The 72,089-nt window shown below is 41.3% G+C and overlaps 1 protein-coding gene across 3 annotated transcripts; it reads left to right on the plus strand.

The window, feature by feature from the left end:
- The first annotated feature begins 31,128 nt into the window (after positions 1-31,128).
- Positions 31,129-58,340, plus strand: RAD21 (RAD21 cohesin complex component). 3 transcript variants are annotated; one of them, XM_087747246.1, is made up of 14 exons: positions 31,129-31,289; positions 38,468-38,641; positions 40,485-40,614; positions 42,819-42,918; positions 43,923-44,029; positions 44,928-45,131; positions 45,736-45,861; positions 46,059-46,181; positions 47,426-47,649; positions 47,966-48,131; positions 48,508-48,659; positions 50,208-50,357; positions 53,786-53,869; positions 56,515-58,340. In XM_087747246.1, the coding sequence occupies exons 2-14, from the start codon at positions 38,498-38,500 to the stop codon at positions 56,704-56,706; spliced, it is 1,902 nt and encodes a 633-aa protein (XP_087603372.1). In that variant the 5' UTR covers positions 31,129-31,289; positions 38,468-38,497; the 3' UTR covers positions 56,707-58,340. The 3 variants fall into 3 exon arrangements, with proteins under 3 accessions (XP_087603372.1, XP_087603386.1, XP_087603378.1); XM_087747260.1 differs by having other exon boundaries at positions 31,143-31,289; positions 38,486-38,641; XM_087747252.1 differs by lacking the exons at positions 31,129-31,289; positions 38,468-38,641 and adding an exon at positions 41,957-42,263 and having other exon boundaries at positions 40,483-40,614.
- Positions 58,341-72,089: the final 13,749 nt, after the last annotated feature.

Below are 72,089 nucleotides of genomic sequence, written 5' to 3' on the forward strand. Positions count from 1 at the left end.
TCAGCACATGTCTGCAAGAAGAACAGAGAAAACTCATTTATTTTAGTTCTTTGGAAACACAGCAGTGACTGATTCAGCTCCTGTCCCTTTCACAGAATCACAGGATGGTTGAGGTTGGAAGGGACCTCTGGAGGTCATCTGGTCCAACCCCCTGCTCAAGCAGGGCCACCTAGAGCCAGTTACCCAGGACCGTGTCCAGATGTTTTTTTAATATCTACAAGGTGGGAGACTCCACAGCCTCCCTGGGCAACCTGTGCCAGTGCTCAGTTACTTTCTCAGTTACTGAGAAAGTGTTTCTTCATGTTCAGAGGGAACCTTCTGTGTTTCAGTTTGTGCCCATCGCCTCTGGTCCTGTCACTCGGCACCACTGAAAAGAGCCTGGCTCTGTCCTCTCTGCAGCCTCCCTTCAGGTATTTATATATATTGATAAGATCCCCCAAGCCTTCTCTTCTCCAGGCTGAACAGTCCCAGGTCTCTCAGCCTCTCCTCATAGCAGAGATGCTCCAGTCGCTTAGTCATCTTTGTGGTCCTTGTTGGACTCTCTCCAGTATCACCATGTCTGTCTTGTACTGGGGAGCCCAGCACTGGGCACAGTACTCCCGGTGTGGCCTCCCCAGCACTGAGTAGAAGAGAAGGATCACCTCTCTCGACCTGCTGGCAACACTACAAACATTAATTTGTGAGGCTGTATCATATGTATCATACTCGGGGCAAGCAAATGATAGCTCTAACTACTAAGGACTAAATAGTCCTGATTTTGCTTTTTCCTAAGTTCTGTGTTCTTCATTTTCCCATCCTAACTTTTGAAACTAGCTTTCTGAAAGTACATAGTATTTGTAGGCACAATTAATAAAATATATGTACTGGAAATACAATCCCAGTTTTGGATTTAACTCTTAACAATTCTATAACCCAAAGTCATAAAATCCATGTAAATATTTAATTACACACACTTAATTGGACTAGGAATGTGCTTTTCTCTGACGTAGATTTATGAAATTGACTGTAAAAAGGAATTCTATGTGACTCTCCTTTCTTTTTTAATGACAGAGTATAAAGCATTGTCAGCATTTTAATATATTGAATATTATTAATGTTTAACTGGAGTGTATAACTTTTTTATTAGAACTTTTCTTTGAATAATAGCTTTAAATTAAATTATTTTTTAAATACAACAATGCTACGGACATTTCAATTTCTCAGAATGTTGTTAAAAGGAAAGTTAAGAGCAGAGAGATATATTGGAGATTTAGTATTCGCTGACATAGTGGAAGCATTACTGAAGAAACTTGGCTTTCAAAGGGTCAGTGTTAGCTTCTTCTTATGTTTTACATGGAGTAGATTCTTAAAAAAAAAAGGCATCAAGCAAATATAGAATATACGAAATAAGCAGGCACAGTATCGCCTGGTGGAAGGTTCCATTTATGAGCGCCAACAGCATAGAGGCCAACCTTCTTACGCCACGAGCCTGCTAACAAGAGCTGCCTCTGGCCACGATGCTCCAGGCAGACGGAACAGAAACAGCGTGCTGGAAGAGGGCCTTGGCAAGTCCCCCGCGGCATGATCAGAGCTACTGATGGGGCCCTCGCCACGTGTTGTGCCGGCGCCTGAAAAGCCCTTGCTGCAGCGTGTGCCCCGTGCTGAACTCCTCAGCATCTCCTCTTAAACTGTCCATGACGGGGAGGTCCCAGGGCGTTTGCTTGGTCTGAGGGGCTGAAACCTGGGAAGCAGCACTGGCACAGGAGCTCCTTCATCACCTGCTTCCACTCTAATCAAATCTCACTTCTGCGCCTGGACAGTAGTTTTTCACTCTAGCTGGCCTCTGCCTAGCTCACAAGTACTAAGATAAGCTCATCAATTAGCTTAAATGAGTAAGGTGATCACCAGAATGATTGGATGTAGCATTAGTGACTTCTTGACTTCTCCATTTTCTCACCACATCTGCCGGCTAGGATCGAGCTTTTCTTAACAATTCAGCTACCTTAAAGTCAATACGTAACCTGATAATGATTTTTGCTGGTAGGAGATGGACAAAATTTAAGTTATAGCTTAAACTAACTACGCAATCAGTGGGGATGCCATAGCTCAAGTCAGACTTCATCTGGTGCTAAACCCAGCCCCTCCCTTACGTTAACTAACTGAAGCAGCCTGTGTAGACCTAGTGTGGTTTCACAGCACACATCAGCGCTGCTCGCTGCAGGGATGTGCAGATACCTGAACTACTTTTAAATAAAAAATATGGGTAGGAGAAGCCATACTGCCACATTATAACAGAGCTCCACATGGATTAATTTTACTCAAGATTGCTGATGCAAAACGCAGTGCTGCTGCAACCAGTTTGCTTCCAGCACTCGGCCTCCCTCATTTACAGCTTGGCTTGGATAGTTTTTATACCACACCAGAATATGGCCCTGGAGACCAGCGTTTACAGAGTATGGTCCCTCTGCTCTCATCTCGCCTCTGCATAATACATGTGAAGGATTAAGAAGAAGTATTAATGGGTTGGAGCCCTGGCCCTGAGGGACAGGGATGGGGACCTGCTGCTTGGTGACTGGGGAGGGACCGTACCCAGCCCTCCTCCCTCTGCTGAAACCAGCCCGAGGAGAGCCCAGGCCATCACGGGGGGGAAACATGGCTCCGAAAATGTGTGCTTCTGAAATGTTGTGTGGTTGTTGGGTTTTTTTGCGGTTTGTTTTGCTTTAAATCACAGAAAGCTGTTGGGGTTGCAGCGTGTCCCATCAATCAGCACACCACGCAGTGTCTAAATTAAACATCCTACCGAGTTCCATAGGGAGCGTGAAATTCCCGATGACAGAAGATAAGAAAATATTCAGCAGGCTTTGTTAAACAATTTATATGTTAAGAGACTGAAAGGTCAGCGAGAAGAAATTGTGTTTTATCTTCCTTGCACATATATTGCTTGATGATTAGGTCAAAAATGTTACAAATACAGATTTGAGTGAAAAATATGACTATTCATAGGCAGAGATGGGAAAACAGAGGTTTTTGTTATATTGCTCATTTTAGTCCTCGTACAAATAGATTCAGACAATGGTTGTGCATTGCTACACAATGGGAGAACTGCTTTTCTGTCTCTTACAGGTATTTTTGTTCTTTTGCCTTACCATACCTGCAAAGTTTGTGTAAAATTACTAGTAAAATACATTTTTTATCAATTCTTGGCCATCTCCAGTGCAAAAATACATGAAGAGCTAGTTCATCCTTCAATTGGCAATATTAGACAAGTGCAAATTAGTTACATTTCCATCCTATTGACGACTAAGGGGTTTGATCTTGTCTTCAAACACTTGCAGAGATGGATGGTGCCTCAGTAGACCTGGTAAGACTGGTTGGATAATTAGTGCTGAAATATCTGTACTTCACATTTCCTATTTCATGGGGTAGATGTATGCTGGCCTTTGTGGGAGAAGAATGCATCAAAGGAAAGGGGAAAGACCAAATTCAGACCTTCAGTGTAGGGACTGTGCCTTGCCTCAGCTGAATTGAGTCAGAAGTTTTTAGAAACGAAGCTTCTGTTACGTTGAATTTAAGAGCAGTTTTCATTTCAGCAAAAAGAAATGAAAAAGAATAAAGAATTTTTAATGCATAGGGCAAGCAACTGGGCACAAGGCATTTCTGGGCTTTTTGCCCAGATCTTTCATTGACTTCTTGATTATATCTTGTGGGTCTGTTTTATTTTTTTAAGGAAAAAAAAAAAAAGCAATAATCAGAATATTAAGAAACTGGGGAGGTTTGATTCACTGCAGCATGATCTGTAGGGTCATGACGCAGGCTGGGTTAGGAGACCTTCAGTGTATTTTGCTCCTTCTCTATATCCATTTTGCCATTTGTCTTTATTATGTACTGGCCATAATTCTGTCGTCTTCAGGGCAAATGCTCTGTCTGGCTGTATGTGTACAGTGAAAGTAGCAGTGCAGGATAGAGACATCTGTGCTAGCTTTAAACGATATATCTCATTAAAGAGGACATTTGTACAGGCAAAGACACCAGGCTTCTCTGAGATGCACAAAGGTTCGTGCTGACCTGGTGAAGATGCTTTTGATGCTTGAGCTAGCTCTAAGCCATGATGCAATATGCAGCATAGACTTATCCCCGTACAGACATTTTCTACAGGGATGGTACAAAGAGAGCATCTACCTCATGCCGCAGGGGACACGGGAAGAGCTGCGTGCTCTTTATTGATCCTTGTCACAAACCCCTCTTCTTGGTGAACTTGTGTGAACGGGCTCTGTAGATATACAACTGTGTGCATACAGAAAGAGTCACCAGAAAGCAGCAAGAGGAAAAGTATGCACAGAGAGGTGGTGTGTGAAAGTCTTACAAATGCTGATAAGCTCTGGAAACTTGTGGTCCAGTTGAATCTGAGATAGCTGATAAACTCAGAACAGCAAGAGTCAGCGGAGTGTCGAAGGCCATCAGCGCGCACGAGCATCATCACCGGCTTTTATAACTCAGACCATAGGAGGTGATGGCTGCTATATGCAGAGACAGACCACAGGCTACAGGGTTTATATATGCCTGGGGAAGGAAGGGACTTCTGAACACCTTTCTAGAAACAACTATGCATCAGTATGACCACCCACTTCCCAGTAAACAGCCAGGGTTGGCCTCCCCACTGCTGCTCTAGCTGGGTAAAATGAAGTATTGAGGGAGATAATTGAATGGACGGTACAAATAGTTATCTGCTATTAATAGTAACAGCGTGATTCTATTATTAATAATAGCTTAATTCATAAGATGTGTTCCAACAAACATTGGTGGTAATCTGTATCTCCCTCTGACTCGTTCCCCTATCTGGAAAATTTACCTCCTTCTCCTCATAGCTGGAGACAAGGTGGCAATGCAAAGAAGATGCCATACTGTCCTTGTTGGGGATGGGGGAGGAAGGGACCACACTCAGGGAGGAGGGCAGGGGGGAGGCAGGAGAGAAGGCGGCTGCTACAGGGGCAGGGAAAGAGAGGGCAGCAACATACCCCAGGTATCCTGGGCTCACTCAGGTCACTCATGACATCTAGGTACTGATAGAAATATAATATAGATATTAACAATAATGGTGGCACTAAATTACTAAGAAGACCCTTAGACAGACGGTGCTAAAGGCTGTTCTGTCTCTTTCATTTGGTGAGTAAAGCAGATATAAGTGGGCAGTCATGTAAAGATTACGAAGTATTCCTGTCCACAGATGACTTTTTGCAGACTAACTCATTTTTGAATGCGGTTTAATTTCTGGAAACAGAACACCTCAGTCCACAGAATTTTTCTCTCATTAATAGTGTTAATCAGGTCGTGAATGGACAATAAAATGTTTGCCTTTATGTTCTCCAGCCCTGTTGCTAAGAGCTATATACAGTAACAAACTGTTCACATAAATCTGCACATTTTTCTTAGCTAAAACCCCAACAGGAAGAAAAAAAAAAATCTGCTGACATTGATAAAGAATTTGACAAAGCTCCTATGGTTTTTGCCATTCCAGACTGCCAGTTTATGGTCTGGGAACATTGTTGCAGCTTCATTTCCACAACAAAAAGGCCCCATTCTTTTCTTAAAGGTTTGACCGTTCATCCTGTCCTTGGTGTTTTGCATCAGAAACGCACTTATGTTGTCAGCCTTTCTGTTAGCACTCACTTATCGAGGGTGCCAAGGAAAAGTCTAAGAAAAGGACAAGTGTCTAACAGGTTACTATAGTTTCTTTTGTGCTCTTAAAATTTGCAGACTTCAGGAGTTTAAAAATGTAATTAACATTTGTGCATATGATAAATTTAAAAACTGGGTGAACTTTTCACACTTGAATGTTAACGATTCCCATTGCCTGTTCTCCAGTAAATTTCAATCGCTGGTTATTTTTACTCTACGGATTTTTGCTGGGCTGTGATCCTGCTGGGTCGTACTTGGCATTTTGCAGACACAGAACAGGAAACAGCTATTTAAATTTTCAGTGTAAATCCGGCAAGATAGAAGGTATTTGCCCCCCAAAGGTGAAAGAAAAGTATTTCAATTATTGCAGGCTGGTAGGCGGGAGGCATCTTGCTAATATTACATTATTGAGTTCTTTTATTCTTTCACTGTCATTTTATATAGTCATCTAGTTACAAGTTATGAAAATGTATGAATAACCCACTTAGGCTACGTCAACTTGCTGTGTAAAACAATCCCATAATCAAGTCAAATATGATCTTGGAAACATTTAAAGGTACAGCAAAATTAATGCAGTCGAGGATGGAGAGATCATACATCTAGAGATCTCACATAACAGTGTTCTTCCACCAAAGTTCCCCAATTAAATTCCAGAATAGACTAATTGGTAACAGAAATTATCATTTTACGGTTACTTGATGTCCAGAAGAAGTGAGTCCAATGGTTTTAGTGTCCTCTAGTTTAAAGCACACTGGTGTCTGTATCACAAAACTGTGTATCGCAACTCTCTATCACAAAACTAATCACCGTGTTGTGATACACAGTTGACTGCCTGGTTGGCAAACTCAGCAGCAAATCCAATAACTATTGCTTTAGCCTCTGGTGGCAGCATCTGCAGGTAAGATAATAAAATCAGCAAATCTGCACTGTGAGTATTCAGTGGTAATAACCTGAACCTCATTCTCCGAGGCTGCCAGGGTGATTCCTACCAAAGGTGCTGGCTCACATGGTCCTTAAAAATGCAGTTGAGGCTTTTTCCGCAGGAGGATGTTACACCAACTTGAGCAATTAGAATTAGAAAGAGACAGACCTAAGTACCACTGAATTTTGTCAGTGCATCTCTTTAAAGATTGGTGCCCAAGAGAAAAAAAAAATGCTGCAACATAGAATTTGAGAGCAAACACCTCAGCATTTTAATACCTACAAAAGCCATTTTTGCTGAATGTCATGAACAATTATTGCTGTAAGATAAAACAAAGGACAATCCTATAAAACAGTGCATAAAAAGACAAAGACATTACTTGTCACACTGCTTATTTCAGGGCTAAAATACTGGCTACATGTTCCTGTTGCACTATTTTAATGTTCCCAGCTGGCTTCTGCAGAGGAATGCTTACTTTTTCTCACAAAGGAATGAGACTATTCTTTCATCCAACATGATTCATACAAGAAACATGGAAAAACTGTCTCCTTATTACCTTTTTGCTCTCCATCTCCCTGGGCTGGTGAGACAAAAGGATACTAACTGCAGATCACTAGCACTGATATGAGATTTTTGGAAAGCAATGACAATAAATCAATGTTGAATCAAAAGGACATAATAAATTCAGTCCAGAAGCCTCATCCCATTGCATATATCTGTAGTCCCTCTAGTATGTATGTGCTGGCATTAGATGTGAGCATCACGACAGCATTAACGGCATTAATCTACCTGCTAGTGTCCAAGATAGGATGAAGAAACAGGACCCAGAATATTTCCTCCTCCCCCAATGGCAAGGAGCCTGGAAAGAAAGGACAATGAAATGAGGACCCTGGGAGGAAAAAAGGAGGTGGGCTGCAGGTAAATTCAAAGAGGTTCTTGGAGGGACAGATTATCCAAGGCATTCAAAAGGATTACAGATTAAGACTCATGAAGCAGGTGAAATGATTCCGATTGGAAGAAGACATGGTTAGAAAAGGGAAGGTGAAGATGAGTTCAGCAAATTTGTTTTAGATAACAGCAAAAGGATGTTTGGAAATGAGGGCAGAAATGGACAAGTATCTTAGCAATGAAGATAAATTGCCATGGTTAGGCTTGCTAATGTCACATGGAATGAAATGATTTGATTTAATAAGTGTGTAGATGGAGAGGCAAAGGGAGAATGAGAAATTAAAGGTAACATTAAGGCTACAAGAGAAGGAGGACAGTAAAATTCTGAAAAAACAAACAAGGGAAAAAAGAACATCCTTGGGACAGCTAAGAAAGTCTCATCTGAAGGGAGTTTGAGATGGCATGGTAACATCAAAGAAGGTATGATGGAAGCAAAAATTCACAACAGGAAAAAAAAGTTGTAAGTAACAGAAACTGTTGGGGAGGATGAGTTAGTCAAAATAGAGACTATAAAGGTAAAAGGAGGAGGATTGAGGGTGAAAATCTGAAGGGTGCCAACAGATAGTGGAGAGGGAGTGGGAGGATCTACCAGAGGAGGTGCTGAAGAGAACAGTGTTTGAGGTAAAAGTAGAAAGCAGAGAGCACAGGCTCACCAAAGGATAAGGTGGAAAGGAAGAAGATGTGGAGAAGTGCCAGTGGTCCTGAAAGCCGCATTAAGGAGGATCTGAATGGAAAGAAGCCATCTGGCTTGGCTAGGAAAGAACATCAGTGAAGGGGGTCTCAGCGCATACTAAAACTAGGTAATAAAGAAAGTCTGATAAATGCTAGCCAGGAATGAATGTTTGGAAGTCTAACTGGGTGTGGGAAAAGCTCAGGGTGGAAAGTGCAACCGTGTTTCCAGGCTGACTGAAAGAAGCCAGAGAACTGAGGCAGGGCAGCAGAGAAACAGCTGAAGAATGAGAAGAAGGGGCAGTAGGACTGTGTCAAACAGGGAATAGAGAAGTAACACCAAAGAAATCTTACCCTCCAAGGCACAGAAAGCAAGGGAAGGTTGGATTTAATTGAGAGACAAACAGAGGAGGTAGAAAAAACAAAGTCATTTTAATTGTCTTTAAGGGGATTTTGCTATTTAATATTAGCAAAGGATTGCACACATTGAAACTGTTCCCTGCAACGGCAAGATCCAGAAGTCTCGATAGATGTAGTGCCATATATTAAACTGATGCTACAGCTGACCTTGTTTCCTGAAGGAGAGACAAGAGATTAACTTATATGGAAGCTTTCCAGCCACTATAAGTACAATAGAACTAGACAAAATATCATAAAATACGTCTCAGTTATGGGGCAATCTAACCATTAGCGTTGAGGTGAAAATATTTTGGAGAATCATTAGGGTTGATTAATAGATTTACAGGCCCTGTGAATTACAGAATAAAACTCTGTGGGGACCCCTATTTTCAGTCTTTCTTTTTCTGAGGAGACTACAGGGACTACCGAGGCCACACCAGCCTCGAGGCTGACATATCAAGGCAGGCTGCTTTTGATTTCTCTCAGTAACTAGATCAACTTACCTGGCATGGTCTGGGAAGAGAACTTGTGCCTAGACGATTAGTTTAGGAAGTCAGCATGGATCTTTCATAGTTTTCCTGTCATTAAATAATTGTGGCAAAGGAGGCCAACTGCCAGTTTCCAAGCTACTTGTGGCTTACCAAACAATTTATGTTGCTCAGAAGGGCTGCTGATGAGACAGGCTCTACTTGCACCTTGGCACAAACTATTTATGCCCTGGTTCCAAGGTGAGGTGTGACAATGATGTAGTGTGCTGTACTGGTACTCGGGTGCTATACCTGTACTGTCGTGAAGGCTACAGTCCCCTTACAAATTCAATAAGTTTGCCTCAGACACTAAAATATCCATCACTTCAGTGCCAGCACAGTACGCAGCCGCTGCTCACATCCTTATCGTACACGGTGGAGCGCTGGCAGTGCTAACAGCATTGTATTAGTTGAGTACAGAATAAGTTGTTGACCTACGGTAAACCACTGACTAAGGCTGTCATGTCTTAATCTGAAATATAAAAGTGACTTTATGTATCCAACATTGAAAATGCTAGGGCATTCTCCCTATAACCAACAAGAAATATATCCTTGCAGATCACACCTAACTTCCCTGCAACAGAACAAGATAAAGAAATTGTAAAAAGAGCATTCTAAATATATTGTTCTCTCTTGCTTGTGTAGAAGAGTACCAAATAATAAATGATATGAGAATAAAAAATGTTTTAAAAAAAGGCCACCTACCATTGTATGCCTTAGCATAATTAAGTTCATTTAGTAGGGCAATGACTTCTCTCCTCTACAGGACCTCTTGCAGGCTAATCTTGGTAAAGACGTTAAACAAGCAATACATTTTTTAAAAGTGATCACCCTTCAAATCATTCAAACCAAAAGACTGACTTTTTTATCTGCTTTGAAAATTATTTCTTTTTGCAACACAAAATCAGCAACACAGTAGTCAGCTTTCTATTTTAAAATGGCATGGTAGGAGGATGCTTTCAGGGTTTTTTTTTTTTTTCAAAGATTACATATTCTTTATGGTTTCAGTACAGAGACTGCCTAGCCTCGTTAGGAAGCTGGATTGACAAAAACTTCAGAGACTCTATGCAAATCTATACATTAACATATCTGATGATTAATAGCATGTGAATTTCTCACAACTCAGATCCATTTATATCTAATAAGAGGCAAGAACTTTGGTAAAACTTCTAGTCAGAAAGAGACCAGACCCAGAACCTCTTTCAAGAAAAGGTTTGTTTTATCTCATTTGCACTAGTCTGTGCTAGGAAGATATAATTTCCCTACTCTTGTCTCTCATGTAGATGTTGACAGAGCTTCTAACTGGTTTTTGAAATCTTCACTCTGAGAAGGGTTAAAGGAAGTATAAGAGGATGATAAAATCTGGCAGATGAGATTTGGACAAAATGCTTGAAAACCAAAAGCATGTATGACTGATGAAAAGACATGGCATCCTTGGATCAGAAATGTAGAGAGAAGAAGATGCATTGCATACAACAACTCACAAACCTGTAGTTTTCCCATCCTTCAGAAACCAGTCATCTCAGCTGAAAAATATCCCAGGCACCAGAAATCCAGGACAATCCAGGTTGGATTTTAATGACTGGAATTCATTAACAATGGTTAGCGGTTTGGTAGAAAATCAGCTGTGGTCCAATTACAAGTCCTTGTGAGTTTATTCTCGCATGCAAAAGCCAGCACAACATTTGACCACGTAGTCAACGGTGTGTGGTGCTGGCTCTTCAGGAGCTAAGAACCACATGGCTACAAGGCTGAAATATTTTCTTACGCAAAATGTTACTAGAGCGCCTGTACTGATGGCACATGGTAACTTGCAATTTTGAAACTTCCATTGTATTTGTTCTATGAATCATCATAGGATTTCACTCTTCAACTTTCTTATGCTGGCACCTTTAACTAGCAGCTAAGTGACAAAACAATGTACATGAGCATTTTTTAAACGAGAAGAAATAAACCCAGGGAGAACAAATGGAACTCAGGATTTTGGGATTTACATTTCATTTATTTTAAAACTCCTAGAATTCTATTTAAGTCTAATTATACACATTAAAAAAAATAGGATATACTTATTTTTAACAATGTAATTTTTGTGGGACCTACAAATTTGTACTTCATGCTTATAATTTCTTTTCTATTACCAACCCTTTCTTCAGACTGACCTGACCTGGGTGGGGTTAGGAGCTGTCCCAGGGAGATTTCAGCCTGTAAGGTGGCACTGGAGCTCCCCTTCCTCCCCCTGTCCCCCTTCACCTGAGTACTGGAGACATTACCCCAGTGCAATTCTCCCCAGAGCCTCGTTGAGGAGGGAGGAGGAGGAGAGGATAGCCCCGGACAGACAGGCAGCCAGACACTGCAATAGCCCTAGCTGGCCTTGAGGACAGGAGGAAGGACTAGGCAGAGCAGTGCAGAGCTGGGCAAAAGACCAGGAGTGCAGATTCTGTTGCAGGTACCAGCATCTAATGGTCCTGGTGCTGTTGCTTAGTGGATAAATCCAGAATCACTTGTCCCATTGCACGTTGTTTTGTTGCCCATCACAACTGAAACTCCTGTGTCAGTTTTGTTATGCTAACAGAGGCCTCTAGCGGGAGGACAGCAAACACCAGACAAACGCCTTCTGTAAGGATAGTTCAAATGGCTTTAGACAGAACTCTCCTGCAGAGTTGTGACAGCCCAGTGGACACAGCTAGCTAGTGGTGTGGCTTTTTTTTCCCCATCCCTAGCTGGTACAGGATACCATATGCAGAAACACCACGTACTAGCCAAGCTTGGGATCCAGAGGTTCGTGAAGCCGAGGTTCATCACAGAGAATGGCTGCACTTGGGTATCGGCATCGCAGAGCTGGGACCAAGGTCATTTACTCCTGAGAAGAGACAGGGTAGAGCTAGAAGAGTGCAACGTGCACACCACAGGTGTACGCACAGGATATTATGACAAGAGACGCGTGAGGTGCGCTGAGCTGTCAGCAGTCGGGCAAGTCGGCATGTGAAGATACTGTGTGGATGAAGACAATCTCACTGTGATGCTGTACAGCCACCCTCTGACCAAAGAAGTTTTAAAAACAACCTTGTCCTACTATGCAAGGATTTAAAGCATAAGCTCTGACACTAATCTTTAACATTATCATAACCTTCACTATTAAATAGTTACCATTTTATTTCAACTCTACAGGGATTCCCTAGAACTTCTTGCATCAGGAATGGCTAAAACATTCCCGAGACCTCTGGCACCAGTCTAGCATATGTAATGTATACTGGGCCTGCTTCTTTACTCCACTGTATCAGTTTTATTCCAGTGTAAAACTGATATAGTAGAGAACCAAGTCTCCAGCCTCTGTGTTTGAATTGCCAGACCTTAGCTTTAGTATAAAAGAAAATAAATCAGTGTAACTGTTACATATTTCTTGTCTTTCTTATCTCCAGAGGTAAAATCATTTTGGATTGGTGCCCTAGAGAGCAGAAAAGACCATGTGTTTTCAGCTTTTGTGATATTTGTTGCTTCTTTGATCAGAAGATTACACAGTAATCTCAACAATAAAATAAACTCCAAACAATAATAACCCTCCAATGTTTTAGCTGTGTGAAGAAAAGCCTCCTCAGTGAAGACTTTGAAAAGAAATAGGAGGTGGTGGAGAGGTTAATGTGGATGTAATTTTATTCTTAAGGTGATTTGACTCATGACTGGGAGCAGCACTACTGAGGAAAATGCATTGAATCTCTTTGATGGGACTTGAACTCAGTCACTAGCAAAGGTCCCGTCAATAAGCCTACAGCAGTGGTCCATAATTCCCAGGAAGCACGGCCAGTGAGCAGGTGATGTGACCACTGCAGACCGGCAGCCCTCAGCAGCACAGCCCAGATGGGTATTACATGTTGCTCCGCCCTCTCCTCTCCCATCTCCGCTTGTCTTTGCCCAAAACAGGTCTTTAAAACTGCCTTCATGCCTCCCTCCAGCCCCAAACGTCACCGTTTTCTCCTGGTTTCTAAAAGGACATGCAGGTATAGACTTAGATATGAACTTATTTCCCAAAGCTAAGTTCTATGAAAAACAGGTAGATGCTTAGTGAAAACATTATTTCTCTTCATTCTTGTTCGTGCTGCAAAATAATAGCCTATTTTATACACAGACACAACTATAAGGGCCTCTCTCTCTCCCTCTGAACAAACATACGCTGATAGCTGGATGGTTGCCATTAAACTGATGAGTGAGCTGGAAGTACAACTGCTGGCATGAAGAGGGTTTTGGAGCCAGGTATGCATTTCCCACAGCTGTTACGTTTTCCATAGCAGGCATGAAATTTCCTCTTTGAAAAGAGACTTCCTTTTTGAAATTGTTACTGGCTTTGAGAAAAATAACACATTTCAAGCTTTCTTTGCACATTGTAAGGAAACACAAACAGGTTACAAACAACATTTAAAAAATGCTCTGCCAGTCACCTTTAAAAACCTGCAATTTTCTGTAAAAGGACTCTGCTGCATTTTCTTCCATTAAATCCCTTTTGTCTCATGTCTTCTCAGTGCTCTGTTTCTGCTATATGTGAAAAGGTATCTTAGCAATATAATATCATGTCGGGGGCAAAATTCTTCTATGATGTGACATACTACCACAGTACGGTTTTAGGAATCATCTGAGCCGGAGTGAGATATTAGTTTATTTTCAATGATGATTTTAAAAGGTGTGTTACACTGTTCTAGGAAGACAAGAAGAAAAAAAAAAAAACAAGGTACAAAAAAATGCCACAGGAAACAAACCGTAGAGATACACTTTTTCATAAAGTTATATTTAAAAAATAGGTTAGAGGATCCAAAGTATGGAAGTTCTCTTCTGTACTTACATGCCTTTTCTGGTAGGTGTACAAATCAAGATCTAGCTGAAGAAAATAAAGCCGCTATAAGAAAAGTCCCTTTCTACATTGGACTATCTTCCTCAGCTACAACATTTTGACTGCCTGTCATGCAGATCTCTTCCTAAAATGTAAGTCTGCACCCAGTGCTATCAGTGGTAATGTCTCCCTAAACATTCCAAAGGGACCTTTATCTGGTCATCCATGGTGCATTTATCTTATCTAAAAGTTGGCCACCTAGTTCAAACCAGTTGTCCAGGGAACCTCTCCAGTCAGCGGAGGGAGACAAGTACCTTCACCAGGCAAAGATACACATCTCAAGATGTGTGTTTGGCACCAATAAAAGGAACTGCCCTCTGGATGTACCTGTGTCAGCCCACTAAATGTGAAGACAGCTAGCTTAGACAATCTCAACCTTTACAGGACTGAAAAATCGGTGAGATAAAGCTCACCACAAATGCACTGTTGCAGTGAGACTGCTGTAAGGCTCAGATTCACTCCACCTTTGTTTAGGTACATTTCCAAAGCACCTACAGGAGGAGTCACTTGCCTGAGGGACCTTCTGTAGAGACTGGAGAATGAAAGGCACACCCTGAGTGTGAGCCATACCAGGGGGCTGCACAGAAGAACACAAAGGCACTCTCAAAGTCTATTCAGGCCACCTAAGATCTGCTGGGAGACTACGGGAGCCAAGAGTGAGCCTCTTCCATTTCAGGCAACCTGGACAAGCGGTTAACATCATGTGGGATGAATCCCAGCTTAAACCCCACTAAACTGTGGATTTCCACATGTACTGTACAGCACTACCTGCAATGTCATACTTTGCTGTAAGATAAACAGTACCTAATAATAAGGCAAATCTGTAGTTGTCTGAAACAGTAGCTCTTAGAGAGTTTTTTATAGCAGAGCAAACCAGATGTTGACTTTATGGATGTGATAAACTGTTTTTAAAATTGTAGTACAATAGGATTTCAGCTGTTAGCACAGATTCTGCTAAGTCATCTGTTTATGTCCAAGGAGAGAACTTGTCCTTAATGACTACAGTTCTGCTTATTTTTAAGTGGCAGCTTAAAAACATCAGACACCATGAAGTATTGGAGCCAAGTGGCCTCCTGCTATGTTTATTAATTTCAGTGCAGAGCCATTTTAGCTTTGTTTTTTGCCATTCAGATGCCTGTGCACCATATTGCCCAGTACTTCTGCCTGCAGCAGTGTGATGCATGGAGATACACTCAGAGCTTGTGTGTCAGACAAAAACTGCTGAAGTGTTTCTGGCCCAAAGCTTGTCCTGGAAAGTATCAAAGTCAAGTATTCAAATGAAGTATCCAAACTAGCACACCAGGAGTCTGGCTAACCCCATAACGTCAAGTTGTTATGGTTTAGCATTCTTGTCCACCCCACAAACTCTGCTCACCTGTAACACCACTCTCAGGGGTAAGCAGACTCAGCTGAATGCAGAAATACCTTTCTTTCACCAGTCTCCCCTAGTCCAAGTCCTACTCTGAAGTGCAGCTCCTTGGTTATTTCTACTATTGCTAGTTTAACTGCTGTTATCTCAGCCTTGTTGGATCATGGCACAGTAAAGTCAACGCTGCTGCTAAACCAGGCTGGCCTCCACTGTGCAAAGACCCAAGGGCAGATTAGTCCAGTCCTTCAGCTTAACTCTACAAACCTCATTAGTTAAAATCAGATACCCCCCTCCTTCTCCTTCTCCTTCTCCTTCTCCTTCTCCTTCTCCTTCTCCTTCTCCTTCTCCTTCTCCTTCTCCTTCTCCTTCTCCTTCTCCTTCTCCTTCTCCTTCTCCTTCTCCTTCTTCTCATTCTCCTCCTTCTCCTTCTCCTTCCCCTTCTCCTCCTTCTCCTTCCCCTTCTCCTCCTCCTTCTCCTTCTCCCTTGACTGCATCTCCTTACCAAACTGTCCATACAGTAATGCAGGAGGTGTTCTCTGCAAGGCACCTCCTGTTCATTTGTTCCCTTTCATCACTAAGGTAAAAACAGGATTCTACCGACATCTGAGGAAAGCAGAAGCATATAACGCATAAAGAGAAATTATGAAGTAGTGTAATTAATACATATGAAAGACTAAAAGCTACTTTTCTCCCTATACACAGAACAGAGATTTCTATGCTTCTAAATAATATTCTTATAACGTTTACATTTCATATAAATTGATTTGGGGGCTCTCCCTGGGTCACTGTGGACATTTTCCCATCACCAGTGATTTTCAAGTGCTTTCCTACAGTCTAATTTTTTTCTGTGCTAAGGTAACAACATGAGGGTAAACCTTACTTTGAAGGAACATTAAAACCAAATTTATAATAGCATGTGGTGTTTAACTGCTGGGAGTTGAGGATATTATATACAGGAAGTTTACTGGAAAGCTCAGAGCTAGGGGATTTTTGCATATTAGTTATGACACCTCTGGGAATATTTAGATTTTGAATCAGAACTCAGGTGGCTTTCAGTGACATCAGTTTTATCCCGAAAGGAATATTATCGCACTACAGGCAAATAATACTGGTTTGTTCCTATATAAGAAAAACTTCATTTTTATAAAAAATAATGTGCTGACTAGATGAACTTCTCTGCTGTGCTGAAAGATTGTATAAGGTTTATGCAAAACCTTATTCTGAGGATACACAAAGACCTCAGAATAGGATGTGAGGGGGTGTGTATACATATATGGCTTTCATCCTCGAAACACTAAAAACTGGGATTGTTGTGCCCCAGTTAGCCTGTTAAATGTTCACACTAATAGATATAGTTACTAACTGACAAAACAGCTCTTGATGTTGAGATTGTTATATATCCAAGTTAGAGATAAGCAGGATTTGTTAGAGTGAAACTTGCACATAAGTAGGAAAGTAACTAGGTGATTATTTACTAGCATTGTTTCCAAATTTCAGCCAAAGGCAATTCATCTCTTTCTTGGAATAAAGGGAGCCACATGATAGGAAAAATATTTATTCCATGTTAAACAATTCAGATGGGTTTAGCAGCTTTAGTTTTCCAATGACTTGAAGCAGGAATTTGGAGCCTGGCATAATAGAAGCATGGTTCTACTGATCTGTGTTTGGCTTTCTCTGTGAAATGCTGCCTACAGCAGAGCAAGCTGTTAGCCTGAATTTGAAAGGAAATGAGGCTTATTCAATTACGGTCTCTGTCAATCCTTCCCTAATAACTTTTGAACCAGATGGCCAGTTTAAAAAAAAATATGACAAGGGGACTGAAGTATCTGCAGCCTGAAGTGCCTAAAAGCTTTCAGAAAAGAAGCAAATACAAAAAGAAAGAATTAAATATTGCATACCCAGTGGAAAAGACAGGTGAGCTCAAGTTACCTGTTGCATTGGGCCTGCCAGGCAGCCCCTCAGCAGCGGTACATCCAGGGAACTAGCATCCCGGTACATCCAGGGAATTAGCATCCCAGCAGCCCAGGATCAGCCACAGTACACGCTTTCTCTTGCCTTGCCCATGGGAGGAAACTGAGGACAAAGTGGAGGAAAAAAAAGGCTTAAGGGAAACAAGGGGGCAATATTTTAAGAAAAGGCAAAGTGCTAGGGGCCGTGAGGGAGGCTAGTGCTCTCCCAGATGAGGGTAGAGGGAATATGGAGTAACAGAGACACAAATTGATAGGAAATGAGATTTAAGTAGTTCTGTGGCTCATGTGGCTTCCTGCTTATTAAACATAATCATCATGGTATCATACATAAGCATTTTCACTGAACTGAGCTTTTGCAAAAAGATCAGAAAAAATTGTGATGTGTATATACATATACATATATACATGTATGTATTCAGATCTGATTAACCCCATTTTATCTGAACATCAGGTACACAAAGATATTTCTGGTGGCAACAAGAAGGGCACTTTAGGCAAAGGGAAGAACAACAGTAAAAAGTGAAAATTCTCTTTTTCTTTCCTAACTGTAAAATTAAATTTGGGCTTGCAGTATTTCGATTTGAAATTACTACTTGCAGCTTTTTTGATATAACTATTACAGTGAGCATGAAAGCTCTTCCAGCAAATTCAAACTGATTCTAAAATACCTGCAGTATCACCAGAGTCAAGAATTCCTTTATCTTTTTCATCACCTCAGTAGAAGGTGAGCTTGAAAAATGTTCCACAATGGAGCAAATGAGTTTGCAGACCTACAAAGAAGGGAGACCAGTACAGCAATGCCAATTTATTTTACTACATCTTTTATTATTGTGAACTGTAGCTTAATTTCTCCTACTGCTTTCATGTTGCTGCTATTTCTATTAGACAATGTATATTCTATATTAAAACGTGTTGTCATAGGATCACAGAATAAAACACTGACCAGTAATAGATGTCAACAGAAAATGCTGGAAGCCCTGTAGTGAAGAATTATGGGGCGGACAATTTGGAGACAACCTGCATATAAGAGCAAATGTTCCCTTGTTTTCATAACACAATAGTAGTGGCTTTATGCAATGACATACGGGGTTGATATTACTGAAGAAAATTCTGTCTAAATGTGGGATTATTATCTACATAAATATCAAATTTTTTACATACCTTACTTAGCCCTTGACCTGAGTCTGACCATGAGTGCCACGGGTCGGTCTTGGATTAGATGCTTCATGTTTTCTTTTATTAATTTTATAAATATTGCCTTCTAATTGCATTGGAGGTTCCACTGTAAGCTTTTGCTAGTGGCTAAACTTTGCAGCCTATTACAAACTAGGGGCAGGCTATGTTGTCATCTCCTTCTCAGTCTTGCCCATTTATTGACCTTCTTTAAAGCTAGAAGGCCTAGTCTACTAACTTAGACTAGGATAACTTAAGCAAGATAAACTCCACTGGAAACTTCAAATCCCAAAGATGTAAATAAGACTTTTTCCATTGATCTTTCTGGATAGTGGCCGGAGGCATTAAAAACCTTACTGTTTCCTGGCACCTTGGGTCTCTGGTAGGCTAATGGTGTGTATTTTCCTCTTTTATCACTTGTCTTACAGTATGCCTTGCCTAACTCCCACTCAGACCCAGCCCCTCCTGTCTTTTGATCTCAGTTTGATTGCTTTGCTCCTTTGCTGACTAGATTCTCACAGCTTACGGGGAACTGTGATTGAGAAAGCGGTTCAGAACTAGGCCCATCATAGTATAAATTAGGAACAAATATAATCATCCCCAGCGCAGTATATGAGTTTAGAAAAGGTTACAATTCAGAAAAATTACTAATGCTTTTTTTGTACTGAAAAGATAACAAAATAGCTTAAACACATTTTAGCTATCTGTATTTGAAACAGAAATGCTCTTCCTGAATAGAGATTATCTGTAAAGATTTAGGAAATAAAATCACAGGTTTTAGGAATGTCGAATAGGAAACAATCTGCCAATCATGTTATATTACCCCCTTCACAAACTAACCAAGCTTTATATTCAAAACACTTGGGGAGTTCTTTTGACTCTGGCATTTCCTATTGTAGAGTCATAGTTTTCTGATGTTTGGAAATTTTAATTTCTAGCCTCAGTTTTCCTGTGTAAAGGTTATATATGTTTGTCCTTGAGTCATTACTGCCAGTTGGCTGAACTGAATCTTCACCTTCTCTGGCATTTACCTCTCTTGCCAAAAAGAACCCCATCACATCCCTCTGCTTTTGTTTCGTTAACTTAAATACACCAATCCCTTTTACTCTCTTGACATAAACAGGTTCCCTGTTCTCCTGATTCTCTCAGTACTCCCACCTCCCAGTACTGCAAGTCAAGTCTATGTTTCTAGGAATGGAAAATTGTAAAGACGATATTTATACCAATAAAAAATTCTGTAGTACCAGGACATGAGGGCACAAGTACAGAATCATCCACACTATCAAAATGCTAGCCTGTCCCTGGCACAACTTTAGCCCACGCCATCCAGCATTGCTCCAGACAACGCACGATTCAGGGAACAAAGCAAGTCATGGCCATTCCCAGGAGATGCTCTGAGATGAAGCCTGGGCTTCTCTTTTAGGAGAGAAGGTTGGGAAGGGGGAATGCAATTTAAGTTTACGAGCCATTTATTTACTATTATAGATACAGCCGCAGAATTTCAGACATTAATGAGACTTCATTTACATGCTGTCAGTACCTCCCCTGGAGGTACAGCTCATGATTGCATTTTCTGTTTTCATGGACGCGTTACATGGATGACATCACATCAACTGACCTTTTGCAGTTGAGGCCCTTAGAAGATGCTTTTGTTTACACTGCCATTTAGTTATAGCTGAACTAAATTCTGATCACTCATTTCAAAGTATTTTTCAACGACCACCTTTGCAATAACATCACATCACAAAACAAGTCTAATATAGTACCATTTCTGATAGGTTCTGTGGCTGTTTGGTGCATGTTCTTGTCAGATACCAGGCTCAGAAATACCTACATTTTACCATTTGTTCTCCAATCTATACCAGAATGACAGACTAACACTTAAGTGAATTGCATCTATGTCTAAATTGAAACCTGAGGAGAGATCTCTGGCAAACTTCATTCACTCCCTTCAGGAAACTAACTTTCTTTTTTTAACAATCCATCATCAAAAGGGGCAGTAATTTTTTTTTTTCTCTTTGTATCCCCTTTTGTAGGGGATACCCAATTATAGTCTCCAGCATTTAGCAATCTGTTCTACTCCAAACTGCCTTTAACATTTTTTCTGAATATGCGATTTCTAGTTACTTATTTCTGAACATTTTATGCTTTACAAAGATGATTGCTATTCATTATGTCCCTGTTGTTCCTATAACATCTAGTTTCATATTCTGCATTGGTTGTTCTAATTTCTTTCCTTTCTTTTGTGTAAACCCCTTATAATTACTGTATAGATACTTCAATTGCTTTTTACTGTTTATATCCAATTTCTCAGACAGATGAGACACAGTCCTTTTATATCTTTTTTTCATTAATATAATTACTTTATTCTAGCTAGCAATGTTTTCCTACTCTTTAACCTATTCCTTTTTCATTTGTGTACTTTTTAATCAAATTTGGGGTTTTTTTGTACTAAAACCAGATGTCTTTTCCACTCCTCATAATTTCTCCCACTTCTTCACTCACATAACAGACTCCCAAGAGGCCAGTATCCCTGGCGCTCAGTACTGTTATCATAAATGTTTTCTAGGAGATGGATATCTTAAATTTTTTTTTCATAGAGACAATCCTTGGCTGCATTATATTATTATGACTATGCAACAGAATCATAAGAAAGGTAAACTGCAGGAGCCGCTGCAGATCAGGACCAACCTTGCTGCTCAAGGCAGGGCTGGCTTCAGGGATAGATCCTGGGGTGTGGAAGCAGCAGCAGGAAGGATCAAAGGCAGGAGAAGAGCAATAGGAATGACCTCACATTGAAGGCACCTAGAGATTAGCAGTTCATCATGATCCTAGCACATAGATAGCAGCTTCTCAGGACACCCAGATCAGAGATAAAGAACAGTGAGTAAATGCCGACAATTCATGGAGGTGAGAGCTGGGATAGGATGGAGAAACTCATCACTGAGAGGCCCTAAAGGGTAAAAAAAGGCACATGCAAAAATCAGCACATAGCTCCCAACCTAATAAGAGACCAGGAGGCAAGATGAGGTCTCAACAGCTGGTGTCCTTGTCCTTCAACAGGACTCCTGGACCGACCACCTGGATTCAAGCATCCTGATGCCTGCATGCTGGACAGAAGACCTGGGTATACATGGCCTAGTGCTTGTCTGTGGGAGTGTGAGAGAGCATGAGTGAAATCAGTATTGTTCTAAAGTAAATCACTTCCCAGTCCCATTTTCAGGGGGCAGCAAGAGCGTGGTTGCTCCATGAGGAGAGATTAGCCGGGAGCTGAGGGTGACCCCGCACAGGCAGGGGCAGTGTCCTCACCGACCAGCCACCCTACCACCGCCCCTGAGCAAGGTGAGCAGGGCTGGGTTGACAGGAACAGGGCCTGGTGACAGCCCAGTGACCATCAGATGAATGCAAGGTGATCAGTCAGGTCCCAGCTCAGCCCAGGAAGTCCCCGGCAGGACTGAGCAGAAATGGGACTCCAGGGACCCTAGGAAGAGGGTGGGGGTCCCAGGGGAGGCCCGTCAGGGCAATTAAGGCTTATTGGCCACTCAGGGACCTGACATCCACAGGATCTTTCACACTGATTTGTTGCAACGTTGCAACACTATTTCCTACTCGTCCAGTTGATTTTTAAAAATCTCTGAGGCCAAAGATTCACAGAACCTGGGGCAACCTGTTCCAGAGCATGTTCCATGTTCACAATAAAGCTTTTTTTCTTGTTTAAATCAAAATTACCCTCACTGCAGCCTGCAACTGCTGCTTCTTGTTCTTTCACTATGCCAGCCCTGTCCTTTCTAAAGCCCCCTTCAAATAGTGGAAGACTGCTCTTAGAGCCCACCACAGCCTTCTCTTCTCTAGGCTGAGGTCCACTTTGCTTTGCCTGTCCCGGTACGCCATACACTCCAACTCCCTCGCCAAATGGTTTAGTAGTCCTCTGCAGTCTGCTGACAACTCCCTTGTACGGGGCAGGGCCCAGCCTTCATAAAGTGTTTGAGATGTGACCTGCCCAGTGTTAAGCAGAGGGTAAATGCAGAAGGTAAACGAAAGCTAAATGAATAGAGGGCAAATGGAAAGAGATGCTCCATTTCCTGAGCATCTCTCCTTAGCTTGCCATAATCCTGCCTGATCTGTTCCAGGTCATGTCATTTGTCCACAGAAGACAGACAACCAGAGGAGACTCTTCTGGTTCATCAGGCTACAAATGTGCATCAGACTACATCTTGGTCACTCTTCAAGACCACCATAACAGCCAATACGTCTATAGCTTGCTTATGAATTTGGTATATGAAAATCTCCTAACAAACATCTTCCATTTATATACTTCCAGGCACCTTCAGCTGATTCTATATGTAGCTGTAACTCATTTATAACATTTATTGATTATCTATTAATTCCACATGAACTATTTATAAATGTACCCTTCATATAAAGTACGATTCATTCATCTACAGAAATTTATTGTTTGGGGGGTTATATTACATAAAACAGATCTTTATTATGAACAGAATTAAATTACAGTATCCTGTAAAAATCATTCATGATTATAGAGACAGAGAAACTATGCTGACATGTTTAATAGTACTAGAAATTGGATAGTATGGCTATTATACTGTATAGATAATATATAATTTTTTATGGCTGAACAGCATTTGGGTTCATTCTTTATTTAATAGTTATTTTGATCCACCATGTTGCTCTAACTTCTATCATAATTCTCTGTAAATAATGTAGCCCACTTAAATGGTTTAATTAATTGTTCTACTTGATCAGAGAAACAATTATATAGCCATACCTATATACAACAGTAAAATATCCAGGAGAAAATTTCAACAGATAGATAGTCCCAGATATTTATACTGAAAAATATTTAAATGACCACTTTTAAGTGTAAAGCAACTGCAAACAGGAATTGTGAAATGTAAGAACTGACAAAGGAGAAGTGCACAGCTAAAGAAAAAGCTCATTCAGTAAGAAAACTGCATTTTTGTTCCTAAAAAATTTTAAGACCTGATACTTATCTGATATGAAATACTGTATTTCTACTAACTTCCAGCACTTGATTTAATGACAGGCTGATTTATGCCACTGGGCAACCTTGCCCAACATCCGTTAAAGTTACATACTTTGACTCAGAATCTGTATTCCACATTTTTCCCCAAGACTTCAGCCTTGCCTACAAGGTTACCTTGCAGTAAGAATATTCATTATAGTCACGTCATACTAATGGGGATGCTTCATCCATGTTCAATGAGCTGACTTTTACTTTACCATGACGCATTGTTTTTATACAGAGAACGGAATTTATTTTGAATGACATATACTCAACTTGGGGAAGAGGTATGCTGCTCTCTTCACTCCCCTTTCAAACACCATGCTTTGGAGGACAGCTTCTATGAAGGCCTGGAGGATACTTAAGCCAGTTAGGTTGGAAGTCAATGTAATTCTGAGTATGGAATCAAATTTTTTAAATGGCAGGATTTGTTTCTAGACATCACTTATAATATAATTTTATCAAAGTATAATCCAGATATAATTTTCCATACTCTTTCTAAAGAGTCTTCCATGCTGCAAGGACAGTGTTTGGGAGCAGGGTACAACTTGTACCTTCTGTCTTTGGTAAGTCACCACGGGATGACTGCACCTTTGGGGGCCAGACACAGCCGCTGACGGCGGTTTTCAAAACGGCAGCTACATCTTACCACTGAGTGACAGAGATGGGCAATCACAGTGGAAATGGCTGTCGGAGCAGCTTCATTCTGTGCAAAACTGTTTACAAACCTGGGAAAAACACTGACAGGTACACTAGCTACACTTAGCCCCATAGCTGTAATATAACCAGAAGGAAGGTGGGTGCTTTCCCAGTGATCTGTGCAGAGCCTGCCTCAGAAGCCCAGTGGTGTAAGAGCTTCTTTTTCTCTGCTGAAATGTGCGGTTATTTTCCTCTGAAAGCTCAGCACTCTGCACTGCTACTGGGAAGTTATGAGGTAGAGACAGCAAGCAATCTTGTGATGAAGACAGATGCCATTATTTAACAGATACCCACATGTTTTAGGGCTTACCAGGAGACTACTAATAGTTTTGCCGCATACTGGTGTACATCATCAGAAAGATCACTTTAGGGTTATTGCCTGCACCATGGCTATCAGTTTGAGCAAATGGTGGAATGCAGGAAAGCATCATCTGGAAAGCCTTCAAGTATACACTCACCTAAGAATCAGATTTGCCTTCTTTCTTTGACAATTTTAACTCAAAAGACTCATGCCTACCAATACAGCACAACTATGCTGTAAGTAGCGTAGATAAATAAAACAATAGTTTTGATGTAAATACACTTTTTATGTCAACACATGAAAAATAATGATGATATTAATTGACATCACAGGAGCCTGAAAAGTCGGAGAAAAGGGAGGGAGGTAAAATCGAATTGCCTAACGACAACTGGACCAACAATATATACTTAACACTTTCATTATGAATTCTAAAATTTTCAATCCATCTAATTATTACAGCGTGCCAAAATCTAGTTAATTTGTATTTTATCTTCCAGAGATGTACTAGCCTCAAAGCCACGGTTAAAGAAGGCTTCATGATTCCTTAATGATTTTAATTATGTACTCTTTTTAAAAAGTTCTCTATTTAGAGAGATGTATGGTGGATTATAATGGGTAAGAATGGTGAAACTCCTTGTGCATTGTATTTTGGGAATGCTTTCAGACATTAACAATAACAGATAATTTTCATATACATCAGCATTATACACCTTTCTGGTTCTATGAATCAGATAAAATTATCCTAACAGCATTTTAGTATTGAACTACTCCCAGGGCAAGTATTACGTGAATATCACCACACTGCTAGAGATCTGATGTATACTTTCATTTCTACAAAGTTTACATTAATGTAAGACTGTTCTCAATTAAAATGCTGTAGAGCATCAGCACTCAAGGTATGTATAAAGTTGGTGGATTTGACTGAAAATCCTTTTAAAAAGGAATATTTCTTTTGTATTTCTGATGCTTGCCTTCAGCCTCTCCCTTCCCTGCAGAGCTGTCCCTGTGCTCTTTTCCCTGAGCCATCTACTACCAGCCAGCTTCCTCATCAGTTTCACCCTTCTGATCAACTTTAGAAGTTAAAAATGACCACAAATTGCAGCTAGCAGGCTGGGAGGAGAAAGGCAGAAATGTGTGGGAAGAGTCTAACAGAAGACAGGAAAGAAGAAAGACTGCAACTGAGCAGCAAGTTGAAACCTTCAGGCCCAAGAAAGCATTATGGTGTTTATTGGTTAAATCTGAAACCTGTTAGGCTCCAGCATGCAATAAAAACTTCATCTGATAAGCTGCAATTTAAAAAAAACCAAAAACCTTTCCAGAAAATTAATATTGCAAATGGCTAAATGCATATTTCAGTTTACTGGAAACAAAATGGGTCAGGAAGAGAAAGGGAGGATGCTTTTAAAGTTTTCTTCTTGAATAGCAACAAACTTAAATAATTTAAAAATTGTTCAGCAGAATTGGGCTGATGATACATAATTGAGTCAAAAGGCCAGTACAAAAATGCTGAGTCTATAGATAATTTGAAATTCCTATACCATTTCTCCTGAGCTGGGAAAAAATCCTTTTCATTCTAAGAAACAAAATTACAGAGACCTTGAAAACCCCAATACAAACAAGTTTATTTGTACTGATTATGTGGTGCATCATTTGCTGTGTCAGATCCTAACAACATTCCACCTATGCAGTATTAGCAAACGTCGAGAGCTGAATTTCCATTGCAATTTCAGAAATCCAAACTTTTTTTTTTGCCTCAGTTACAACTCTGTGTTCCTCAAATGAAATAAAGTGGTAGGAAACATCTGTAACTTGCCATGTAAAGAATTCCCAGCAAATATAAAACCTTTCTGCCTGGAGCTACTGGCAAAAGGCTGTATTGTGAACAAAAAGCCAAAGTGGCAAGAATGCAATGTTTTCAGCTATTCGCATCTTTCATGTACTTCACATGGGATCTGTGCCAGGTGGCCCATACTGAAAATAGGAAGTCTAAAGTACCAGCTAGAGTGCAAATGTTTGTCTTCTAATGTTCAGAACAGAGTACCACACTGATTCTGTGGTGGTAGCTGAGTGCCAGTTTCAGAAACCACTACACCTATGGATCACCTAAAGGTGCTCGTGGCTTACAGTTGAAAACTTTTGTCCATGTGCACTTGCAGTAGGAGGTCCCTTTCTAGCACCTCCCGCTCTTCTCTACAGCTGCAGCAGAGCTGACTTGCTGTAAACAGAGGCTGAAATTGTTCCTCAGAGAACGTCCAACATATTGGACAAACTTTGGATTATCTGCTTTGAAATGTTGAAGTTTTTAGAGTACACAGGTTCTAATCAAATTACAAATGACGGTATTCTTTCTTCTACTTCACATGATAGAAGCATGACTGTGACTGTCCTGAATTTCTTCTTTGATGGCTCAGAAACGCAATTTATCTGGCAACCATGTTGCTAGTACTTTGAAGTGATTGGGCAAAATAGCTTAGATTGGAAGGAACTGGAAGATGGGTGTGTGATTTAAGACAGGATCTGAATCTCACATTTCAAGGGAAAATGTTTATCAGGGAAAAATGATTACTTCAGTTATTCAAAAGGAATTACAACATGTTGTCCTTTCTCCTAAGAAAAAGTTATTTATATATGAACTAAGCTGTTCTGCACTTGAAAATCATGGTTGTGTTGCCTGATAGACACGCTTGACCGAAGCTGGAAACGAAAATAGGCTTTTTGCCTCAGTTTCTTCCTAAATGTCACTGCATAATGTGGTCTGTTATATGCCAGCAAGAGTGTACATAACAGTAACAAACTTGCTTTTTTAAGTACCATCTGGAATGCATGTGTCTGAGCAGAGCCAGAGGAGAAATTCAGCAGAGTACTGGGTGCTGCATACAAATCAAACAGTGTGCTTCTTTTCTTGTGGTAGTTCTTCAGGAAAAAAAAAAATGGGGCAGGAAGATGAGTTATGCTGTCTGTCTGAGGCCAGGACATTCAGAGCACTTTCCAATCTGAGTGAAAAGAAAACTGTAAGCAAACATTAGTAATGGAGAATATTATATTTTTTAAGTATTGGTCTTCATGAGAACCAAAGTGCAAAAGGCTACAGTTGAAAAATATTTGACTTAATCATAAACATTTGAAGGAGTCATGCAATAATTTAACATATGATTAATAATGAAGAAAGCTCATTTATGTTCTTTAAAGCTGATAGGTCAGTGGATGGAACTCAATGGACATGAACTCCAATACACTGTATTTTGGTCTTCCTTGTGTACTGTACTATAATTGTTTTAATTTTTAGCAGAATATCTGAAAATTATGCTGAAGTTTAAATATCAACTTGCTCATGAACTGCATTCATCTCCACAGTAAATATGAAACATTTTTATATCAGACAATTACCTTAGTTTTGGACCATGCAAATGAACTGTCTTGATTTTAATTTTGACGGAAGGAAGCATTCTTGCTAGATGAAGCAGAAAAGTATCAAACTAAAAGACCTTGGAAAAAATAAGCCATATTAAATTAGACTGGCATCATTTTAGAATACTTTCAAGAATAAATTACAGGACAAGATTACAGACTGATCTTCACAGTAGTCACATACTGGCATGAGAAACAGATGTGATAACAATTCAAATCCTTTAGATTTAAATTGAGCCAAATTTAGACTATAAACTCTCTGGGATTTGCATATACTTGCTTCTTTGAAGTATGTACTTTTAAAGCCCTATAATAACTAAGTATGGAAAGACTGGAAACTAAACTTTGGAAGAACTGCAAAATCTGACTAGAGAGAGTCGTCTGGAAAGGACTGGACCTATGTACTAGCTGTATGCTTTTAATTAGATGGTAGGTATTACCAAAAACTTAACTTTAAGCATCCCAGCTTTCGTTTCAAAAAGGATGTCTTTCATGGACAGAATGGCTTGTTCAAGCGGTATAGAGCACGAGAAAAAAAATCTGAGACCCATTTTTAATTATTTTATGAAAAAAATGGGCAATAATTAAGGAAATGGTAGTGACAATTAAAAAAAAAAATCATAATTCTCTCCCATTGTTAATTTCTGCTATTAGTCAAAGGCAATTTGATGTAGGGCTTCTAGACAGGCAACCAGCACACACTGGCCAATACTAGCTAGAAAAGCCATTTTGGCGAAAAGCCACTAATACTCAGTGTCTGCCGAGACAGAGAAAGAAGGATTTCTTATTAAAATGCATGCAATTGAGATAAGGACTCAGCATGGCAAGAGCCAAAGCAAGGCTATGCTATAGACTTTTCAGTAATAACGTGGGTCGGGGTATGAAGAGTTTACATTTCCGACTCACACAGTTGTGCCATTACTTTACTGGTGCGTCTCTTTTTTCCCCGCTGTGAGTGGTTGTTTTCCTATAGCAGCAAATGATGCCTCTTTGCTGGTGGATTTGATGCAATCCAGTATATCAGCACTGTTAAACTAATTTAAGTTTCTAATCAGTGGTCCAGTGGCCCATAGCCTAGACACTCCCTGGGTTCAATGCCTGGACCACTACCTGATTTCGTATGGGGACAGAGGAAGGAATAAATAGTGGTGATAGAGTAGATGTTTTCTTGCAGAAAAAAAAACCTTGAAACATGACTATACCTAGCAGAACTCCACGTGGGGCATACGCAGCATGAATGTTTGGCCTGAATAAAGGTTCTAGTGAGACATTATGAACAAAAATGAATGCCAAAATCTGCAAAATTGAGTCTGATGAATCGGGAGACTGAGCCTGCATGTTTTTACACAGTATTTGTTGATGTTATCATCCACCAAGACATATTATCTGAGTGTCACAAATAGCAGTAATACTTCTTAAACCCTTGGTAGGCAGATTTCCTTGATATTCTAACATTTTTGTAAACTGATGCCCCACTTCACAAAAAAAATATTATTTCTGAGAGGTTATTTTAGTAAGTTTTTTGTATTTTGGGTCTCTTTGGGCTAAAGACTGTTTGTTATTGATCCAGAATGTTATTTTATGTATGCACAGCTTCACACTTCCTAGTGCCTTAGAGAGAAAACCAGAAAAAAACTATTCCCAAAAACAGCCTCCTTGTCTTCCCTTTCCACTCCTTTTACCCTGTCATTTGACTCCTTCTCTTTACATCCAGGTTGTAGCCACCGTTCCCTCTCCGTTACATCACACGTGGCTATCATAGATTAGTGAATTAAAAACAAGAAAACCTTTCTAAGTCTGTTGAAATCAAGTAACTCCAACCAAAGAAAACGCATGGTGCGTGCACTTGCTCCCAACGTAGTCAACAAACACCTCCACAGCATAAAAGAAACACCTGCAGGGTCCCAGATAGCAGGAGTAAGCTGTAAAGCTCAGGAAGACCTGGTGTGTTAACCTCCTTAAGGAAGCAGGCTGTAAAAAAGGGTATTTGCTTTAAATGAGAGCCTTTTGTATTTTTTTAAAACAAGCACAGGAAGGACATGGGCCTGTTGGAGCGGGTCCAGAGGAGGCCACAGAAATGGTCGGAGGGATGGCACACCTCTGCTATGAGGAAAGGCTGAGAGAGCTGGGGTTGTTCAGCCTGCAGAACAGAAGGCTGCAGGGAGACCTTATTGCGGCCTTTCAGTACTTAAAGGGGGCCTATAAGATGGGGACAGACTTTTTGGCAGGGCCTGTTGTGACAGGACAAGGGGTAAAGGTTTTAAACTAAAGGAGGGTTGATTTAGACTAGACAGAAGGAAAAAATTTTTCATGATACGGGTGAACGAGTTGCCCAGAGAGGTGGTAGATGCCCCATCCTTGGAAACATCCAAGGCCAGGCTGGATGGGGCTCTGAGCAACCTGATCGAGATATAGGTGTCCCTGCCGATGGCAGGGGGGGTGGACTAGGGGATCTTTAAAGGTCCCTTCCAACCCAAAGCGTTCTATGAAGTTAACTAAAAATTCCGTCGCCTTCACGGCAGTGTTTTGTGTTTGTTGGGTAAGGAGAGAGCCGAGCACCGCATGCAGCCGGGCCGGTCCCCCCGTGCAGCCCAGGCCGGACTCGAAGGCTGTGCTATGCACCCCCGGCCGAACGGCGTCCCCAGGCCGGGCCCGACCCCGCAGCACCCCGGGGCGCACAGCCCCGGTCAGGCACGCCGCAGGCAGGATGCCCGGCCCGCCAGGCTGCCTGACCCCCCGTAGGACGCGGCTCCGGACAAGGCCCCGTCCCCCTCCCCCGCCCCCGCGGCTGGGCCGGCGACAGGCCGCCCCGCCGCCGCCACGGAAGCGATCGGGCCGGGCCTGCCACCGGGGCCCGCCCGGCAGCCCCGCGCTGCCGCGGTAACCGCGCCCGTCCCGCAGCCGCAGCCGCAGCCGCGGCCGCAGCCCCGCCCGCGTCCGCCACCGCCCGGGGCCGCCCGCGCGGCGCGGCAGGGCTCGCGCACCCGCGCAGGCGCAGTCCCCGCCTTGGCCCCGCCCCTCACACCGCCTGCGCGCCGCTGCCGCTCCCCCGCCCCGGGCGGCTGGCGCATGCGCGGGGGACCGCGCGGGCGGGGGCGGCGCAGGCGCAGTGGGCGGCGGGGCGGGGGAGGAGGGGGCATTTGACAGTAAACATCCTGCCGATTTGAACGGCTGGTTTGGGCGGCAGGAAGGGCCGCGGCCGCCATCTTGTTTGTTTGAGTGAGCGGCTCGGCTCGGGGAGGAGGAGGAGGAGGAGGAGGAGCGGAGCGGTTACCGAGCCCGGCCTCGCCCGCCGCCGCGCCAGCCTCCCCCTCCACCGGACCGGGGTAAGGAGCGGCTCCAGCCGCGCTCGCTCCCGCCGGCCCGCCCGGCTCGCTGCCGCCGTCCGAAGGGGCTCGGCGGGGGTCGGCCGCAGCCTGGCTCTCGGGGCGCTGCCGGCCTACTCGGGCTCGGCTGCCGGGCCCCTGCGGCTGGGCACGGCCGCGCCGGCTCTTCGGCCGAGCCCGCCCGGCGGGGGCGGGTGAGCGGCAGCGGGCGGGGGGGGAGGGCCCGCCCGGCAGCCCGCTGCGCGGCGCCGCCCGGGGCTCTCCGGGAGGGCAGGGCGGCGGGGCCGCCCCGGGACCCTGCGGCGGGGCCGCGGCCGAGGGGTTGGGGTGACCTGCGGCGAGGTCGGGCGCAGCGGGGCCCTGTCTGCGGCCTGGCGGCGGCTCGGCAGAGCCCCGGGGGGAGTGCGGTGTGCGGCCGGGGAGGAGCAGGGGCCGGGGGTGCGCTCCGCGGTGGAGACGGTCCGTAAGCCTGGAGCGGTTCCGCGGGGCAGCCGGGGAGCAGTGTGTTGGGGGCCGGGGTGAGGTAACCGATCCCCAGCGGTGGGCTGGCGAACGGGACGGCGTAGCTGCGGGGCTGGCGCGTTCCGGGGCGGGGAGAGGAGCAAAGTTTCATCTCCCAGTTTCTCATTTCCTAACGTAATTTAACTTCTCACCTGGATAAGGCGGACTATTGAGTGCTCTTGCAGTCCTCACTAGTAACATATGAACGACCTTCTGGGCACTGTGACTGTTGATCTGCAAATAAAAGGCCCCTTTAAAAATGCCTACCTCTTGAAGAATTAAGATCTTACTCTAGCAGCTCCTGTGGATACCGATATAAATCTTGCGATAGTTTTTAAGATTTCTTTCTGATTCTGAGTGAAGGCTTCTGTTAAATGTGGAACAAGGTGGTGTGTTTTTATCAATAACAAAGGAAGTGCGGGGTCACTGTGGCTTATTGGCATGGCACTGTTTCAGAGAAAATGACTTTTCATTAAATTTAGACACATGGAAGAAAATATTGTAAATTTGGAGAAGTTATCATTTAGGCCCACGTGGTGTGAACGTGTGCAGTAAGCACACGCTTTCATTAATCTCTTCCTCAGTAAAACTTATTATATAAAAAATGGGGAAACATCAAAGCATTAGTAGGGCCAGGCTTGCGTTATATTTTGTGAAGGTTCATTTGTAGCTGTTTGACATTCTGTGAAACTTGGAAACACAAAGCCCATTGATCTAAAGTTTTAGCTGGAGGAGAAGTGTCGTGAGGGGAATAAAAGGAGGAACGAAGTTACCGAGAGCTACAATAAACTTAAATTACCACACAATTGAATTAGTTTCATCTTGCCATCAGGGTTGCTGATATCATGGGATTTCCCACAGAAATGAGAACAGTTGCCTCAGTTAATACAAGAGTTTAACTTCTTTGAGGCAAAATGGTAGAAAGTTAGTTTTTTACATTTGGGCTCTTTGGGTGAACAGTGCAGAGGAATAACATGTAAAAGGCGGAGTAACGTAAGGGGGGGCCATATTCTCGTATTCAGCTTATGTACATTTAAGGAGCGTGTTAACACATGGTTTCTGCAAGCCTATTAGTTTGACTTGGAACTGGAATTGCGCCAAACAAGTTGAGATAATTGAGATAGGGCCTAAAATTAAAAAGATTCTTTTCCACTGGATGAGTGGACATACTGAATCTCGGGGCAAGGGCAGGATACCTGCTGAGGTTTAGGTATGGTTTAGTGTTCATAGGGTTCAATAATATCAAACTCTGTACAATAATTCTGAGTGATCTGCCTTTCGAATTAGTAACTTTAGTGGGCCACTGGTTCTAGCAATTTAATTATGTAGGTGCGTAGTATATTGTAATTGGAGAACAGTGAATGCAGTTCCTGTAAAGGAGTGGTGTGTTTTGAGCAATTATAGACCTAGTAGTGCAACCTCAGCCATAGGATTTCAGAAATGATGTTGATGGAAAAAAACAAGATCTGGAGACAAATGGAAAACGCTGTACGCGTTTATCAAAGGTGTGTCAAGTTGGACTGGTTCAATTTCATCTTTTTCAATAATTGATTTTGTGGACATAAGAAATTGAGTTGACTTGTCACTGAACTTCAGTAAAGCTGCAGGTGCCACAGAGAAATACATAAAAATTCAGAAAAATGCTGATTAATCAGAGAATTATAAAGGTGGTTGAAGGAAGGAGATGAAACAAGGTAGTGCTGAAAAGAGGCATTGAGCTGGAAGGAGTTATTAGTGGAGTTTGTGAAGACTGGTCCTGTGGTGAATTTTTTCTTTTTTTCAGTGGCACCAGGTGTTCAGTGTGCTAATGAAACCTGCTAGTGAGACAATATTAGTAAGTGCCTGGACTAGGGAAGTTTTCGACATGTAAGAAGGACTGTATAGTGAAGGATTATGAGTTACAATTGAAGAACTCGAAGTACAATTGCAGGGTCAGGGTAATCCTTCTGGACTTCTGAAGTCTGGCAGGGCCAACTCGGACTGCCGCAGGTGCACAGCGGGAGCTCACTCTTCCCCAGATGACCCAGGGCTGGCTTGGCTCAGCAAAACAGGAGCAGGGACAGCACGGGAAGAAAAGGTGTGTGTAGCAGGGAACCTGCGGAGAAGAGAGGTTGAAGGAACAAATGAATTAAAATGATTCATTTTTAAACTGTAGTATGGAAGTTGTTTGCTGATCAGTGGATGAATGTGGTTCTGGAGTAGCCTTACAAGAGGAACAAAAGTAGGTGATGACAAAACAAATTGAAGACTGAACTTAACCTGTGAACTGGTGTGTGTATACATAACCTGACCTAGCAGACTAACAGGCAAGTGGATTTAATGGGCTAGAGTGAACCACAGTCAAATTAAAATATGGTGAATATTGTATCTGTTGTCTGTAATATTATTGTCAACTGGTATTTCATTAAGCTTCTTTCTGAATGTCTTGAAGGCTGGTACTCAAGCTATGCAAGAGTGCTTTTCAGAGTTTAGATAGCCATTCTAATACGCAGAAGGATTTTAAGACTTAATATTTGTTAATAGATGGTTAAGAAGTTATACATAGATAGCACCTACCCAATTTTCTTGTTGCTTCTTCTGGAGGATCAATTACCAGATACTCAGATGAGAGAATGAAACAAGCTGATTCTGGATCAGACCCTGTGTACTATCTGGATTGTATTAGTTTTGCTTTATGTGTTCAGTTACTTTGTGTAAAGAATTGTAGCCTTTTTTTACACTTCTATAGAAAGAAACATATATTATGCAATTGTTGAGGACCAGTTTAGGCAGAGGAACCTGAGGACAATTGTGGCACATTGAAGCAAATTCGAAGTTAATTAAAATCAAGTTTTAAACTTTTTTTTTAAACTTTAAGTCTTTTAAAAACACAAGTTGGCAAGATCAGGATTTGGTCCCACCTGGTCTTGTGTGAGTATATATTTTTTTTTGCCTCAAAGCAGTGCAAGCAAGACAGAAAAATGAGCAAGTTCTTAGAACAAGTTTTAAGGTGCTGGTTCATATCCAGTCAATTTAAAAAATTAACAGTTACATTTTACCGTAGAAGATTTTTAAGAGCCATCAGCTACCCTTTTTCTTTTGAGGATTCTTGTGAGTTGCTTTTGCAGCCAGTGACATATGTTTTACATGTCTGCATGAGCACTCTGCCATTCCAAGAAACTCTTAGTTCCTGTAACATTCATCCTAGTCTCAAATTATGCCAAAAAATCTATTTCTCCTTTCATGCCACTGCAATCAGCATGCTGCCCTATGAATTAAAGATCAGACAAAAAGCCTGAAATAAGGAAAAGGATTATCTGAAAAGAAAGAAAGAAATCTGGAGAAAGCGAGAGCAACTGTTGGGGCCTGCTTTAAGCAATTTTGCTGATGCTCTAAACAGCAGTAGGTGAACTGCTGGGGCTCGGAACCTTAAAGGTGGGATTTGTACAGTTGCTGTAATCCAGGTATTACCATACAGAGCAGAGCATCTGCTGGAATTTGGAAGTGGCAGAGATTCATATTGTGACAGGAAATTAGTGCTTCGAGGAATAGAAGTATTATTTGTTAATAACAGTTCAAATTAAAACATACTTTAAAACTACCTGTAGTTTGATTGTCACTGTTTCTCTTCACGTATTTTGCTGTGGCAAGGCTTCGTTAATGGATGAAGAGAAACAGACAACCTCTGTCAGAAACTAGTTATTTTTAGTTCTTATTCACTCCAAAAGTTTAAGTATCCTGCACATGTAGTACAATCTTCTCATTAGTCTTACAAGCGAGTTTTAGGTTTGATTCTGTCACTCCAGTACAGAGTGGTAGTCAAACCTGGGAAACACCACAAACACAGGTGACCACTTACTTACTGTTTCTGCCCCTTCCCTTGGTGCAATGGTTTTCAGCCTCTATTTGATATAATTGCTAACGAAGTATGTTTTGAAACCCATTCACATATGTTAAGATCCCTTATGGGGAGTACTTTGTCTTAGATTGTCAGTTCTTTAAAAGACAGAGAAGTTCACAGTATGTCTGTTTAAAAAAAAAAAAAAAAAGAGGAAAAAAAGTTGTGAAATCATTAGCCTTGGTGTGATCCCGACACCTCAGTTATTTGGGGAACCTTGCTTCCTCTTGGATATCTTAGATGATTGTTTGTCTTATGCTTGTGTTACCTTTGCTATCTGGGATTTAAAGTGGTAAGTTTTTTCTGTCAGAATTGTCAAATAGTGTGGTTCACACTTAACAGGAAATCTTCAGTAATATTTTCATGGTTACAGTTAACTGTATGTTTGAAGTTTTTTGAAGCCCATGCTACATATTTTAATGATTGTAAAATATTGGTGAAAAATTGTGCTAAACTCTCTGAATCAAAGTACATTATTTTGCAACTGTTGTTAGAAGTTTTTAGCGGAGTCATGCAAGTGGTTTTATTAACTGTATGTTTGTGTTTTCCCCTGTTCCTCATATGTAGGGGTAATTTACAGGCCTGCTGTTACCAGAGCAGTGCATGGTTGTGGTGGCAACTCAAGATATCAAAATGCTGGTGCTGCAAAGTTATGTCTCTGCTTATACAAAAATACTGTGAGGCCTTTGAAAATGAACAAGGGATTGAATTGTCTGCTGACCTTTGAGACAGTGTGATGTCTTTCAAAAAACACTGGTGGGGAGTGGGGGAAGTAGAATACCTTCCTTTAGATAACTTTAATTGATCAAGGAGACTTCCAAAATTGTTCTGTTGTGCTTCCTAGAAAAGCTTGCTTATGTCCATCCTTGTGCAGTGCTGTCCTTAGCCCCCACAGTCTCAACAAATAAAAATGGCATCTTAACTTCTTGTTAATCTGCAGCTTTGTTATGACTCAAAGCTATCAACTTCACTCCTAAGAGTAGTTGTAATCCTTTCTATCTACTGTGTTAACTTGAGCTGAAGCTGAACATGGCCCTTATTTCCTTTAAATCATTTCCACTGTGTCCGTTCTTGGTTATGAACAGAATCAGTGGCCAGTCTGTCATTAAGACAGATAAACTTGATAATCAGTTCTGTTGTCCAAACAACTCTGTTCTCTGTTTAATGCAGCTGAAATTCAAAGCTTTCATCGTATTCTATGTTGAACAATACCTATGAGTGAGTACAAGTACGGAGTATGGTACCACTACAAAGATCATTTTCCCTATCCTTTATATTCCTTCAACTCTCATTTGTTAAAACAAAACAAAAAGCACCCCAAAAAAGCTGACAAAAAAAATTTTTGACCTTTACTTTCAGAGATCTACCTGTAGATCTACAAGTTTTCATTTATTATCCAGATATCTAGAGGTTGGCTATACTTCCACTGAACCAGTAATGCAAGTGCTTCTCTTGCCCCTATATTTTTCTAGCAGTCACAATTGTGCTCCTCCTCTTTTTTTTTGTGAAGCATACCCTAGAAATATCAACAGCTCTACTCTAGCTGCTTTGAAACTTGTTTCTTTTACCTACAAGTAAATTGGTGTGGTTTAGGAATTTGCTTCCTGAGAATCTCTCTCTGGCTGTCACGTTTACCAGTGCTTCATGTTTCCCTGTGTTCCCTATTTGCTTATAAGTTGTGTTCTCATGCGTTTGGGAAACACTGTGGGTTTTTTTAATGGCTAGAAACTGGTGTTCTCACACTGGCTATGCCCAGATTAAACTGCCCTGCTTTTACTGTTAGGTTGCTGTGCTTCCTCTGGCAGTTGTTCTGTAGGCATGGAGGAGGTAAAAACGGAAATGCACTTGTTGCATCTCTCCTGTTCTCTTTTGCTTTTTTTTTTTCCCCCAGTTACGGATATTGCTGGAGAAAAAGCTGTTTCTGGAGAATCTTCCACCTCTATAAAGCAAACTCTGTTTTCTCAACTTGTAGTTGAACTGAATCATATGCTTAACCTCATGCATGAAATTGGCATGTTTAGGAAATAGGACATCATGCTGTTCTGCTTCCCCATGGTTTGATAAGTTGGCATCTTATCAGCCATAAGAAGGTAGTTACTAGATAAACAGATAAAAGGAAGTCTGTTTTTTCTGATGAAGGAGAAAGAAGAAAATGAAATCTTCAGGAAGTTTGGAATAATGCAGTCAATTTTCTTACCGTTTTTATCAACACTTCAATAAAAAATACGAAGCATTACTAAGAAGATTATGAAATGGAGAACAGTCTGCTCAGGGATGAAGACATAATTGTACTTTCTATTTAAGAAAATACGGTGAAATCAAAGTTTAGGACTGTGTATTTTATAATGCTGAATGTTTTACTGAAACAATGTAGAATACGTACTGCTATAGTGTAGTAGTAGCCTCTGAATTATGAGTAGGAAGAAATGGAAGTGGTAGAAGGCTACTGTGGACTGAAAACTGAGATGTGTTTGTGCATTATATGAGTTTGGTATCATTACCATAAAGTTTAATGTAGTCAAGATTTTTTTTTTCTTGTGGGATGTTAAGCATTTTGAAATTATGTAAATGGTCATTGGTTGCTGTTCTTCCTGCTTTATACTTCCTCTGCAATAAATATATATGCTATTACATGGCCACCACTTGTAAGTGTTGGCTTCTTAAATATCTTATACAAATAGTCTGACTTTAATGATTGAAAAGCAAACATGTGCTTTGCTTGCTGCGGATAAGGGGTGTGTTTACAAGGATGTTCCTCATAAATTTTCTAGGAAAAAAAACCATGCCTTTCTCTTTACAGGTTTGCACTTTGTTTTAGACATCTGGGACCATGTTCTATGCCCACTTTGTCCTGAGCAAGCGTGGGCCGCTGGCCAAAATCTGGCTGGCGGCCCACTGGGATAAGAAGCTAACCAAAGCCCATGTTTTTGAATGTAATCTGGAGAGCAGTGTGGAGAGTATAATTTCACCAAAGGTATGTATTTTACACTGATGTAATGTTACCTTGTAGTGAAAAGAAATTGTGTGTATAGGTTGCAGTTACTATTTGGGTCACTGAGACAAAATTTTAAAGGATGGAAAGGGCTGTTCAGATGTGAAATGCCCTATTGACTCTTTGATTCTGAAGAGTATTTTCTTGTCAGTTTTCTAATGCTAAAGTATCACGCACTTTATTTACAAAATGTTTTGCTTTGTATAAATGGAGGACTTGTATCTTGATGTACCATGCATCACTTTAGAAGCAAATGTTTGGAAGAGAGGAAAGCCGAGGCTTTCCAAGAAGTAACTTTTAAAGGCCTTAGGATGACACTCTTTCAGTGCTGCTGTTACTGGGAGCTGTAGAAATAATAATTAAGATATTCTTGTTTATGCTTGTGACCGAAGTTCAAAACATGTTTCTACTTAGCTACAGCAAAAAGATCTGAAGTATCACAGTAGCTTATAATGTTACTGGTTACATGAGGATAGTTTTCCATAGAATAAAAATACTATACTGTAGTGTAAAAGCCTTGCTTTTGAAGCTTTAATCTCTGGTTTTCTGGGAAGTGAATAGATAGCAACAAAACTGAAAGAACATGACACTTCTGGATGGCTATTGTGAAACCAGAGGAAATTTTGAGGAACTTAGGTTTTAAAATGTTTTGTTTTGTTTTGTTTTTTTTCCCTTTACTGCTCATGAAAATGAAATTTTCCATGTAAGAACTAGTGGACTGATATGGTTGTGACTTCTGTCACTTAACAGATGTCTGAATGTCTTATATGAAAAGTAACTATTTGAAAAGAAAGAGAACTTTATTTTTAATCTTTTGGTTGATACAAATATATGTTTCTATAATGCTATCCTGGATTTTGGAAGAGCTGCTAAGTGTAAGCAAAAAATGTGTAGTACTATTCCAGAACAGTGATTTGCTTCAGTGTCAGCTCTGGAAGGATTTAGAAAGAAGATAATGTTCATGTATTCATGAGTGAGCTGTAGCATTCTTTTAGAAAAAGGAGATGTTGATAGGCACTCTTTCATATATTTAACTTTGTGTAACACTTTCATTAGCTGGAATATTAGAAAGGCATTGTATGCAATAAAAATTTTGAGTTCTTAGCGTTTGAGGTTAAACCCTGTATGGCTTAATCTTTCTGGGAGACAATTATTCCATGTACCCTTCAACACAAGTCTTGTGCTCTTTCAGACTAAAGTACTTAAGAAGAGCCCTTCCCTGGAATTTTTTTTATCAGTTTTCTGTTCCCACAGCAGATACTTGATTACGTAGTAAAGCAGTGAGGTTAAAGAGGAAAGGAACTTAAACTTGTTTTAATGTGGCAGTGTTTGTTTATGGACACCCCACATCTTCCACTGTTTATTTCTGATTTTCTCCTTAACTGCAGGACGGAAGATGGAGAGGTAACAAGTAACAGTTTTTAACCAAATTGTTCTTAATCAAATCGTAATTTATGGCAGTCCAAATTTTTATATTTTTCACTTTTTTCACAATTAAAGCAACAAAGATGTCAGGAAAAGATGTGGTAACATGGGTTTTGTCTTGTTATCTTTTTTTTTACTAGACAGAGCAGTGTTCGGGGAATTCCTGGAGTGACCTGCCATTAATTTACTGATATTTGCCAGGTCATCCATAAATAATAGTAGAGTACCGTCTTGAACTGTAGACTTTGCATTGTTTCTTTCTTCAGTTTTCTGCTGATTTTCATAGTTGTTTTGAATATTTGGTGTTATTGAAAAACTCATGCAAAGCTGACTGAAAATGTCATTAAAGGAAAAAAATTAAGGCTACATCTAATTCACTGATTGTGCAATATATTTTTAGGTGAAGATGGCGCTTCGAACCTCAGGACATCTCTTACTAGGTGTTGTTAGAATCTACCACAGGAAAGCAAAATATCTTCTTGCAGACTGTAATGAGGCTTTCATTAAGATTAAGATGGCTTTTCGTCCAGGTATCTGTCTTTATCTAAGCACTCTGAAAAGTTACATTGTTATATAGTGGTATTTATTAAGAAGGCATACAATTCTACCTTCCTATCTCTGTAGAAGAATTGCATAAAGTTATACAGGATTATAGGAGAAGTTATTTTCTTTAGTGCAGCTTCAGGCTGGCTGTGTGACTGAGTTGTATGCTGAAAAACATCTTTTAATTGAATTCTGAACAAAAACTTTTCCTATTAGTGCTGCTTCAGTAAAATCTCAATTATGATTTTGGCTGTTGGTGGTGTACGATGTTAAATGGAAATACGCTGCATGGTTTTTACCTTCTGTCACAAGTCTGAAAAAGGCCAGTTGCATGTACTGAATAGAAGCACAGAAGGGAGCTTGTTTCCATCAAGGATAAAGATTGCCTTGCCATAAATTACAAAATAAACATAGAAGTAAGCTGTTTTTTTACCACTTTCACATTTTAGTTTCTGGAAATAATGTGAACCGCAATGTGCGCAACAAAGATATTTCTCCTTTTGTATGTGTGACACAACTTCCCTCTCTCTTGTTGCTTACTCTTAAGATTTTCCATGAAAATGAGGACCCATATTAATACCTGAAATGACTTTCCATCCAGCAACAAATTACTTGGCTAACACGCGGTTGATAGTTTTCTTTAATTCTGGCCTGGGAAACTTTTTTTCCAGCTGGAGTGTAGCTGTGGTAGTGATGCTACTGGATACTCACAGCTGCTGAATCACGTTCTACCTTTTAAAGTTTGTGAGCGTAATAGATTTAAAAGCTGAACTTAAGGAAGACTTTTTTTTTTAAAAGGCAACTTTTGAAAGCCAGTGCAACAGGAAATTTGAGAAAACTTAAGGTATATAATGACTTTATCTTCTTTTCATGATCTTCACATTGTGATTCAGGCATTGAACTTTATGTAGCTTTCTGTGGAAATTTGTTGACTGTTGCCAATTTTTTGTTTACTCTTGCATTTAACTTCCCTGGGTTTTGAGAACACATACATTTGTCTAATTTCACAAGGCGATCTGTTTTTCCAATTTTCCCACTCCAAACAGAGAGCATGTAGAAGGTGAAGTGCCTTAAAACAAGAGTTACAAAAAGTGGCGTGCTGATCTGAAACAAGTTGAGGCACTTGTCTTCTCAGTTTACCAGCTTTGTGGCTTAGGCATTGTCTTGATCCTGTCTGCTCTGAGAATCATTCACATGTTTTGTTTTAAGCAGCCAAGAGGTAAAAATATTGGATAGCCCTGAAAGGATGGACTAGGTTTCTTCATTCCTAGAAAAGTACTAAGATGAGTAAACTACAGACTCATGCTTTTTCCTGGTCTCTCTGGACAGTGGTTCTTTGATTATCTATTGCGGAGGGGAACACAGTGGGCAGAGTGTTTCCGAAGTATCTGTTCCTCAGAATTGCCTGTGTTGTGTGGGTCAGAAGGCAGAACATAGAGCTCGAATGTTCTGCAAGTTACAGAAGGAATTGAACCTGCATTTTCCATGCACTTTCAAGTGTCCTGACCTCTAAGCCTTTGAATAAAAGAGAGGCACCAGCTACTGGCACTGTTTTTGTGTGATGCCTAATCTGATAGTCGTGGTCTGAGAATGCCCACTGAATAGCAGATTAAGCATCTCGGGAAGATGAGAAAAGGTATGTATGTGGTTTAGGTAATCCAGCTGTTTTAAATGCAGAAGCCTAAGAGTTTGTGTGGCTCAAGTACAGTCAGTACTGTGCTGGGACTTCCAGAGCTAATTGAACTGACTGAATGACCAGTAGCTAAGTAGTCATGCTGTGTTGCCACTGCTTTACCCAAACCACACTGCTTTACCGAAATGAAAATATAGGACTAACTAGCTCACCTGGAGCATCATGATAAAATGATTTTGTAGCAGGTACTTGCATAGTGTTGTGATAACATACAGCACCTGTGTTAGCAGAGCTGTGCAGCTACACAAACATTACCAAATGATTTGAGGCTTCCAGGGTTATACAAAACAGTACAAGGGCCTGAGGGTATATATTCTGAATTCAGACTGAATCTCAATACCAACATTATCTAAGGTTTCTTCATAGGTGTCTAGCATTGGTTCAATTCAACAATTTAAAGACAAGAAGCTCCTGCTGAGAGAACAGTGCTGAAGGCACAGAGAAAAATGCTGTCCTTGTAAGGAATGGGAACTCATGTCCGAGTGTTCTTCTCTGCAGGGGTTGTCGATTTGCCTGAGGAAAACAGAGAGGCTGCTTACAATGCTATTACCTTACCTGAGGAATTTCATGATTTTGACCAACCGCTTCCTGATCTAGAGTAAGCTTGGTTTGTTTTTTATTATTTCCATGCAAATAATGTTTGGTTTTAGTTGAGGAGAACCTGGTTTTAAACAGCAAACGCATTGCTGAATTAAAAAAAAAGTCTGTAGGTAACCTGTATTCTTGAGTCTTTTAATATACCAAGCAAGTACGCAATCATCTCTATGTTTGTTTTCAGTTCATAGTAGCATGTAATTTTAACTGACGTTAAAGCTGTCCTTACAGAAGCTTTTGAAAAACTCAGATATGTATTATAATTTTATTTTTTCTTTTATGCAAGGCATTCTACATCATGTGATGTAGAGAGAACCACGTTCTCAGGTTAGACAAGATTAGTTTTATGGAAATGTCCTTGTTGACCTTCTGTGGTGGCACTTTTAATTCTTAGAACTTTTTAATACTAATAGGTTACTTTTAAACATAATAACAAGGATACAACTTGAATAGTTCTTGATTTTTAAAAAATTAATGTTACCATTTTGGATAATTCATAATGGAATTTCTGGGTTACAGTTTGCTTTACTTACACAGTGTTCGATTTGGTTTATATTCAAATTAGAGCATATACTAATTTGAAACTACATAAAAATTCTGTGTTCTTCTAAGAAACATACCTTCACACACCACAGAGTGTTAACTTGGTACTGTTACTAGATACACTTTTTGATAAATTATATTAATAGCTTTTGAAGTTGAAGGGGAGGAAGTCTGGTCGTAGTTATTAATTTGGCCTTTAAAATTAGTGACCCCAACATATCGAGGAGTAAGAGAGGTTACTGATATGTTTACCAGAAGCTAACACAACTTGGATGATAGGTTTTAGCCATGAATGGTTTTAAGTAGTGTTTTCTATTCTGTATTTACCATCAGCTTTTTTATTAATTGACTTAAGTGTATAGTGTACTTTTTAAGAACTAATTTCACTTTTATCTAAGCAGGCTTTATCTGTTGTTACTTTTTTAAATTGAGATTTTTTTAATAATTGCCTTCTGTTTTTTTAAGTGATATTGATGTGGCCCAGCAGTTCAGTTTGAACCAGAGTAGAGTGGAAGAAATTACAATGAGAGAAGAAGTAGGCAACATCAGTATCCTTCAGGATAATGACTTTGGTAAAAATCTTGTTTATTATTAAGCGTTACTAAGGTAGTTTTGGTAACTGTAAAGTTATGGTTTTGCAATGACTACTGAATTACCACGAAGTACAAAACAAATTAGATCAAACATGCTGTGTTTCTGTACATTTAATTTTTAGTTTGTACAGGTCAGTTTTTCCAAAAAGCCTGTCTTCTAATATTCAGCAAGCTTCTAGCTGCCTATATAAAGCTGAAGAATATTCAGTCAGGTTAGTTAGTGAAGTACTATGTCAATTATAATTTTCAAAATGTGGCGTGAATATGAAGTCAGCTGTTGCTTTAATCATAGGTGTGTGTTCAGTCAGAAACCGTTACGAGATTTCTAAAGCTGAAGCAGTCAGTGGTGACTAGTTTACTTCTTTCAGTATCTTATCAAGGACAGCATTCTAAGATCTGAATCAAAGCCTGAAGACAGTTGTATTTGAATATCTAGTTTCAAGAGCACAATAATGTAATCCGTAATTTAGTAGTCTTTTTGAAAGTATAATCTAGGTATTGATGGTGGTGGTGATCTGGTATTGGTTTGCGCTCTGTACATGAAGCCTAACCTCAAGGTATAAGGTAAAACTTTTTTGAATTCCTTGGAATTCTTTGGCTTCAATGCAGCCAAAATTTAGTAGGATCTTGCTAAAATCAAGTCAAATAAGTATAATAAGATGCTTTGAAGAGGAGATAGTTAGTTATTTTTATAATCAAACAGTATTTTCTCTGTGGTATTGCTGGGCATAATTCCTTACATCTTGTCATTAACTCTGCAGTTAAGATAACTTGGAATGAAGCTTGGTCTTACATTTGGGCCTTTTCTGATTGATTAGCTGGGTCTCTTGCATCTTGGTTCTTTAGCATTTATAGCAGTGAAATTGTATTCTTGCAGGTGACTTTGGGATGGATGATCGTGAGATGATGAGAGAAGGTAGTGCATTTGAGGATGACATGCTAGTGAGCACCAGTGCTTCCAATCTCCTACTGGAACCTGAACAGAGCACCAGTCACCTCAATGAGAAGTCTAACCACCTGGAATATGAAGACCAATACAAAGATGATAATTTTGGAGAAGGAAATGATGGTGGAATATTGGGTATGTTTGAGAAATTTGTTTTTCGTCTGTCCTGCCTTCTGCCTCAATAATTAGTTCTTGGGGGGACAGGAGGGAGGTTGTTTCTTTTGTTGCCCAGGTCCCTCTCTCAGTTATGCCTTCAGCAGTGGAATTCTGGTTTGTGAGTGCTACAGCAATGTAGGTGATGCATAGCATGTTAACTGTTGGCATATTTCAAATTAAGTAAAATTAAATCATCCACAGTTTTTCCATTCTGTATGTAACGTTCTTTGGAGAAAAACGAATATGCAGCTCTTCTTGTTCTTTGACTCATTCCAAGGGTTTAATTAATATGTTGAGAATTGTATTGAGTGCTTCTCTGTGAAGTACTAAGAAACCTAGTAAGATACAAATATGTGGCAAGTGTATTGTAATAAAGGTTATGTGTAAGCTCAAAATTTGGGCTGAAATGCGGCTTGAAAAAGCACTCCTAATTGTTTGTGTCAGCATTGAAAGTATAGGTTTCTCTAACCTTTGCACTATCTTTATCTGTATTGTCATAAATTTGTACTTCTTTATAAATTTGTCTGTACTTCTTACGTGAATTTGTGGTTGCAAAACTGATTCTTTCATATGGTTGTTTCAGATGACAAACTTCTCAGTAATAATGATGGTGGTATTTTTGATGACCCACCTGCACTGTCAGAAAGTGGAGTGATGATGCCAGAGCAACCTCCCCATGATGATATGGATGATGATGATAATGTATCAAGTGAGTATGATCTAGGGCTAGATCTAGAATTACTTGTTTTCAACTAATTTAATTAGGATTCTAATTCCTTAAAAGCATGTTGAACTCAAAAGTATGAAATGTGGTAAACCACTTTAAGGTGTGGAGGAGGGGATGGGAAGGGTAGCACAGTTTCTTAGTGTTTTGACTTAGTGCAAGATACTTGTTCTAATTGGCAGTGGGTGGACCAGACAGCCCGGACTCGGTAGATCCAGTTGAACCATTACCAACTATGACTGATCAGACAACACTTGTTCCCAATGAAGAGGAAGCTTTTGCTCTGGAGCCTATTGACATAACCGGTGAGTAAGCTATTTGGGAATATTTTACTTGGGTCATCAGAGACCACCTTAGCTCAATGGAGTGGAAATGAATGTCTAGCACTGCTGCTGACTCTTCGCAGTTGGAAGAGAAACCAGGGACCAAGTACTGAATTCCTTTTATTCTAATGGTAGCCTTCCGGTACTTTCCAGGTAGGTAGCTTACATTGATGGTCTTGGAGAATACTAGTTTGTAGTTTCTGCAGTCATTATGTATAGCGGCATGATACTGTAGCTTTTGATCCACATGCTAGTTAAAATACAATGAGCTGGAATAGAACTCATCATGTCTTTAATACAGTATCTGTAATGCAGCACAGTTCTCAGTATGCTATGTGTGATGGCCAGGAGTGACTGTTTACACTGAGAATGAGTGCTCTTGTAGTGATTCATAGCTTTAATGAATTGCTGAATTCAGGAGATGCATCTTTGTATTTGAAGTTCTACTGAATAGTGAAATGCCTTGTCTTTTTCTCTAATGCAAGACACTTTCTTATTTTAACTGGTACTGTATGTGGCTCATTAGAAACAGATCCCTGCTTTATTAAAAAAATAAGATTTTGAAAAAATGTAGTTTGTCCTGTGTTTTCAGACTGAACTCCAGGCCCTGATTTACTGCTTGGCCAATTAAAAAGCCCTAGCACTGCCCTCTGGTGGCAAGCTCGCAACAGAGGTCCTAGCTGATCAGCTGGGACCGGCAAAGACAGCGTTTGCCAGAGCTTCAGGGTCTGCTGCAGAGTGCCAGGCTGTAAGCAATTTACAGTAAAGTCATTCTAGAGCAGGATGAGAGGTACAGGTAAGATAACCACCCACATTAACACTACCAAAGCTCAGATAGGGCTTAGGGGAAAAACTTGGTGTGGTATTTTGACTCTTTGGTCAGAGGGACCTTACATCTCAGGGGTTTGCTCCTGAAGAACACCAGCCTGACAAGCAACCCATGAGGGAGGGAGGCATGTGCAGCTAAGGACATCAAGGCTTAGGTGGATTCAGTAGAACTACAAGTATATGTAGAAGAATCTGTAGGTTATGGGACAGCATTCATAGTGTTTGACCTTTCATAGTGCTTACAGCTTTTCATTCCTTCTGCCAAAGCTAGCATTGCCTTAGATTCTTGATGCAGCTTTATACATGGGCAAGTAAGACCTATAGAGAACCTGCAAGATTCTTCTACAGTGTGGTATCTGTTTGAGCTAACCTTCATTACTTGCTAAAAATCTCAACAGTCAAGGAAACCAAAGCAAAGAGGAAGAGAAAGCTGATTGTGGACAGTGTGAAAGAACTGGATAGCAAGACTATTCGAGCCCAATTAAGTGACTACTCTGATATTGTTACTACTTTGGACTTGGCACCTCCTACTAAGAAACTGATGATGTGGAAAGAAACTGGCGGAGTTGAAAAGCTTTTCTCTCTGCCTGCACAGCCGTTGTGGAATAACAGGCTACTGAAGGTAATGTGTTTGTGCAGGTTAATTTTGAAATGGACTATATGCAGGATTGTGCCTCATATATAGTAAACGTTGGCATATGAATAGTGATATAGTGATAGCAGTATTAATAATTAAAAAAACTCATTAAAACAACTAAGATAACACCAATGCTTAAAATATTTATCAGTTACAGAAATAAATGAAATCTTTTACTGTTACTACTGTTGGAGAGGAGCTTAAAAATGGGAAAGGAAGATGGCCCATAATTACTTGATCTGAAATGAAATGAAGGACACTGAGAACTGCAATAGTGAATAATGTAACCTTTCTCCTGTAGCTCTTTACTCGTTGTCTTACACCCCTGGTACCAGAAGACCTAAGAAAGAGGAGGAAAGGTGGAGAAGCTGACAACCTTGATGAGTTCCTTAAAGACTTTGAAAACCCAGAGGTTCCCAGAGAGGAGCAGCAACAACAACAGCAACAGCAGCAACGAGATGTCATTGGTTTGTGTCTTGTCAAAGATGCTCTGCTTTCCCTCAGAGCTTATTTTCCTCTTTTCTTTGTTCTTTATATTAAGTCACCAAAGATTATGAATGAAGCAAAGAGCTTTGTAATGGTGGTTTAGCTTGATAAATGATCTGTGACTTAATAGCTTTTTTTCCAGAAGTAGAAGACCCTTAAAGATTCAGTTTGATCCAGTGGATTAATTGGGTATAGGATTGGGTTGTATGCATATCTGTATCAATTCTATTCAAGTCACTGCAAAAGCTATGCAGGCTGTTATGAGTGCTCAATTCTAAATTAATAGCAGATTGGACTTAGTAATGTCATTTGAAACTGTATCAAAGTATCTAAAACTAGGTTTGTTGTGGAATATAGATGAACCTATTCTGGAAGAACCAAGTCGTTTACAAGAATCAATGATGGAAGGCAGCAGAACCAACCTGGATGAATCCGTTATGCCACCCCCACCACCTCAGACAGGTGTTAAACGCAAACTGCAGCAAGTAGAACCAGAGCCAGTGTTACCTGTGAGTAAGATTTTTTTTTTTTTTCTTTTGAGAATGATAAGTTGGGAGTGTCTTTGAGGAGGAAATGACACAGGTTTGAGGCACTAACTTTCTGTGGTGGTGTGAGAGATGCTGGAGTAGCATCCGAATCTTTGTCCCTAGGTAGTCTTTATGGTGTTTTTCTTAAGTGGCAAGCTTATAGAAAGATTTAAAATGCAGGTAGGATAAAGAAATGGCACTGTTTCCTCCAGAAAAAGTCTTCAAGGATTAAAGTGTATTGCTTATAAACTATCAAGTTCTTCTGCTTGCCAAGCATATGTGAACAGCTTTCACTGACGAAGAAAGGATTGTGCTAGCTGCACAAACTTCCTTTTTAAGATAGTTCTCGTGTTCCAGGGTTAAGGGTTCAAAGAAAAACTTTGCTCTTCAGGAATGATTTCCCAGTTGAGTTATGAGTAGACTTGGAACCTAGCTCATATCTGCCTCTTCTGTGAAAGCTGTGATGCAGTGTGAAAGGAAACCATATTGGTGAAGGGGAGAGGAAGTAGGCGAAATGAAAGGTGAATGCTTACCTGGTGAGAACAGTCCTGGTTTATGCTGTCTTTCTTGTGTTTGTGCATTTTTTTTTTAACCCCACTTTTCGTATGTTTCTTGGCTAACAGGTTGTTTGCTGTAGAATGAGACTGTTAGATGTTACGTTAGCTTATTAAAAGAGGTGGCAGCTGCTGCTCCTCTTGGCCATGTCATTGAGTGAAAGTGGCATCAACTGTTTGTACTTTGTGCTGAAGCCAGTGCTATTGGTGTGTGTTGGGAATTGTTTGATCACACCAACCAGATCAGGCCTCTAGCAGCATGCCTGTAGTGTTACCTGCTGTATGAATCTAACACAGAAGTTATTTTGAGCTATTTTAGGGTATGTGTAGAAACAGTTTCAGGTATCAAGGTAACTTTACTGGCAAACACTTAACTGTGTATGGATTCAGGGGGAGAATACTGTACATTAATTTTATTAAAACTGACTACATAAATTCTGTTAGACTGCTTTTCTGCATTTTCCTCTTGATATAAACATCTTCCGAGAATGATACTCAAGCACCAAAGTCACTCATACGTTTTTGGAAATTTTACGAAGTACCTGTGTTTTAATTCCTTCGTGCTTGCATTGCAAAGAACAACATTTTGGTGTTTCGAAGATGTCTTGTTCCAGTGAGTTAAAGTGTGTTCATGTAGCACTGCATCTGGTTACGTGGGATTTTAAAGTTACATGTGCTGATCCAAGAAATGAGATCAGTAGTTTGGATGGTGGACTAAGTGAAGTTATTGGAAAGCCTTTTTCCTTATGGTGGTATCATAATTTCTGGTTTGAGTAGAATCCAAAGGATTAAAAATACATTTATGGACAGCAAAACAAAACAAATTGCTTTTCATTTTTCAAAAATGAAGAATTCTGACGAATGGATAAGACTTAGAGACTTGGATTTTGTGAAACTGGTTTGTAGCATCAGCATTCTATTGTAAAGCACTGATCAAATGATGCTATTGGTGTAACTGTATTGTGTACTCTTAAAGCATCCACCATCACAACAGCTGGAAATACCACCTGTAGAAATGCCTCCAGAGGAGCCCCAGAACATCTGCCAGCTAATACCAGAGCTAGAACTTCTGCCAGAAAAAGAGAAGGAGAAGGAAAAGGAGAAAGAGGAGGAGGAAGAAGAGGAGGTAAGAACTCTATGTAGAAAGGGTTTGTGTGTTCCCCAGCACCGTTTGACTTTGGATTCATTAAATGGCATAAGAAATAAATCTTCTGTCCTTGGGAAATGGTAACCTTTGGAAATGTAGATTTTTAAAATGAATCCATGACTGTTTTATGTTCTTTCTATTATTCCATTTTATAAATTGCATATATATATTCTGCTTTGAATTGGAGGGTTCTCATGTTCTCACACATGGTTGGATTAAACCACTCTGTATGTTTATGATGCTTTATACAAGAAGTTCTGAACTTAATTTTATGGTTCCATTTTAAATAGTTCATGCCACTTAATAAAAGTAGACTTTTGTAAGAAAACCGTCCACGTCCTAAAATGTGGTTACTGAAGTTGTTTCTTAGCTACAATATTTAATATTCTGTGGATATCAAAACAAACTTCAGTGATTCTTTTTATTTTACACCCAAAATGCATGATATTAAATTAGTTTGTTAAAAACTGTTGGAAAAAGGATGTATCTGGACACATGAAGCTTCCTTCTGTAACAAGTCACATGTACAAAGAAATGTGAATTGCTTCAGTCAATTACTTTAGTCAAGATGAATTTCCTAGCAATATAAAAAGCAGTTAGAACAGAATAGAGTATTCTCAGCTGGAAGGGACCTACAATCATCTAGTCCAACTGCCTGACCACTTCAGGATGTTGCTGGATGCAAAGAGGTGTTATTTTAAAAGTAGTACAATGAAGAAGAAATACATCCTGACTTAATTTGGGGGACGGGGGACACGGACACGGGGACTGGCCAAAGACTGAAAACAAAGCAGATAGTGCTTGCATGTGTCACTTTCGCGTTGATCTTTTTAATTGCTGATTTTAAGTAAAGTTCTTGTTTTAAAAGCCATGTATAACACATATTCCATAAACAAGTACTGTTCTTTGTAGGTGAGTGCTTCATAGGACATGAGGAGCTGAGTTGTTACAGCTAGCCATCACAGCTTTTAGCAACAACCTATTTTCCTTTTCAATTGTTCTGTTTCCACAGTGAAATGACAACATGGCTGAGTTTCATAGAATCATAAAATGATTGCAGTTGGAAGGGACCTTAAAGATCCTCTAGTTCCAACCCCGCTGCCATGGGCAGAGTCACCTTCCACTAGACCAGGTTGCTCAAAGCCCCATCCAACTTGGCCTTGAACGTTTCCAGGGAGGGGGCATCTACAGCTTCTCTGGGCAACCTGTTCCAGTGCCTCGCCACCCTCCTAGTAAAGAACTTCTTCCTTATATCTAATCTAAATCTACCCTCTTTCAGTTTAAAGCCATTACCCCTTGTCCTATGACTATGCAAGGGAGCATAGCTTTTTATTCCAGCTTTCTTGTAGGCCCCCTTCAGGTACTGGAAGGCTGCTAAAAGGTCTCGCTGGAGCCTTCTCTTCTCCAGGCTGAACAACCCCAGCTGTCTCAGCCTTTCCTTATAGCAGAGGTGTTCCATCCCTCTGATCATTTTTGTGGCCCTCTGGACGCACTCCATGTCTTTCCCGTGCTGAGGACTCCAGAGCTGAATGCAGCACTCCAGGTGGGGTCTCACCAGAGCAGAGTAGAGGGGCAGAATCACCTCCCTCAACCTGCTGGCCACGCTTCTTTTCATGTAGCCCGGAATATGGTTGGCTTTCTGGGCTGCAAGAGCACATTGCTGGGTCATGTTGAGTTTCTCATCAACCAACACCCCCAAGACCTTCTCAGGGCTGCTCTCAATCCATTCTCCGCCCAGCCTGTATTTGTGCTTGGGATTGCCTCGACCCATGTGCAGGACCTTGCGCTTGGCCTTGTTGAACTTCACGAGCATGGGCCCACCTCTCTAGCCTGTCAGGGTCCCTCTAGATGGCATCCTTTCCCTCCAGCGTGTCGACTGCACCACACAGCTTGGTGTCATTGGCAAACTCGCTGAGGGGGCACTCAATCCCACTGTCCGTATCACCAACAAAGATGTTAAACAGTGCCAGTCCCATTACTGACCCCTGAGGAATGCCACTCGTCACTGGTCTCCACTTGAACATCGAGCTGTTGACCACAACTCTGAGTGTGACCATCTAGCCAATTCCTTATCCACTGAGTGGCCCATCCATCAAATCCAGGTCTCTCCAATTTATAGACAAGGATGTTGTGCAGGACAGTGTCAAATGTTTTGCACAAGTCCAGGTAGATGATGTCAGTTGCTCTTCCCTTATTCACCAACGCTGTAACCCCATCGTAGAAGGCCACCAAATTTGTCAGGCACAATTTGCCCTTAGTGAAGCCATGCTGGCTGTCACCAATCATCTCCTTATTTTCCATGTGCCTTAGTAGAGTTTCCAGGAGAATCTGCTCCATGAACTTGCTGGGCACAGAGGTACAACTGACTGGCCTGTAGTTCCCTGGGTCTTCCTTTTTTCCCTTTTTAAAAATGGGGGTTATGTTTCCCCTTTTCCAGTCAGTGGAAACTTCACCGGACTGCCACGACTTCTCGAATATAATGGATAGTGGCTTAGCAACTTCACTCACCAGTTTTCTCAGGACCCGCAGACGCATCTCATCAGGTCCCATGGACTTGTGCACCTTCAGGTTCCTTAGATGGTCTCGAACCTGATCTTCATTCTCCTGGTCTCTGCCTTTGCCTTCTGTGACTTGGGCGGTGTGGCTTGAGCACTTGCCTGGGAAGACTGAGGCAAAAAAAGTCATTGTGTACCTCAGCCTTCTCCACATCCTGGGTAACCATGTCTCCCGTTTCCTTCTGGAGAGGACTCACATTTTCGCTAGTCTTGCTTTTATCACTAACATACCTATAAAGCTTTTCTTGTTGCCCTTGATGTCCCTGGCCAGATTGAATTCAATCAGGGCTTTAGCTTTCCAGACCTGATCCCTGTCTGCTTGGATAATTTCTCTGTATTCCTCCTAGGCAACCTGTGCTTGGTTCCACTCTCTGTAGGCTTCCTTTCTGAGTTTGTCCAGGAGCTCCTTGTTCATCCATGCAGGCCTCATGGTGTTTTTACCTGACTTCCTCTTCATTGGGATGCATTGCTCCAGAGCTTGGAGTTTATTAATGTTTGCAAAATAACATTGTTGATACCGTGTTCCGTACTAGCAATCCTAGTTTAGACTGAAGTGTCTCTTCTCATTCAGTTGTCATGACTGAATTTTTGTTTTACTAATTGTCAGCGTAACGTTTTGAGGTGTAATCGTGGCAGGCAACCTTACTATGGTACGTCAGCTTACGTGTGTGTCTTCCTCCATCCCACTTCCTGCCTCTCCTAGATGTGTCCTGTGACTCGAGTTGTCTAAACCTTCTGGTTTCATAAAGAGAAAAAGCTGCAGTGATTAATCTAAAGTACCTCTTTCATTTCATACCTCAGTGGATGACAAGATTATTGTTTTGTAAATTCGTGAATTTTGGCTGCTTGCAGGAAGAAGATGGCACAGGGGGTGATCAGGATCAAGAAGAAAGGAGATGGAACAAGAGGACTCAACAAATGCTTCATGGACTTCAGGTACACATGATAATTTGCTTTCTTGTAAAGTAGCTTTTGAATGTGGCCACTGACGCTTTTGACCTGAGTTAAAAGGTTAAAAGAAAGAGCTTTCTTTGCAGTAGATGTTACAGACTTAAAATATAAGCTCTGTCTTGGGTGGTGATGGGGAAATGCTTGTAATTGATTAAATCATAATATAATTGTCGCTTTTTTCCGAAGAATATTTGAAGTAAAATTTTTCACTTGAGTGTTTTTCAGCCTTTATGTCCACACCTGATGTGCAAGTAAGATTCCCAGAAATTCAAATTTTAAAATAATTGGGTTTGATTGTGTTTTTAATGAAACTTATCTCTGACTTTGTGCTATGTGACCCTAGGCAAACCTTATCAAGGCATAGGAATAAAACCATTTTACAGGATGTTTACTCCCAGCTAGGCTAGTTTGAAAACTTCCATGGTACGGTAAGCTGAATCTATAACAACTGTGGGAAATCTGACCTTGGCTGAGGCGCAGCATTACTTTTCAGCATGTGGCTTCAGTCTGCACAGACAGATCATCTTTGTAGGATGGGTTCTTGCTTGCTGGACCTAAAGAGCTTTTTTCTGATAAGATGATTGAACATCCCTAGTATACACTTGAACTTAAGTGCAAACTGCTGTCTGTTTGCATATAGGTCTCTGTGTACTTCATATATTCTTGGACTACCTTTGCCTTTCAGTCTAGTTTGCGGTTCCTACCCCTTTGTTCCCTTAAACATTTTGGCAACTCCTGAGATTCTCCTGTCACTGAAGTGTTTCCGTTCCATTTCTCAAAGCTGTTTTTGTTTTCCAAAGTTATCCTCACTTTTTTTTGTGAAATTGATAGGGTCCATCTGTGCTGATAAAAGCTCATTGTCATTATTGTATCTCTGAACTTCCAGTATAGTGGATTTGGTAGCAGCGGTGGGAAATGCTGTGGAGTTTTCAGTAAACTGAGATTTAGTAGTATTTTGTATTCTGTTAAGTTTCTCAAAAGTATGATATAACCAAGCAAAAGCTTTACATTTCTGGAAAAAGTTACTTATTTCATAAGAATTACTTGCTTACATCTCTAAACAATCAAACCTTAATTTTTAAACTCCTAAATAGCCTTTATGATACTTAAATACACTTAAATTTAGTTCAGATTACATTGTAAACTAATGTGATTTGAGTTAGTTGTTTTGCACACCTGCAAGAATTCTGCTAGTTTAAGAAAGATTGTTTTAAACTGTTGTTGTGGTTTAACCCTGGCAATCAGCTCAGCCCCACACAGCTGCTTGCTCACTACCCCCTGGTGGGATGAAGGAGAGAATCAGAAGGGTAAAAACAAGAAAACATGTGGGTTGAGATAAAGGCAGTTTAATAGGTAAAGCAAAAGCTGCATGCACAAGCAAAGCAAAATAAGGAATTAATTCACTGCTTCCCAACAGCAGGCAGGCATTTAGCCATTTCCAGGAAAGCAGGGCTTCATTACACGTAATGGTTACTTAGGAAGACAAATGCCAAACCCCAAATGCGCTCACACACCCCTCTTCATGCTCAGCAATAAAAGCTGAGGGGAAGATGTTGTATGGTATGGAATAGCCCTTTGGCCAGTTGGGGTCAGCTGTCCCGGCTGTGTCCCCTCCCAACTTCTTGTGCACCCCCAGCCCACTTGCTCCAAAACAAAAATATTTGCTCCCATCCGAAACATAGCACCATATGAGCCACTGTGAAGGAGATTAACTCTGTCCCAGCCCAAACCAGTACAACTGTGGCTTTAAAAGTAATTTTTAAAGTATACAGATGTTTAGTTGGTAATGTTGTGTAATGTTTTCCTCTCTGTTTCATCACAATTTCTGAAAAGAGCTTCAGAATTCTTTTGACCACGTCTAGCTTTTTTCAATTCTTTCTTCCATGTGTCCAAAAGAGCATCACACTGGATGGCTCAAACGTTAAGTCTGTAATGAGATTGGAAGTTAAGATCTGTTTAATATAAAGTAATTAGGTTTGGCCAGCCTAATATCTTTTCATCTAGTAGATATTCCAGAGCAGATGGTTCCATTTTAAATTGAAGACGTCAGTTGTTGTTCTAGCCAGCAAACAGATGTATTTTCCTGAATTTTTTTTATATTCTGGCCAAGTCTTTGAAAAATGTAAGTAACTTAGTTTCAGGCAAACAGAGGAGTTTTAGAAATAAACAGGCTTTCACCTTGGCAAAATTATGCATCTTTTAAAAGAACCTGAGCTCTTGAAATTTTGTTTTAAACAATAGATCATGATTATTTTTGGAGTTATTTTTATTTTGAGAAAGAAAACAGGGATTTTTTTTTTTATTCCTATTTAAAAATATTTGTCCTGTAGTCAAAAAAGACTGGCTAGCTGTTGGTGCAGAAAGAAAGTCTTGTGCTATAGTGTTTCTGGAATAAGTTGCACAGATTCAAGACTGATTTTTTCACACATCTCTGGGAAGCCTACTTGGTTTCGTTTAGATAAGATCCATATAGAAATTTTCATGTAGATGTTGTAATGTCCCTATCCAAGGCCGAGTCCTTCCCAATCCCCCACAGTGTCCTGGGGGTGACAACAAACAGAATCTTGCCAAGGGACATTCTTGTTTGTATGTTGTTCTCAATTTGTGGTATCAATGTTTGTGTTTTTCAGAGAGCTCTTGCTAAGACTGGAGCGGAATCTATCAGTTTGCTTGAGCTGTGCAGAAATACGAATAGAAAACAAGCAGCTGCAAAATTCTACAGTTTCCTGGTACTTAAAAAACAGCAAGCTATAGAGCTGACGCAGGAGGAGCCTTACAGTGACATCATTGCAACACCTGGTCCCAGATTTCATATTATTTGAATGGTTAGATTCAGCAGAGCTAGTGTTCGTTTCACTAGTGCATACATGTATTGCCCCATCTGTAGGGCCCACAAGACCGTTGCAGAAAATTTAGATTTTATTGTCTGTATAAAGTCCTTGGTTTTCTTTTTGGGTTATTTTGGTTTTTGTATTTTAAATTTACCACTTAAATTTTTAGTGAAACTGCTGGGGTGGGTGGCTTGAGTTCCAAGTGCAGAAACCAGACAGCTCAAGGACCCAGGTGAAGATTGTTTTAACAACTCAGAGCAGATGTGTGCAATATTGGTGCATGTAATGTTGAGTATCAATGGAAATGTCTTACGATAATTTGACTAGTTGATTCAATAGTGATATTTTTAACCTATACAAGTAAACCTGAATGGCCAACCTATTGTCTGATTAAAAACTTTGCCAAACTCGTCTAAAATGTCCGGTCTGCTTCTCATAGTAGTGGGTTTTTTTTCCCCTTCCCTAGATCTTTGTGCATACCGTGGGTCTCTTAAAGCTGCCAATATGAAAGGTAGTGCCTGATACGTCAGCTTGCTTTGTCACTGCATTTTTGCAGTCAGATTTTTGTAGCCCTTGATGCTAAGGGGAAACGGGTGTCTGTGGAAAGCACTTCCTCTACGTGATACTATTGCATACATGAAAGGACGGAACATGTGTTAAGCATTTTAGACGAAACATTCCTTTTCACTTATCACCTCATTATGGTCCACTACTGATAATGGCTAATTACTGTTAATAAGCGTCAAATAAAATCTCTAGTCATTTCATTTAAACCTTTAAGATATCAAAATGCTTTAGGTTTGTTAGAGCTGTATATAAACTCCAGACTTTTTAAAACAGACTTCTAGATTGTAAATTATCTGATTTTTATTAAGCAGGCATATGAAGATGAGAATAAGAGAAGTTGAACAGATTGCCTTTGTAAAGATGCTAAATTCAGATACCACCTGTACCGAAAGGGCAACAAACTTGAATATAGAGTACAAACAGGCACAGTTCCACTTAATTGTGTAGTGTATTAATGGCTCTTTGGATATATTTATGGTTTTAGTATCAATTTTTCCAATAATGCACACTCCTGTGTTCAAAACATTTTATCAGTTTTGCAAAAGAAGTCCCATTTGATTTTACTTACAAAGAATGAAGCTTTACTGTTAGACCAGGTAGCACCAGAAATTATGTGAATATGTTGATTATGGAAACCTGTCTTAACTTTTCTTAGGGCAAAATTATTCACACTGAAGGTTCTGGTTTTAATGTTGGCACTTTTGTGAAACAATTTTGGGACTCAAATTTCAGTGTATCCTCGACTGTAAAATTATGTGAATGTTTAAAAAAAAATCTGAGACTACATGATGACCATGTTTTAATAATCCTTGAAAAAGTTAATTGTATAAAGTTACTGCAGCTTTATTTTCAACATGATGTGCCTGTAAAACCATGATTTTCCCCTTTGTAAAAAGAGACATTGTAGATAACTTGAATGTTTAATTATAGAAAAGGTCATTAGTTTCTTGTTACACATTTTTAGTCTGTTTTTGTTGCTTTTCAAGGTTAATATTCTTGAAAATAGTTGATGCTGTTATGTATAACTTTTCTAATAAAAGTTGTGTTATAAGCTGTTATGTATTAGCCCTGTATCTTGTTTGAACATGTTTCATTTATGTAGTAGGGACCTAGCATTTATGGGTTGCTTGTTTTGGTATTAGGAGTGGAAGCGTAACGATTTAGCTCTTGAGAAATTTAAAGCTTGAATATGTAAATAGGTTTCTTGCCATTGGGAAGGAAGAGTTATTTTACTGGCCGTACTGTGGTTTTGTTCAAGCGTTCTATGCTAGGAATGTCTGTGCGGAAAATGAGGGGAGACTGTCTATAAAATGTGATTCATCTCCATGCCAGTCCCTTCTGAATGCCAGAACATATATCCAGCTTGAATTCTTTTAGCTCTACTCTTCCCTTGCTTCTAGAATTGCCTCTGCACGTGGGTATGTCAGTGCTTCTGAGGTTACGTGCTCCTGGTAGATCCAGGCACTTGGATCCAAGCCTGTAGAAGCAGTGCATCTCCCGTGGAGTCGCTCGGGTTACCTGCAGAGCTTATACAGAGCCCCGGGTAACGAACTCGGGACGTGGGCTGTCTCTGGAAGCTGAAGAACCAGCCTGGATCCAAGAAGCTGACTTAATCTGGGCTCCACACAAAAGCGACTACTGCTTTTGAGCTACCTGTGGAGGCAGTCGGGCTGTAAAGGGCTTTGTGCTGCAGGTCTTGGGGGATGCAGGCTGGCTGCGTGTGTGCGTGTGTGTACAGCTCGCCTGCGCCGGAAAATAACGACTCGGTTTTTCATTTCTTTCGTTAAAGCTCTGTAAGGGAGAGAAGTATGGGAACTTGGGTACTCAGCCTAGAATGAAAGGTAGCTTTTCCACCTTCTTCTTTTCTCACATCAATAATCTAGGACATCTTGATCATCAGTTTTGCTCTTTGTTACACCACTGTGATCAGCACTCACGAGAAGTTGCTTTTGCATGAATGTATACTCCTGATAAATATAATCTGAGGCAATGAATGCAAGCTCTGCTTTATAACATGCAGGATTTGTTACTCGTTCTGAACATGACCTGCAAGTAGTACTGACAGACTTATATTTCTTGGAAGGCAGGCTTTGCAGTAATAATGAGGTCAACTTCACAGTAATGAATCAGGTCTAAGGAATGGTGACAGACAAAGCATTTGCTCTCTCTCTTCTGTGTCTGCAAGAAGTATATTTCCCTACTCGGTTATTGTGCAGGCAGATGATGAGATGCAGAAAGGCTACCTCTCTCGCACAGCATTTATGCTGTTTTCCCTGTGACTGCTGTTCTTTACAAAGATATTAGGGTACTTAAAAAAAAAAAAGTACAGCATCTGCATTTTATTATAGTTCCTCTTCAAATAAATGTCTAAACGGTTTTAAAGGAATCAACCATAAGCATTCAGTTAGTTTTTACTAGATAAGAAGCCATTTTCCTAGCAGTTCAGCGAGTAACACAATCTACTTCTCAGAAAATCTTCTTGTGAGGGATTTAGATTTGATCGATAGCGTTGCTGTAAAACGTGTTCCTTGCTGCTTTACTGTTCAGGCTGGAAGGGCTCCAGTGTGTTTGGCTGTAGCCTTACACTGCATCAGCGAGGGGAAGGAGCTGCTGTGAATACTGCTCAGTGCTCAGCCTTCCCTGCTGGCAGCAGGTTCGTTCTGTCTGCAAATCGTAGGTATTTACATCAGTGACTACTATGCATGCCCTGCTTTCCAAATTACTCCTTTTTTGGTGGGTGAAAAGGAAAACAGTTCATGAATCTAAGGCAATATTCCTGCAAGGAGACTCAGTTGTTGAATGAATTCCTGCCCTGCGTGGCTGACCACCTTGAAGACGTACTGCTCCAGGTCTTCCTCCAGAGAGCTCCGTTCCCGTTCCAGCGGGGCGGGAGGGAGGAAGCCAGGCAGGTAATGGCATCTACATCTGTCGGTTAACTAGCGCTCTGCTTCTGGGAAGGCTAGGAGTAGAGGGCTCCTTGTAATTCATGAGACGCTTTATAAGGCAGGTTCTAACTTAGCTAAAAGTATTGGCTGAAGGTATCACTGGAACTTGCGCTTCAGGATTTTAAACCAACTTGGTCAGCAACCGAACTGGCAGCTGTGGTGTGCAACTTTGCTTCGGGGACTTTGTTGGAGGGTCAAGTACATGGTGTTAGGGATGTTGAGCTGTGCCCATCTTTTGTAGACACTAGATTGCCTCTTCAGCTTTGGTCTTTCCAGCTAACATGCTCCTTCACCTGCAGATAAGGGAAGTCAAACCTCAAAAGGTTATTCTCCACTCCCTATCGTCATCCCACTGCCGCACGTGTGTCCGCGTGGTGGTACCTAACGTTACTTTGGGCGGGGAGTAGGGTTCTGGTAAGTTTTTCTGTTTCCAGAGCTCTCAAGCGTCCACTACTTGTGGAACGTATTTCCTCAAGTGGTTAGCATGTTCCTGCTCGTGCTTTTTCAAAGATTTTTCTTTTGTTATACCTACAAGAATTGGCTAGGTTATATACTGTGAACTTCTGTGAGATAAATATATAGAAAAGCCAAAGAACCAGGAAATAGATTGTCCCAACACACAAGGAAGAAAGGGCAATTCTCTCTGCGTTTCTTGCTAACCTCTGAATGTCTGATAAAGCCACTGAGGTAGAAAAAGGGAAGGTTTTCTATTGTTAGTCTCACGGGAGCTGTTTTTACATTTGGTTCAGTTCAAAACATTTGCATGCAGCATCCAAAAAAGTCCAAAAACTCAGCTAGGAGAAAAATCATATTAGCCAAACTCTAATGTTAATGTTGTGTTATAAGTAGAATAAAGTGCCAGAAACTTTCTGGGAGAACACGCCCTCCAATTTCATTTGGCCCCAGCTATTCCCCAGCAGCCAGGAAGGATACAAGAAGTAGTTTGGCTGTCATGAGCTAGGTCTCTACATGTTCTCCCTTCCCCAGCCCCGCTGCTTTTCTTGTTTGCCCAACTTTTGTTTTCAATAAAAACATTAAACATTATAACATAGCCTGAAACTAACACTAAATAATTGAGGACTGTGTGGTTGACCTTTAATTATGGATGTTTATAAATGTTGTTTGACATTGATCAAGAATGCGCGTGATGAGAAACACAGATTTGCTCATGACACTTAGCATCCTTTAAACCCATCGGGGTTTAAAGCCAGTAGCATTCTCCATGCAAGGACTCCTCTAAATGAAACTGCTCTGCTACTTTCTTGGAATACTTTCCCCTTCCCTGCCTTGCAGTGCCCAGGTAGTGCTGGCAATTATTGGTACAATTATCTGGGTTTGGGGATGATGGGAACTGATTCGGGGTAAAACCCACCAAAAGTAACGTGTTTTTTTTCCTCTGGCTGGATCAGTTCCTACATCCTGCGCGCTGGGCAGCTGTACAGAAACTGGTGCCAGCATAACACAAGAAGCACCAGGCAGGAGAATAGAGAAGGGAAGGGGTGAGGATTGCTTTTTCGGGTGGCTGTGCCAACTTCGCATGTGTGTTAAATCAGTCTAAGAAAATTATTTACAATAATGCTGTTTGAATTCAGGAGTCCCAGCGCTGGCTAAAACTGGTGGCTTGGCATGTTTATTGTCAAATTGCACACCAGTATTAATATTCTGATTTTCCAAGGTAGAAGTTGAATATTCTCCCTCAAATCGGGTATTTCTATGGCAGAGCTCAAGCCCAGCCTCTGCCAGAGGATGTGTCTGCACTGGCTTTCTGTTCATTTCGTGAAACTTAATATATCCAGTCCCCGCGTTACTTGAGAGTAAGCCAGGATTAAAGTCAACGTGCGCTTCACACGCAGCATGTACCACACATCGCAGTGGATTTTAACTCTGAAACGAAGGGATCGGGATACCATAAACCATTCCACCGCTAGGCATTTTTGCAGAAAAGTTCAGCCAAATTTGTTTTTGCACAAATTAAGCTTCTCATATTCCTTGACTACAGGACTGATCTCCAAAACAAAAGAAATGCTGATGTTTAAGGAATAAGCAACCACAGTCAATGTTGTGAGAAAAAATAGAAGTAGAAGCAGCTTAGCATCTGGATTCAAAAGCCAAATTTGATGCTTAACTCAGGAATGTTTCTCTGATTGATCAAATAACTGATGAGAGACGCTGAAAAGAAACTAAATGTACCATTTTGTGTTTTGTAATTACATAAATGCAAACTTGCAGCTAGTCTTGATGATGCTGAGGGAGGCAGCAATGAGCCAGAAAAGGCATGAAAAGATTTGTTATGGTGGCAGCTCCTTAGCAACACAAGCTGCAGGTTTTCCTTGATCATTTCTCAAGATTGAAATAAGTGTGGAAGACACCGGGTGCTTCCAGTGCTAAATTTCATCTTCGCGTCTGTCAGAAGCAGTTCCAGTTCGTTAATTGTGGCAGGCTGCTCCCCGCAGCGTGATTTGGGGCTGGGACCTCTGTCGCCTTCGCCACTGAGCCTGTGGAATTACAGGGAGGCTATGTTCAGAGCTGAGCAGATAGCCCTAATACTTAAAAAGGTTTAAAACCAAGCCTGAGGAGACCAGACCCACTGCATGCGAGAGAAATGTATCAGGAATACTTCAACCATATTTCACGTCAGCAGCAACGCCACCATCATTCCCCTGTCTCACTGGTGCTTTTCCCTTGGCAGGGGTGACATGACCACCAGAGCGTTGCAGATGTTTGAAAGGTTTTACTGATTACCGACGAGCTGCTTTTGATGAGGCACAACTGAGCAAGCGGCTCAGCCTCTGGTGCACGCAACTGCGGAGGAAGTTTTCGCTGCAGCTCGTGCTCCCTGTCCTGGTCGCCAAGAGCTGCTCCCTGGAGGGCAGATGCAGATCTCTACCGACACGCAGCACCCAGGGAGGAGGAGGCTGAGCCTACCTCAGAGCGGAGCGTTAGGTCTAGCTAGACAGGTACACATATAACCTTACCTAAAATTATTTGCATTTATGGCAGACTTTATTCTTATGACTCAGTAACGCCGTTTCTGTTACGAAAAGGCCCTTCTGGTTCAGTGTGATGTGCAGATCATTCACGCCCCGAGGGAAATACAGCGGGTACCAAATCCAGCCAGATGTGCTGGGCATACGTATAGTGGAGCCTGAGGCTGGACTAAACGTGAGAGGACTGTGGGTTTTCATTGCAAACGAGGTGGAGGCATAAGGTCTGCCAGCTGTGGAGGTGGATTCAGCAGGATGAGAGCCAGGGCCTGCAGTTTGGCTGCTTCTGTAACCGTGACACCTACCTGAATGTTATTCCAGGAGCCAGCACAAGGATGTGACAAAGTTACACACGCATCATTTCTGAGTACACAGGGAAAAACCTCGGCCTGAGTGTTTTTCTGCCCAAAGGGAAAATGGATGCTCTTACGCTGCAGCCCTAAGTCTGGTACTCAGCTGTGAGCTGCCAAGAGCTCCCTGAGAGCCTCGGACCTGGGGTTTGCCTCCTCCATAGGAGCTGACATTTTCCTGAGGGATGAACTATGCAAGGACATGTATGTAAACACTGCTCCGTGAACGGCACTTGGCCAGTCACCTGGCCTTCGAAGTGCCCACTCTCCTTCCTCTCCCGTAGAGGAATTTCCCAGCCTTTCCTACTAGAAAGCCCGATCGTGGCTAACCAGGGGGAAGCCCCCGTGAGAGAACCCTGTGAAGATGACTGAGGTGCGTGCCCTCAACACTCCTATGTCTCATCACCTCAAGCACATGGCAGCTGCAGAGGAAAGCCACTACTCTGTTCCCTGTCACAGCACGATCTGCCAGGGGCAGAGGTGAGGAGAAAGGTGGAGAGAGCATCTCTCAGCAGGAGCCTCACAGTTAGGACAGAGTCCTTGCACCCAAGTCACTGACGCACAGTCGGGTCTTCATCACTTGGGTAAGACTTAGACGAGGGTACCAGGACAAGGCCCGTGGCAAGGGACAAAAAAGGTGTCCTTATGCTTTATAGTAGGAATGTGAAAACAATGCAACTTTTAACCAGAAATCAAGGTGTTTTCACCGGAATGTTACACAGATATGAGTAATGAATGCTTGTCCATGACTCTTTTCCACCTACTCCAATGGAGAGGTACCAAGTTAGCACCAGGTTTTAAATCCAAAGAGGTAACTTAAAACGTTACAGTAAATTTGGGACTAGCATTTAAAGCAAAAAATAATGTTTTAAGGTTGATGGACTAGCCTGCCACAAAAACTGTGTGTTATTTGAAAACTACAGCTTCTAATTAATGCTGTCCAAAATAATTCTGTTCCGAACACAGGATAGAGAAATCCAGTTTAACCAAAAGGTACAGGTAGCAGTGAGGTGCTACATTTATGAAGTTTGATTGCAGAACTAATTGGCTCACAATTTGACAAATCATCACTACAATACATATTGTGCACGCATTTACAACACATCCTCCTATAACCAGCTTCTAGATCCCAGTTAAATGTAGAAGTAGCTATTATTTAAAATAATGCATTACAAACTGTAATTTCTCCATATTGTTTTCCTCCAATCAGCTAAATTAGATCTTCTTTTTCAGGCTTAGGGTTTGGAAGCACAGTAAAGTCTGGTAGGTATGAGTTCTTGATGAAAGCCATGTAACGGTGAGAAAAAAGCCAAGAAAAGAAGATTTAAAGGAGTTAATTTCCTGCTGCCTGAAGGTTATGTGTGAGGTCACATGTATTTATCTTTCATCATGACTCCATATTTCCTTCTGGAGGGGAAGGAAACTTGTCTTCATGGCCTTTCTGCGCTGATATTCTAATTTTAGAGGACCTCACTGTAAAAGAAGGACCAAGAACCTAAGCAGTCCAGGGAAGGATCTTAAATTCTTGAAATATTTAAAGTAATATGAAGTGGAAATGGTCCACAGAGAAATGTCATCAGCTATCTGCTACCAACCTAAATATCTGTCTGCACCGCCACTGAGGACTGAGCTAACCTACTCCCTCCGTGCCTGGATTGGTCTCACAGAGCCAGAAACCTTTCTTGGAAAAAGTCTTTCTCAGAAATCACATTCCTGAATATTCTTTTCATGAGTCTGCAACTATAGTCACTTGGCTCTCAGTTATTTTTCTCCAGCATTGGCAATTTGTTGTTTCTCTCAAATGTTCATCTGGCTCTGTTTTGCTTAATCGTGATGTCTCCCAAAGGTCTGCACTAATGAGTTTCTGCATTCATACCATATGCTTTCTTTGCCATGGAGAAGTTTAGTTGTATAGAAAACAGATTTTGTGACTCCTTCTGTTCCCTTCCTCTTCTACCCTCAAATCTGAAAGGTCTTCCAGGCAGAAGAGGCTTCTTGGGTCCCTTTACCCTGGTAGTTAGAATCAGACCACATCTTAACAACGCTCCTGTATAATGTAGATATGTGGCAAAACTTTGAAAGTAATTGTCTGGTTCCTTCTTGATTTGGATTTAGGTTAGCTAGCTTTTTTGGAGCCTTCATTTGAAATCCCAGAGGCCAAGGTCATCCACACACTCAAAAAGTGGTGGCAACTCCAGGCGACACCAGCCTCCTATTGAAAGCACTGCACTTCTCAGGGTGGCATTTACAGCCAGGCAGGACGGGGAAGCACTGCTGCTGAGCAAGGGGAGGTTTCAGAAGGTTTTAGGAGGCTCGAGGTAGCTAGAAGATCAGCACTGGAGCACAAAGCTCCCAGGAAGGGACAAGCCAGCTGCCCTGGAGGTAATCACAGCTAGCAAAGGGAATCGCCCAAACTACTCAACTGATAAAAACAACCCATAAGAACTAAATATCCCAGACAGAGAATAAAAAATCTCATTTAAAATTATCCAGTTAGGAAACAGCCCAGCAGGGAATGTTCTTTACAGGAAAGTCCTTGGAGGACCATTATTCCCACCCTTTCTGGCAACTGCTCTCTCTCCACTCCCATAAATTCCCATCCCAGGGCAGTTCTGGCACAGATCTGCTATCAACAGCAATGCTTAGTTTAGCGAAGCCTCACAAAGCGAGCTCCAGTAGCACGAGGAGTTCCCTCCTGCATTTTCCCCATATGAATCACTTTGTTTCTAGTTTTGTGTTGTAGATGCAATGGAAGCAGTGTTCAAATAACATTCCAGTTTTTCAGATTGTCCATCAAGTTGAAAGTGTACCTGAGTGTTGTTTGCTAATCTAGGTCCATGCACAGCCTGTTCCCTGGTACAAAACGCTATCGGTTGGCTGGAACGTGGCGACATAAGGAAGAACCTGGTGCTTTTGGTCCTAAGAGAAGCAGCAGGAAGGAAGATGGCTCGCTCCAATACAGCTGTGTCCGGAAACCTCCTGGGCAGGGAGCCATTCATGCACTGTCCATGTGCGAAGTACGGGAAGATGATGACTGTCCCGAAGGATGGAGACAAGGACAGTGGTGTTGACATACACTGGAGCTGGGAGGCAATTGGGCAGAGGAGTTCATACTGGTAAGCACTGGGAACACATAGGAGAATAGATTTGTTCAGAAGAATTTTGGAGAGCAGCAACAGTTTTCCTCTAGTCAAGGAGCTTCTTAGACTTTTTTTTTTTTTTTTTAATAGCACCAGATTAACAACAGTATCACTCCCTGATATCCTTCAGAAACGGACTATTTTCTTTTTCTGGAGGCTGTCATTTCTCATCCTGTTTGTTACTGGAGGCTCAGGCAGGTCTGATGCACTTTGCCGCTGTCCCAGAGCAGCATCCGGGACAGCCAGCCTCCTTAGCAGTGGTGCCAATTGCAGCCCATCACAGGCTTGTGCTGGACCTACCTTTGCATCCCTTCGTGGCACTGAGGTGGGTATCTCAGACCCTCTTGGTGATGAGAGTCCCACCTAAGTAAGAGACTCACCACAGCTGAAGTTCGCTGGTGATGTCCTACCCTCTCTGCTTTGCAAGTCTACTGGCAAGTAAGAAGAGCGTGGGTGGCATTTTACTCTGAGACATTGACTGACTTTCAGGCAATGGTATCAAATCTTAGCTGATTATCTAGGCATTGCCAGAAGAGCAGATGACAAAACTGGGCTTATGTCTCCAAGACACCAGTTCCAGTTTGTCTGCTGAAGCTACTGCTGCTACCTTATTTTACAGCTTTTGAGATTTTTGCCCAGGTGTTGGTCATATGTATTTTTTCATTTACTATGGATTTTCTAATTGTCTAGTTTTGTTTTCTTTTGTCTGGTTTTACAAACAATTCCCAGTGTTCAGGATGCTTTCATGGAAACACTGGGTTTACCTGTAGGATGTCCCCTGATAAACTTGACTATCAGTTATAGATGCTCACATTTTTCACAAGCTGGCCAGATTTTTTGAAGCAGACTAAAGTACGTTGCATTAATGTATGGGAAGAGACTTAATCTACTTTTATATCCATTTTCAATAAAACACAATTTTCTCCGAAAGATCTGCCTAAAACCTTTGTCTCCCAACTTGAAATATATTTCTGAAAGTAATAAAATTTTCCATTACACCAGCAAAGTAGATATTAAATTTTATTTCTCTAAGTATCAGAACTTCCCATCCCTCGAGGGTTGTCTTCTGTGTATCTTTGCAAGCTTGATAAATGAAGTACAATGAATCCAACCGATGTCCCACCTTCAGAGCAGGGTTATTATAAAACAGGGGAAAAAGAATATTCCTACAGTAAACGGAATTAGAAAAAAAAAAACCTCCTTGTCTTCTTAGCATACTCAGAAATTTCTGGCAAAAGTTATGACAAGGTATTTTACTCCTGTATGTGGACGTAACTGTAAGGGCAGCTTGCTGTATACTTCACTCATTTAGAGAAAACATCCCTGTGATGGATGACACAACTATGTAAAAAATAACAGAGCCTGGAGATAAATTCATTGTGCAGCTTTGACCTATGGTCTTTCTAATACTGCATCTCCTTGGGACTTTCTAATTCCAGGTGTCCTAGCCTCCTCAGCTGTGACTCTGTCTTCCTCTATTTCTTTTTCTTTTCCTTTTCCTTTTTCTTTTCCTTTATTAAATTCAAACTACAGGACAAATGTTTCATTGCCGTCATCCAGGTCTGGAGATCTCACCTGCTCTAGGCCAAAGGCAGGTGAAAGTCTACCCAGTACTAGTGGAAACTTTGCTACATGGACAAAAAAAATCACTCTGGGAAAGCATGGCATCTTGTCACATGAAGCAAAAAAATGGCTGAAATACCAGTGCTGTTGAAGTGAGAGGAAATTACCTGATAGATTTCAGAGCTTTGGTCCTGGAGTTTGGGACCACGGAGCTGGGCTGTCTGGGGGGACGCCCCACAGTCTTGGCCAGAAACACCGGTGATGGTGTCCCACGGGAGCTGGTGCTGTGTTACTGCTCACTCTCGCTCCCACCAGTGCTGTAACAAACAGAAATGGTGTTGTGGAAAGGTGGTCTTTGTCACCTCATAGGAAGATGTGACCCTCTGCAACCAAGCTCTGTGGGCACCCCAGAGCTGGGCTCGTGTCGGCCACTCCTTCACTCTCTCCTTATTCCTTATGCTGAGACAACACAAATAACATTCAAACATTATCATTATGAGGCCATTGGCCAATTTGGTCAGTTAACTTGTGTGCTGCCCTTTTGCTTTAGCTGGCAGGGGAGGAGGGAGTCTGAGCAGAGGCCTCCTCATCTGACCCACCACCCACGCTGTGACCACTACTGGAGACAGGAGCACAGAGAAGTGCCTCCTTCCCCTGAAATATAAACCTACCAAACACTACAAATGACTGGTGCAATTAAAACCACAGTCCAGAGAAGGAAGATAGCTCCTTAATTTTTCACAGGTTGAACAAGATAGATGGAAGCGATGGTGTCTTTCAGGGTTCAAGAGAGACATGGGCAAACTGCCTGTCTTGGCACAAGCTGCTCGCTGGCCAAAGGGAGTTAGGCAGAGGATCAGTCACCAGGTGAATATCATGGTTCAATACTGATCATTAGTCTGTTACTTTCTTTTCCTTTTTTGTTGTCTTATTGTAGCTGTTGTCTGCTAGTTGCTTCTGTGCCCAGCTAAAATCTTCATGGTCACTCTCCTCTCAAGGTGTTCAGTCTGGCAAAGGCAGGTGAGGAGGCCACGTGCCTGTCCTTGAATCCTACAGTTTGGATTTCTTCTAATCAGGCTGACCTGCTCAACAGGTACCTTGCAAAAACTCCTGTAGGAAATGGATGTGGCTGCTGTCAAAGAGCAAGAATTCAGATGGGATATTCGATCCCACCTTAAAATAACCTTAGACAAAATTGCATCTTGGACAACGCTTCCATGCAGGTATGGCAGCAACCTAGGTATGGCGGGGCTCTCTGATGCCCTCTGAGTGTATCTCATTCTCCCCCCACTTTGTCAGAAGCAAAAAGAAAATGCTCTTGATGTTGAATAAGCTACCCTGATATACAGACACCTGACCTGTGTAGTGGTCAGTCTGGTGACCAGACACATTCCTGGAAGAAGACTCCGAGGTATCTGGGATATCTTGTCCTACCCAAACCTGCAGGCACCCAGCCCTGGCTGTTGTTGAAAGCAGGATATAAGACCGAATAGACCCTGGGTATCATCTCCTGCTCTTAAAAACCCACTACCTTCTTGAAAGCCACCCCGCCCACCTCCTCCTGCCAAGCTCCAACCCGTACAACGGATCCTGCTTCCTAGCACCAAGCTAGGGCTGGCACAGCATTTATGTCTGGTGGAAATGGCAGTTTCATTATTCCTAAAATAATTTGCTAAACTTGAAATAGGAATGCTTGGCACAGAAAGATGCGTAGCAGATACCACAGACCAAGCCAAGGAGTTTGGGGATACCTCATACCTACTGAGAGGTACAGCCAGAAAAAAAGCCACCCGTTTCCCTCTGAAATGTCCCTCTGTGTGCAGATAACAAGGATATGCAGCCTGAATTGTGATAGTAGTTAGGAATGTTTTAAAATCCATTTGCAGGTCACATCTAGCAGGCAGGCAGGCTGTCATCAGCTCTGGTTTTGCCATTTCATTTCTACTCACTCTCATTCATGTGGAAAGATCCTGGAGCGCCCTGGGCTGTGATCTGCTCAGTTCTATTTTTGTCTCCTTTCTGAAGGAGGGTGACTTCTCACATGTGGTTGTTTTCCAATTATCACTTGTTGAGACATACCCCCTGGTTATATTACAAAGAGAATCAGGTGGCAAGTACATATTTACAAGTCTTTATTCTAAGGCACAGGAATGTGTTATTGATCTGAGAAACTGTGGGGACTTTCAGGAATCGTGATTCTTCTGGCTGAGTTGACCCAGCTTCTTACTCTTCCATGGGAGATATAGAAAATCAAGTATCATCTAATTTACTTGTGTGTGTATAGAGTGAGGGTGGTCCATTGTACAAGATTTAAAATAACCGAGTGTCTCCTACAATATGCTGTAAAGTTCCCATTGTATTTGATATTAACTAGGCTTTTTTCCAGTTACTGTTCACCCACTGCACACCAAGCTGTGACCCAACTGCTTCCTTCATTTCAGAAGCTTAATCTTTTCGGTGTATAATATTAGTTTGTAAAGCACTTTATCAGGAAAGCATGGATTTGTGAAGGGATGAGTGGGTGAGCTGGCAGTGCTGTGGCCTTTCTGTTTGCTCTATCCCACTCACAAGATGCACGGGATTACCTTTGATCTCTCTCAGCAGTGTAAGTTTGAAAACCGAAAAAAGCGTGACGATAAATGAAATATTTCCATTAGCAGGGAGCAGATGGACTCATCCTGCATCAAAAAATAGCTCAAATATTGACAGCATTACAATAACACGTCAAATACAGGAAAACAAAAGCCTTGGGGCTGCTGCGCCGGCTTCTGGCAAACCGTGCCATGGGCCCATAAAAGCCACCTTCCCTCCCTGTCCCAGCAGAGTCCCAGGGCAGCTCCCAGGAGTCCCCAGTGCATCCCAGCCACAACAACAGGACCAGCAACGGCTTGCCTGGGCAGCCTTGTCATCAGTGGAGGCTCCCTTCTGTGTGAATGTGCAGGACCAGCTCGGTGAAACCTCCAGCCACTGACTTTCCTCCATTCTGCGAGATCCCAGAAGTGGCAAAAGTCCCGGTGAAAGCTGCTGAGAAGAGAGGATCTATTTTGTTGATGCTGTGGACGTTTCATGGCTCATAACCTTTGATTTTTTTTGGCAGCCACCTTTTCCTTTGCACCAGTGTGGTCAGCAGCTGTCTTTTCTCTTTGAAATTTGAACGAATTTGACGTATTTCTGCAGTTTCTGTTACTTTGGTGAGCAATTTATCCCGGGGTCTTTACACCAGCTGTTTTCCTCTTCCAGCTGTTTGCACATATCTGATGGAATGATTTCATTAGAGCAGCTTCAAGCTCGTTGTAGTCAATGCCCCAGTTTCTTTTACAAGTCATTGAGATGCAGATCATTTTCTTGCTTGTAGTTTTGGAGACTGAAATTGAGCTGCATCAACATTCTGGTAATTTCTGGTTGTTTCTTACCCATCTTTTCATTTATAGACATCCTACTTTTTCTAGGCAAACAATACACCTATTACCCCCCTTCTTTCTATGCATTGTTTGATTCTGAAAATCAAATCTGAGAACCAACTCATAGAGCTTTTCATCTACAAATGAATGTATTCAGCCTACGGTGAGTTGTTTTGGCTCTGGTTCATACAAACAAGAGTACCAGATGTAAATATGATACTTGTAGGGCCAAGGAAACTGAAGGAGAAAAACAGCATCTTTCTGAGAGTGCCAGAAGGATGCACACAGTAAGTGTAGGAGCTCCCTGTTTAAAATGTGGGGACAGTAAGAAAAGAGGTCCACAGGCCTGGACTGTGCAGCCTTACTTTGTACCTGGGTATTCAGTATTGGAGATTTCTGTGAGCAACAGCTAACAGAAAGCGTG

The sequence above is a fragment of the Nipponia nippon genome, unplaced genomic scaffold, assembly GCF_047370975.1.
Source record: "Nipponia nippon isolate SJK-2023a ecotype South Korea unplaced genomic scaffold, ASM4737097v1 scaffold_1, whole genome shotgun sequence".
NCBI lineage: Eukaryota > Metazoa > Chordata > Aves > Pelecaniformes > Threskiornithidae > Nipponia > Nipponia nippon.

What these genes read in the sequence shown, in the direction of transcription:
- RAD21 (XM_087747246.1), top strand. Translation starts at nt 38,498, where the DNA reads ATGTTCTATGCCCACTTTGTCCTGAGCAAGCGTGGGCCGCTGGCCAAA. An exon ending in AGAGTATAATTTCACCAAAG is followed by an intron (nt 38,642 to 40,484) that starts GTATGTATTTTA and finishes ATATATTTTTAG; the next exon opens with GTGAAGATGGCGCTTCGAAC. An exon ending in CAACCGCTTCCTGATCTAGA is followed by an intron (nt 42,919 to 43,922) that starts GTAAGCTTGGTT and finishes TGTTTTTTTAAG; the next exon opens with TGATATTGATGTGGCCCAGC.